This window comes from Ammospiza caudacuta, chromosome 6 (genome assembly GCF_027887145.1).
Source record: "Ammospiza caudacuta isolate bAmmCau1 chromosome 6, bAmmCau1.pri, whole genome shotgun sequence".
Lineage (NCBI taxonomy): Eukaryota > Metazoa > Chordata > Aves > Passeriformes > Passerellidae > Ammospiza > Ammospiza caudacuta.
In genome coordinates, this window is record NC_080598.1 from 29019253 (window position 1) to 29091341 (window position 72089).

The following is a 72089-nucleotide window of genomic DNA, read 5'->3' on the forward strand; positions in this document are numbered from 1 at the left end:
AGAAAGACACTAAAAAGTATATTTTATATCCCCTTTCCTCCCACTTCTCTTAATAGTGGACAGACAGGAGGAGAGCAATGGCAGCTCCTGCCCAAATAATTTCATCAATCCAAACATGATCAATCTTACAGCAGACAAGAGGAACAAAAATGAGCCACCATCTGTGGTGTCTTCTGGGTGGCAGCACAACTAGCATTTTCTGAGTGAGCTGACACTCATGTCAGAGACAAGAGATGCATGATGGTTTTAGGAAACTTTTGTATCATTCTAAATTTGTTTTTTATAATCTATATTGAAAGATACATTGATGCCAGGACTGGCAAGCTGCTTTTTTGTGAAAGATGCTAACAACATACCTTCCTAGTGATTGTCATTGTATCATCATGGTGTGTTGCATCCCTCTTAAACTACAATTCACTGCCAGCAATGTGATACCTGAATTTAATTCAGAGCTCTTTGCACTTCCTGCTCCTTGGAAGATATTAAAGACTCTCCCAGAACATGCATTGTGCTGAAGGCTGCTAAGAAAATGCACTGAGGAAACCTGCAATACTGTTTTGGATATAATCATTTTTTGAGGCAAAAGTTTACCATGGTTGAAGCAGGAACAGGAAACAGTCACCTGATACACAAGTGTCAGTCTCCCTTTCAGAAGACAGATCCAATACATTAATTGCTAAAGTGTCATCAAATATCTCACAGATCAGACCCAAATGGTGTGCTGTGCTTACACCAGACGGCAATTTGAGTCTTAAAAGTAAAGTTACAGACTTCTTTGCTGTAAGGTTTCCAAGTGGGCATGTTGTGCATGTTATTTATGGACAAATGCCCAGACCTTCAGATGAACAACTCAAGAGATGTGAGCTTCCACCTCAAACTCAGTAACAACATCTCAGTTCTCCAGTTTAACTGTTGAATTACTGATTGCTTCTGCAAAAGAGTGAGAAAATCCAACAGGGAACTAGGAGTTGCTATAACAGTGGAAAATTAAAAATAAAAAGGCAAACTGAGGGAAGGAGAGTCTAGTGAAGGACAAGAAAAATGGAACACAGTGGAGTACTGAAGGAAACTGAAGAGAGAAGAGGAATCGCAAAACTCCTCTCAACCTGAGAGACCCAGAAGCAAATGCCAAGTCACCCTACATGCCCACCAGCTCACTCAGTCCTTCTCTTTGGCCCTGCCCAAAGCTTCAGACTGGTCACCATGGTTAGGGAACAAGGCGGTGCTGTGGCAGGACCTCCAGCACCTGCACTCCTGTCCCCTCAGTTACCACTAGGGTTGGGCTTCTGCCTCCTTTTCCCATAGCAAACAATCCTGCCAGAGCCCCCAAACCACTCCCAAGTGAGCCCTTGCTGAGGGCAGATGGCCACCAGGCTCAGGACTAGGGCAGGCCTCCCTCCTTCCCCGGGGAAAACCTGAGGCGGCGCTGTCAGTACAGACCCAAAAAGACAACAACCAAACCAGTCCCAGCACAAGACACACATAGTTTAACTCTACCAACCTGATCCACGTTCTCCACAGCCCTTGGCCAGGCACCCACGCTCCAGACAAGCAGATAAAAGGCACGAATCACGGCATTTACTGCCGTGGATGCCACTGCTGCTGGCCCCTCCCGCGATCCCTGAGGGTCGGAGCTGGGCCCAGGTGTTCCCTGTTACCTGCCCGGCCTCACAGCTGCTGCCCCTCAGGACGGGCTCCCAGCACCAGGTTGTTCCACAAAACTTTCCTCCAGCCTTCATCATCAACTAATGCCTCAGGTCTCAGCACACACTGTCATGTATGGGGCTGTGCTTTGACATCAGTAGTACCTGTACATCACACAAGTCCCATTTTAGTTGTGGCCAGGACAAGCTGCTGCTTTGTAACAAGGAGTAACACCGCTGGTCTGGTTTGTCGTCCAGGTGGGATCAGGGCAGGGGGTGAGTGCATCAAGCCTTTCCCCTATGCCTTAGACTTGGTTCTAATGTTCATACACAGTACCCCCAGGGAATATTTATTGCCCTGACTGGGTTTATGAGCTGGTTGCTCAACAGTCAACAACATACTGCAGAAAGTTGCCCAGGCACAGATTAATGGGACAGTCATCTGCTTTCTGGAGCCATAGGCATCTGCTGGTATCTGCTGGTTACACCCCACCTACAAATAAAGAACTGGCCTGAAGATGGGCCAGGTGTAGTTTGGTGTAAAATGCGCTCTGTTCATTTAACCTGCACAGAGCTATTGCTGGGGCCAGGAGTGGCTGGAGACTCACAATACAGGCACGCAGTGCCTGCTCCTTCAGCACCGGCCTCAGCTGAGCTGGAGCTCTCGGTGCTGCAGCTGGCCAGAAACCTAAACACAGCATTGTTGAGCTGGCTCCCGACTCAAGATTATCTCAATAAAGACAGGGAGGGGAGCACACTGTGGCAAACTTATCTTTGCTTACAACCACCACTTAACCATGCGAAACACAGCAGTTCTGTGAGCAGGGCTTCCATGCACATTCTCCATTGAAAGGAAGAGGAGAAGCCAGTTTAAAAAAACTAGGAAAAAGGCGAGTAAATGACCATAAAATTATTTAAACAAGGAACACCAGAAAGCCAGCTTTGTGAATGTGAAGCTGATATGAGCTTCCATAGGCCAAGGGGAATAAACATGTTTTTGCCTCCCAAACATGACCATCAGCTGGAAGCAGCATCACTTCATCAGTGAGAAATTTCCAAAAATTTTGCAGAACTAGGAAGAAGTAAAAGCAATGATTAACATGACTTTCTGCTCTACTTTATGTCTAACACTAAAAGTGATGTGCTTGTCTGACCCACAGTGTATTTATACATCCACATCTTATGGCTTCCTCTGTCCATGACTTCATCAGCAGAAGGTGTTTAGGGTTTGCCTGGCATTAAGTGGCCAGACAGAGTGCATTAGTCTAGAAATGGATTATTAAATTCCACTGTCAAACTGACAAGATACAGTGGAATGAAAGTCCTTCAATTACATAATGTTTTATGTGTACTGTTAAAGAGTTCCCATACAGTTTGGCTTCAGTCCTGCTTTGATTTCTTTATTGCCTAACCCTTTACTTTCTTCTGTCAGGCCTTGTCCTACCTCAGTGTGTCAGCTACCAAGCTGCTTACATCTTTTTGGGAGCCATAACTACTCAGCAGTGTGAGCCAAGTCACCACATATGGATTCTAAACTCCAGGACTTCAAACCATTCACATAGTTGAAGAATCACAAATCAGCTCCATTTCTTCTAGGCACAAAAGGACATGCTCCCAAGCTGATTGGAGAACTCTTTCTTCCCCTTCAAAATAACAAAGGAAAATTCAGTGAAGCGTCATTAAAGTCATAGGATGCAAACCTCTGACAGCTCCACCCTCTTACCTGCCTACTCAACAGCAATGCTAAAAGGATTATCTTCAACTCATCTTCAGTCCAATCAGGCATTTTCTTTTAAAACCACATTGCTGCTGCCTTCCAGCACACGATAAATTTGTACCAACAGAGATTCCACTGTTTTCCACATGGGACATCATCAGTAGCTTGGATGAAACCAAGCATATTCTAGCCACAAAGGACCAGAAAATGGGGTGCCCTTTTTAGGAATTAAAGGACAGGCAGGAACCCCTACAGCCGTTGTTGCTGGTTTTGTTGACTTCTGATGAGAGATATCAGACAACATATGTTCTTCTGAGTTAGAACCACTTCAACACCAGGAACCTTTTTGTGGTCCTATTTCAGCAGAATTATTTTCTTCTCAAAGAAATCTTAAGCGTTCAGTAAGGAGTCAAGAAGTCACAGCCATTTTTTTGGACAGTTTTAATTTCCTTCATCTCTTCACTTATCATGACCAGGATTAAACTGGATGAACAGAATGGGCATGCTTTGACTGCATTCAGCTTATGTTAAAACTTTACATTCACTGTACCATGATTTTTCAAAAATGCTCCTGCTGTCAAAGCCCTGTATGGTTCTTAGCAACCCACCACATAAAATATTTAACTCTCCATACTTGCTCCAAAAGTATATGCAAAAATAAAAAATGCAGAAAATTCCAACAATGTATAAGGGTGGTTGTTTTTTCTTCAGGACCCAACAGCACTGAGGCTGAGAAATCTTGCATTTAAACTAGATAAAACAATGCCCTCTAGCGTTCTGTGGAGAAATCCCATACAAAATTGCTGAAAGCCTTAAAAAAATTAATGTACCATCTCAAGTGACAGTCAATGTTTTGAAAGCACACAGCACATGTGCAGCATCCTTGGAATTTTCTGTGTACCACTGTGCCTGCAGAAATATTTGGGATCCATTCTTTACCTTCTCTCCACTGCTGATACTTGCATCATAACTTCAAATACCATCTGTGGGCAGTCCTCCCACCTGGGGCACATGTCAAATCACACCATACCACGCTGCACCTTCCCCAAGTACACACAGGATTTGATACAATGTGTTACAGATCCACCAGATAAGGAGGATGGAATTTTTGGCTTGAGGAACTTTCTTACAGAGCTCCAAAGTTTAGGAGAACTCTTTAAGGCAGCAGCTGTCCCAAAATATTGATAAACTGCAAAGAGAACTATCCAAATTCAAGAAAGACTCAAAGTATTCTCAAAGTTTAAAAACACTCCTGTAGAGCTATCAAAATATTTATTTACATCCTGTACACATTACAAAATTTAATTTTGCATTCCACAAAGGACTGGAAGGGATTTTATAACTGATGGTCTGAAAAGCAAAAGGTAAAGTCCTTGAAGAAGGCTGCTCCTAAATGGGCAGCTAGGAGTCCTTCAATTTTACCATCCATTGCTCAGAAAGACAACTGCTGGGCTCTTACCATCTAGACAGATTAAAACTTGAATGACTTTGATTAAACTTTTAATCACATCAAATACTTTTAAAATAATTAACAACAATAAAAAATCCTGTTAGACCACTGTGGTTTTGTTATTTTACATGACACTGAACTGCTGCAGATAGAAAGCATGGATCAAAAGGGAGGACAAAAGAAAAGAAAAAAAAGAGATTGGAAAGAATCAGCAGTTCTGTCCATTTCCCATCTGTAATACAGGGAAAAAAAGATGAAATTGGCTATTTTCTGGCAACCTAAGGAAGGGGACTGGTACACTTAGAAAACTGCCAATACAAAGACAGTATCAGTCACAAATGCCCTAAGCCCTATATGATTATGCAGGCATTTGAGGAGCCAGCAACACTTGACTGTCAGGTGAAAGAAAGATACTGTATTATGGTTGGACACAAGGTCTTTTCTTTTCCAAACTCAATGATTCTTTGATTCTATTAAGTTGGAATTTGTTTCTTGTACGAACAATTTCAGTCACAGTGGCCCTATTAACAGTGATTCTCACTCCTGCTGGGACATTCTCTGGAGCAAGGTTAATACAGGCCTGGTTTCTTCAGAGGGAAGCCAGCTTGGCCTGTTTGATAGGTAAAGACAGAGGCTGAGCTCTTCAGACCAGGTATCACCCTGCACCTTCCAGAGGAACTTATTCATAAAAACAAAACATCAGAAATATCTTTAAAAAGTTTTGCTCATAAAAGTCAAGTTCTGCGAACAAAAGCCTGCCAGAGTGACCAAGCAAAAATATAAAGAAAACACCCAGTGAGAGCATACACCTAGAGGAAATTCTGGACTTGATGTGGCACTTGTAGTGAGCCTTTTAGGGCTCTGTATTTGCAGCCCTTGTGTCCGAGGCTGCAATTCAGAATTGTAGAAGTGGGATCAAATTAGACATTTTTAAAATTAGGTTTGAGCTAGGAATCTCCACTTCAAAATTTAAATTGCATTCTTCTCAGACGGCAACCAATACATATTCTAACTAAAGCAGATATTTTTATTTTTTTTTTCTCTAATGAGGGGTGGCTACTGCCAAGCATTCTGGCCTGCAAAAGAAAATTATTTTTGATCTTGTTATACATGTAACCAAATTAAGAGAGAAAAGAAAGCAGTTTAGAGACCATCTGAAAGCCAAGGGAGAATATTCAGTGTTTGTACCACTGCACTAGGAACTCCTGTTTCTTAGAGGTCTGACACAATACATCTGTGTTACTGAGCATATGCACAGAACACTACCTTGGAAAAACTGCTTGTATGTGCATGCTAAAAAAAACCTCTCAGGATCAGATTCCTCCCTGTCACACTGTCATTCTGTTTGCAGAGAGTAGTGTGAGAAAAGGACCATTCAAAATCCAAGGTACAAAAAAAGCAATGGAGGGATCTGGGGAAAACAGACATTATCTTGAGAACCCAGTTTCCAGCCTGAGTGGACAAAACAGCTTTTCCAGTTCCTTCAGTTTATTCAGCAGTCCAATGCCTTTCAGACACATTCTCACCTCCTCTGGGAAGGAGAACAACTTGAAGAAAAATGCTCCAACATCCATCACAGAGAGGTCACACACATGCTGGCATATCTTGACAGCATGTATGTTCTGCAGGGATGGGAGCATTTTACTAGTGCCTCACTAGGCAAAGATGCCAAGAGCATCCAGGTAAAACACTAAAACCATCTGAACTGAAAGTAGTTTCATCAGTGAAGTATAATTGAGCTTTTCCATTCTTCACCTTGGCCCTCTTCTTGCTGAAGTGCTTTGCTATGAGTCTAGCACTGGTGCATTCTCTGTAATTTCTTTCTGTGTCACTTTCTGCAGGTACCTCAGTCGCATGGGAGGGAGCTGCTCATAAAGGTCAAATCCCAAAGGACTCTCTGCATTCACCAGTCTGTAGTACAGCAGGTGCTTTTTCAAGGTCTGAAAAATGAAACAGAAAGGTATCTAATCTTTTCCACCATCTCCAACACAACACAGCAAATCTGCAAATAGCATAATTCCATCATGCCCAAGATATTTAATTACATCATCTTCAATAGAAGAGTTGTAAAAGGCAAGTTTCTCCCACTAAAATTCACTTTTTTTTGCATGAGATTTCCTCTTCTAAACACAACTTCATTTTCTTCTCAACAGCCCCCCACAATGACTTCTTGCCAGAAACCGAAGTGGATTTTTGAGTGTCATCTAATAATTTACCCTGGACACAAATCACAGAGGGCCAAATGACCCAGCTCTGTCCCACAAAGGATAGATTTTGGCAAGCTCCTTGAAAAAAGAGAAACTTTACATCTGTCCTATTCTTTTCAGGGGAAGCATCCAACTAAGAGTTAAGAAAGATCACTGCTGGCCACCTATTCATAACTGTGCTACAATCATCCCTCTAATATCTCCAGCTATCCAGATATAAAGCTGCTTGGACAAGAGGCAAGGAAATACAGTACAGGAGATTCATATAGGTTGCAGTAGTCTCAGTGTTTTGAGGTCAATTACTACAAGAACCAGTTAAGCGTATTTACAGATATTCCAGGCCAAAATCCTGCTGCTAATCTCCTCTCATTGTCAAATTAGCAACATAATTAAACACAAATTTCAAAGCCAAATATAAGTCTGTAAGAGTAACATATATGGAAAACTTAATTCCCAGCAGTACAAGCTGAATCTTACAAATCCTACCTCATCCACCAACAGCCACGTCTTCCGCAGCATGCTTTTCCGAGCAGCATCTGTCTCCTGGGAACAAAACACACACGTACTTTCCTTAATATGGTGCAGTAACACCTTTGCCCAGGGGCATACAGCACTCCAGGATGACTTGTTCATTATAATGATGAGCAGCTTGTTCCAGCAGAAAGTGCCTGAGATGTCTTATCACTTAAATCCTGCCTCTCTGCTCCTTTCCCTAATCTGAATCTCAGCTAACTTCTCAACCTTCAGGATGAATTGCAGATCAGAGGTGAAGTCTTGTGAATAGCACAGCTATTCACTGACAGAGGCCTCAAGGCCATAGGAGGGCTTCTGCTTGGTTACTTAGGCAAAGTCAAAGAAAAGACTTTGCACCTTAAGACTGCTAAGGTGGAGGCCAAATCTATTACAAGCTCTCTCTGTGTGATCACCTTTCTTATTCTTCCCCCCACACAACAGAACACATAATTGCTGACCTCAAAGATTTAAGTAGGACTAGCTACCATTAATGCAAATACATTAGGACATAATGAACAAATGCTGCTGCCTTGTATGTGGATCCTCAAATAGCTGATGAGTCCTCAACGTATTTGCTTACAATCTTTGTTTTCAAGTCCCAAAGGTCAGTGATTCATTGCAAGGCACACTGGACTTACAGGGAGAGGAGATGCAAAACCCAAAGACTGCAGCCCTGAAGCTCTGCTATCCATTACCCACCTGTGTTGTGCTTTCTTGGGAGAAAATGAAACTGTTCACATGAGCCACGGCCACCAGGTACAGAACAGGGCACCAGGTGTGGCGCAGTGCACCAGTGACCAGCGTTCGGAAGTAGAGTCGCAGGAGGTTCAGGTTATCCTCAGGAGGGGAAGTGTAGCGCTCAAGAGGCACAGGAAACTGCAACAAACCCATCCAGAGGCAACATTACAATTTTTGTCAGGGTCTAAGTGGTGAGAGGAAGTTAATGACTTCTAGAGTCATTAACTTCTTGAGCCCTTCCTCGTGCATCCCCCCCTGTAACGCGATGTTACCCCAGTGGCATGACCCCCATTTGCAGCAGAGCTGCTACGGCCCACCCTGACTGATGTGATGTGCCTTGACAAAGTCTTGTCAAGATCTCATCAACTTTATGGAGAGCTGTTTTACTGGTCCTATCACTGCAGCTGATTTTTGGCACAGATAAGATGAGCACTTATAAAGTAAGAAGACAGAGTATTTTTGACAGCACAGCTAAATTCTATCTCTTGCGCTCTGCTCATTCAAAAGAAACGTAGTCCTACACTTGACAGATCAAATTTTCTTGCTGTTACTCAGCAGAGCACAACTCCAGGATAACTGTATGTGGAAAGATGGTTGAGAGGGAAAATGACTATTTGTCTATGCATGGACAAGGAAAAAGTTCTCACCAAGGTGTGAAAATACTTATTTAAGGGAAAGGTAATTGCTAGCACAACACAGGGTGCGACCAGCCCTTCTATAAATTAGAAGGTTCTCAACAGTTAATCCAAGCAAGGTTTGGGACAGTTTCCAGTGAAGACTGAGAAATTTCACAGCTCCTGTCCTCCACATATCCACACAAATCAAGGTTGGAGAATCACAGGCAAGAGTGCAGTAACACAGAAATACACAGTGACAGGCAATTACCATAAGCCAGGATTACCTGCTGTAATGGCACTCCCAGCGCCCGCAGGATATTTGTGTGCTCCCCAAAAACAGAGAGACGCAGATGAACACTGAAACGCTTCTGTAGAGGTAGAAGAACAAAGACTCCAAAGAGTGGATCTCCAAAGGAGACGCCCTCAAATTGCTCCAGGAGACTAATATAGAGATCATGGAAGGATGCCAAACCAGGGAGAGGAGCATCCAGGTTCAGAGAGTCCAGGACCTTGGGTTGGCAATACACAGAGAGAAGGGCAGCTGTGTAGCGGTGGACTGGTGCTTCTAGAAAGAGGTCACTGCCAGTGAGGAAGACACACATAAGCCGTGCAAGTTTGGCAGCAGTTGGGATGCTCTGGAGGATTTTAGAACGCCAGGTTTCCAGCAACAAGACCCACTGCAGGTTCCAGGTCACAGTGTTGATGAGATCGAGTGGGAGAGAGTTCAGTATGGCCCCACGTGTCTCTGCATTAGTCACTTTGTTGTAGAGGCTGATAAGTGGAAAGAATGGCCAGTCTGAAGGCAGGATGGGCCCTTTGACCTCAGGAAGCAGCATTGACTGGATGAGGTAATTCTGCCCTTGGTAGGATGCCTGAGAACGCATAAGGGTGGGCTGCAAGTGGACAAAGTGGGAGAGGTAGCAGGAACGAATGGAAGGCAGATTCTGGTATGCTTCTCTCAGCAGGGCACCACGAGTAACCCTTGGAAGAAATGCTGCTGCAGAGCCAGGCTGTGCCAGTTTGGCACTGGTGCCCAGATGCAGAATATCAGAGAAGTCAGCTGCTTCTGGCCCACCAGCTTTCCCTTCACTGTAAGGTAAAGACAACAGTTTAAGAAACAAACAAACAAACAAAACCTGAAATGCCAAACAAACAACATATCATATTTATTCACCTCTACAGTCTTCCTGGAACAGGAAGAGTAGTACAGGCAGTACAGTACAGTACTTTCTACATCATTGAGCTATTCTAATACAGAGGGCCTGTAAAGCATCAGCTACCTTGGTATTTAGACAGAACTCACAGAACTACATTTGGAGTCAGCAACACTGAGGCTGTGCCATGAAAACCCTCCACACTGTTTCTCAACAGTGCTTCATCAGAGAAAAATATGCAACTACTGTGCTTGCCTGATTAGAAGGCTCCATGCCAGAAGAATAAGCCGGTAAATAAAATTTAACTACAGGCCCCATTTAAGGCCAAAAATTACAACAAAATTGCTATGCCAATGTATTTTTCCCATTTTCCCCATGTTTTCCCATGTGCCAGACTAGAAAAAGGAAAAAATGCAAAAGCTTACGGAAGAAACTCTGGATTAAAGGCAAGATCCAGTAGGACCTCATGAGCCAGATGCTCACTCCCTGGCAACAAACGGCTTAGCAATGCCATGGCAACACAGTGATGGAGTGAGGCATGCTGGGCGTAATCCGGACAAGTGCCTGCCTGTACAGGAAAGAAAACAACAGATAAAAGCATTTGTCAACAAGACAATCAACACGGACAGGAGGGTCAAACAAGACACAGATCTTGCAAAGTGAAAGATTGAGGCAGACTGCAAGAGCTGGCAGCATTCATACCAAGAGATATTTCTGCTTCCTCTGACTGCCTTAGATAGTCAGATTTTTTTAGCAACACAGTTGAAAACTTTGTTCTTATTTTATCTCAAAGAAAGGCAAAAATATAATTTTTCCATCCAAAGTATTTTGGAACTAAATTCCCACATCAGTAACTGGAAAGATGTTATTTGCCAATGGGTCATAGAAGTCAGCAGAAGAATTGCCAGACCTAAGTCAGGTACAAGAAAGAACAGGGACATGAAGACCAGCTGCCAGTGAAGTCAGTTCCTTGGGGGAAAGAAATGGAAGGACTGATAACGATACCATTCTCCGAGCCAACGCTAACACAAAGTACTGCAGGTGATATTCATGGCGCAGGACCCACGCAGATGAGGGAGTCACAGAGGGAGGTCCAGTCTGCCAGCTTTGATGCAGATAATCCTTCAAGCCTCTAAAGCCCAGCACAGAGCTGTACTATAAAGGAATCACAAGTGGTGACAAATAATATTAAGACTGTTTGTGTTTGGAGGAAAGCAAAACACAACCCTATCCAAGGCCCTCCCCTACCTCCTCTCACATGACAATTCCTGTTGGCTACTCCAAAAGCCATATTTAAAAACAGCCTAATAAACATCTGCTTTTCTTCCTCAGGTGATGGATGCTCACCTGCATCCATCGTGACCATCCCCATCACAGACAATCAACAGTCACTGCCAACATTTTCTGTAATGTTCTGTAAGGCAGAAATCTGGCCAGTGGCTTAAAATGTTTTTCCCTCATCTGGCCAGATATCTCCATCAGTAGTCGATCAGCTAATTCAACACAAGGTCACACAGGAAGGCTTTGAGAAAGCTTATGCTACACATTCCATCTTTCTAGAGCTCAGACATTTGTTCTTTAGAATCTGAAACCTTCCATGACTCACTCATTCTAAAACTTCAGAACAAACCAAAGTAGGAAGGACCTTCTTCAGTAGCACTCATTCTCTTTAATATTACCCCATTTTTCTTTGTCATATATGCTTCAACCATGCTTTTCCTCCACTGACACTCAAGTTTTATATTTTGCTTAGCCAAACAGCAGCTATTCAACTCTTCTCAACATTTGTTATAAATACATCCTTTAAGCATCACCTGCTCTGTAATTCCAGCTTCCTGGTGTCAACTGAAATTGGAATTCAAAGACATTTTTCTGATCCTCATCCCATTTGTTCTGAAAGTCAGGCTGTTTCTCTCTATAATACTTTAGTATTTTTAAAATAAAAATGCACAACAATTTGCTTTTAACAGTCCTTCTAACATCTCTTTTATGCCTGGGAAGGTACAAATACTAACCTCTCTCACAAGTTTATCATCATTCACCTAGAATTTGCAGTGAAAAGGTTTATTCTCACCTTGCTGGTCAGGCCCTTGTGAATGTGAGTGATGTTATTGATGAGAAATAAGAGGGCAGTGAGGAAAGGGAAAGGTGACTTGGAGCCAACAAGGCTCAAAGGAGGTTTGCCTCCAGTGCAGCTCAGAGATGCAATGCTGCCGACAGATTCCGGTGCCGGGGAACAGGACAGAGGGTTGCACAAAGCAGAACATGGCCTGTGTGAAGAAATAAAGAGAGAGGGGTTAGGTCAAAAGCATTCATAGTGCTGAGGAATTACCTTGTTGAAATGTTGTTATCTATCTGAACTGTACCACACATTGCAGTAAAATGGAAACCCTGAAGACAGTGAAAGCAAAAAGCCAGTGTCTCAGCTGGTACATCAAGCACTACTGCCATACAAGCTAATGCCAGGGATTTGTCAGGAACTCTCCAGCTAAATTGGTCATGATGAGCAGAAATACTGATGCAGTGACGCATCTCTGATGTCAAATACACTAAAGTGTTGGACCTTCAATTTAAAAAAATACACTGTTCCCCACATACATACGCACACCAGGCTAATAAGGCTGCCCACCCACTCGAGACATTTCAATAATAAACTTGTAGGCAACATCAAAAAGCCAGCTTATATCTAAAATTGACTTTGCAAAAATGCTGCCCTTTATGTACTAATGAAACGCATATTTTTAAACTGTATTCAGAAAGAACATAGCTTTAATGTACATGGACATGACTGTGCAGACCACTACTGGCGTGTGTGTTCCCTGCAGGTGAAACTACAAATTCCCACACCAGCAGTGCTTGCAGGCCCAGAGTAGATACATCATGTCTGTATAGGTAAGACCGCCACAAAGAAGAATGATCACAAGCAAGCTGCTGAATGGTAATGGGGTGATAGGGCAAACCCTGCCAAAGATCCATATCATTACTCTATGGCAGAAAACTAATTGCTTAAATGCATTGCTGTTTCTACCACTGGTATTACATGTAGGAGATGGATAAACACATGTGGGGCTCACAAAGTACCCTGAACTCCTGGACCTAAACTGCCCGGAAAGTTTAAGACAAAATTGTTAAAATATTTGGGCAGAGATCAGCTGACTCTGTTTTTTACCAGCCAGTATTAACAGCAAGAATTCTTGTGGATGAGATTTCATAGCCTGACCAAATCCACTGTCTTCAGACTGCCAGGATAGGCAGAAAAGGGTCTAATGAGTGCTCTTGTGTTGGAAACTCTGATGCAAAGAGCTTCAGAGCTCAGTTCCAGTCAAGAAAGAACATGGGTCAAACTGCTTGGTGGCCATTCAAATACCACTTGAAAACAAAAGGTTCAAGTGCCCTTTATATCAGATGTTGTCAGAGGCAGAGGGATGCCTCTCTGACTGCAAGTCAGGCCTTTCAGACTCCTCAGTCCAAAAGATTAGCTACAGCCTAGTAAGGAGGCTCCCTCTACAGCAAAGACAGAATATCTGCAGCGCTTAACTGTTCCCAGAGCCAGAGTTTATGTTATCCAAATGTCTGCAAGAACAGTTTGGTGTCTGTTCTTGCACTTCCCTGCCGGGGTTTTCAAAGCCCTAGTGAAGCTCTGCAGAAGCCTGAAGATTTCAATTTAGTAAATTCTTTCATATAAGCAGCACCACACAGAGCACATGAACAGTACATGAACACACTCACCTCGTCATGTAAGAGCAACTCAACTAATTCTACTTGTGCTATTTTTTTTAGATCAGTAAACCAAAGAAGAATCAAAACCAAGAGTGACTAAAATAATCTGAAATTGATATGAAAACCCCAGCTACATGGCAAAGCAGAGATGCAGCAGCATCAGTAGAAAAGGAGGAGCTGCAAACCTCTGCAGCCATCATGCCTTTTCTGTGAGGGGTGAGAGGACAAAGCAGGGTGTAGACACAGCCCTACTGTACTCCAATTCCCATACCTGGGGCATTTTGCACAGGGAAAAGAGAAGAGAGAGGAGAGAGCTGTCACACAGTACAGTACAGAAATGGGGCTCCTTTAGCTTCTGACAAGAGTATCTTAGCAGTGGAATGGTTTTACCTGAGCAAGTCCCACATGCTGTCTATCGCTGGCTGGCTGAGAAGGGGCTGCAGCACCTCTGATGTCAAACGTTCCAGTTCCTCTAAGCAGTCAACTGGATTGACTGATGGCTGTAAAATACATGGAGAATGACAGGAAAAGAGAATGAATGACCATAACATCCAGTGATAGCAAAAAGACAGACTGATTTATTTACTTCCTCTATTGTCTTTTTGCCAGACCCCATCACCTACAGAGTGGTACTGCTCTAGGTTAGAGCTGGCCTCACTGCTCATAGTGTGGAAGCTGAGAGCTGGCACCTCAAGGTGTTCTCACACTCAAGTATTAAAGTGCATCCCAGAAATTCTTAATTGGCTGGAAGTAAGATATGGGATCCTTGGAATCAAGAGTCACTAAATGAAAACTTAGGTAGACCCTCCTCTCCCTACCATCTACATGTTTCTATTAAAACTGAAGATGACACAAAGGTGATCAGAAGTACTTTGAGCAATCTGAGCGGCAACACGAGGGTCTCCAAAGAAAACAAAACAAAACAAAAAATCAGCAGCATAAAGTGTGATTGACCTACCCATCAAAGTATGACTGTGGATGAACACTGCACAGACGAGGAACTGTGGCTTTTAAAGAATCATCCAAATTCTTCTGACCCTAGTAAGCAATATTCCAGGTTGAAGGAACATGCTGGCAAATTTTAACACTTTTTATCTTCATTAGAATGCTGCTCTGGGATACAGAAATATTCATTTCCATTACATAAAATCTGATTTTACCCCAGGTGAAATTCGCCTTCAGAAATCAGTTAAACTTTTGTGAAGATGTTAACCTTAGTTTTTAACAGTCTAACAAAAATATTAAGAGAAGGTCCCAGCATACACTAATCTAATTACTATACAAGTTGATTTTTTTTGCACTAATCTATTCAAATACGCTATGTACAATTTCTTTTTTAATCAGCTAACTAGAGGTAGATGACTGAACTTCTCCTGAAGTGGAATTCAAAAACCCAGCACAATTCAATGACTGAAGAAATTGTTTCATCAGTCACTCTTCTGGGATATCTGTAGAGGTTAAAAAGGAACATTAAACTCTTGGCTGTCCTGGTTTGCAATGCTCAGGATGTTACCACAGCCTGTAAAATATACCAACCTTCAGGACCCTGAAGACATCTTTGAGAGACAATGGCAGTTTCCACCCCAGCCATAACTAATAAACTTAGTTGCTTTTGGCAAGTTTCAGAGGAGTTGCACCAGTGTGAATAACTACAGCCATTAAATTACCACACCTTCAACACAGTTCTCCCAAGCTGGAACTCAGGCATGTCAGTTGGGCAGTAAAGAGGAAAATTGCATTTATCTTTAGAACATGAATCTTTAAGATAGCTAAAGTGTAAGACATTATTCTTCAACAGCATCACACTGACATGTCACCTTCAGAACACTTACTTTAAAAGATGATCACATACTACAACTGTGTGTTACAGAATTTGACCTTCAATGTCAGTGGTGCAACAAATAAATTTAACTTTATTATTTCCTATCCAAAGTCCATACAGCACGACCCTTAAAGCTCAATCTTCCACCCAGATCATTGCAGTGTAGGTGTCCACATGTAAGCTCTCAGACCAAAGCAAATGCAAAAACACATGACTTGATTTATCCCACTAGCAAGAACGGCTGCCAAATAAAATTACATTGTATTTACTTCACACTTCGGAGCTCTGTAGTAAGTCAGAACAATCACAGCACCACCACCTTGAATGAGACCCTGATCCCAAAGGATGAAAGGACAAAAAAGGAAGACAGATATTTGGCACTGCTAATGTATAGGGTTAGCAGACTTAAGTGACCCTGAATGTCATGCAGCCTAGATATGAGCTGTGGTTACAAAATCAGTGCTCAGCTTGATTCCTTAATATCCATCTTTTTCAGTACTGTCTGTAAATTCCAGTTTTCAGAGGGAATGCACAAGCTGATGCTGGTGAGATGAGAAGACTGCCTGTATTTTCAGGCCTTACCTGTTGGCTGTAAGCACTGTAATAAACTCCCAAGAAGATCACACAAGCTGTGGTCAGAGGCTGGAGAGTTTGCCCAGTTTCTGTCTGGGATAGCTGCTGAAGGATTTTTTTCAGACTTGTCTCAAGGAAGGGCTGTAAGCCTGACACTTGACTCCATGCTACTGGAGGAGGTGGGATTGGTTCATTATCTTCTGAGTTATTGCTGAAACCCAGTGGAAGAATGACACAGGATACCAAAAAAATACCAAACAACTGTCTCTCTAAAGCATCAATTTTAATAGAAAGAAGTAGTCTAGAAAATTATATCCAATAGCACAACTAGGGGAAAAGTCCTTGCATAGTCCCACAAACCAGACCAAATAATTAAGGCAGAAAGGACAAATGTAGAATGTACTTTAAAAAGCTGAAGTTTCTTCTCCTGCACTACTCTGCCCCTGAGCTACGCTCTAGCTTTACCAGCATTGCTACCTCAGTACTCAGCTTTAGTTAAAGAGTTTCTTGCTTTCCACCAGAAAAAGTACCTATGTTTGCAACATATCCTACTGCTTTGATATTTACCAAAACCAACCACCTCTTAATCCTGACTCATCTTGGCTTCTGCAGAGAGGTTCTTTCCTCCAAATCTCAAGACATTTACTTCCTTTACTCCCAAGAGAAGTTCCAAGCAGCTTACTAGCTCCTTTCAGCAGGGCATTTGGCTTACAGTGCCCTTTATGCCCCCTAGCCTAATGTAGATTCTGACTCCTGCCTCTGGCCATGCTAGCAGGCATAGCTGTCAGACCAGACACTACTTCTGACCTTGTGTCAGAGGGAATACACCCCACCAGGGTGCATGCAGGGGCTCACATGTGGGACACTAAACAACTGAAAATGAGGGGAAAAAAAAAAAGGTGACAGCCAGGTCTCCAAACCAAAGAAAGGGAAGATGGGATGCCAACTATTGAGATGCACAAAATGGTGACTTAGAGAGCCTACCTGCTCAACTTGGCCTGCAGCTCTGCTGCGTATCCTGCTGTTTGTGTCACATGTGTCAACAGAGTAACCACTGCTGCAGCTCGCTGCACAGACAGCTCAACCGCAGGGCTCTTCCCACTGAGCAACTCCGGCAGTGACTGCAGGATCCTCACCAGCACAGGGTAGAGGTCACTGTAGTATGAATCAGAGAATGCATATGGTTGGAAAGGGTCTCTGGAGATCATATGTACTTCAATTCCCTGTTCAAGATAGGCCAGCAAGACCAAGATTGCATAGGGATATATCCAGTTGGATTTTGAAAATCTACAAGAATGAAGACTTCAGTACCTTGCTGTGCAACAATGCTCCAGTGTTTGATCACCTTTACAGTAAAGTTAGTAAAGATTACAGTAAGAACACTTCAGTGGAATTTCCTGTATTTTCATTTGTGCCCATTGGCTCTTCACTTTCCACTGGAAGAATCTGGCTTTATCTTCTTTACACTCTCAAATAATTTATTTATAAAGACTGTTAAAATTTGATTATGAGAACCATCGCCACTACCACAATAACAAAAATAACTGACAAAGAAAAAAGATGACAAAGGAAGACTACTGCTATTCCAATTTCATCTGAATGGGACCTACCTAATACTCTGCCTCCATGCACTCTGATTATCTCTTGAAAAAAATACTTTGATTTTACTCTTGCTGGGGAATAGTTCTGAGATTCTCAGCCACACTTATAATCTTGCAATGTTAAGGAATTATCTGCTGTTTCTTTCCTCAACATTATTTACACTGCTAAAATAGTATATACAGTTTTTACTCTTTTTAAATCATACATGGGATAGTGCCAAAGAACACAAAATGCTGCTGTGGATGGGAATTTTCTTCTGAAACTCAATACTGGCCTCCTTTTACTCCACTTTAGAGCAATTCCACAGCCATCTCTCTTCTTCCAATTACAGGAAGCAGATTTAATGCTTGAGGCAGGTCAGACCTACACCAGGTGCAGACCTTGGCAGTCAAGCACAAGAACTTCTCCTGACCTGGAAGTCGATGCATCATGAAGTTTGTCTGCACAGTCTGCCCCACTCAGTGTGGTGACTGCTGCCTACAGACTGCCCCTAGGTCAAGCACATTCAGTCCTGGGTGTGCTGCAAACCACGTGTTTTGATGTCATACAAGCACAGATAATTCATCCCTTCAAGCAGAAAAATATGCAGCCCTAAAAAGCTACAGTGGTCTCCCACTGTAAAGCAGAAACAACAAAATAGCAGAGCTTGAACACAGGAGATAGTGAACAACCAGAAGAAAGCAATACACAGCACGAATGCCCTTAGAAACTGAGTTTTACTGCAGGAGGCAGGAGAAAGTGAGGTGAGACACTTTGAAGGGAATGGAGACTGAGCCTGGAGAGCCCTCTCTGCCCCCTGAGCAGGGTGTCCATTGCTCTGTCGTGCCCCCAGCCCAGGTGTCCAGGTGGGAGCTGTACCTGTAGAGGTCGCAGGCCTGCCCGTAGGCGGCAGCCACCGCCCACAGGCGGAAGGCTTCGGTGCTCAGCCGCACGGCCTCCTCCCTCGGCAGGGGCACGTCCACAGGCTCCTCAGCTACAAAGCGACTCAACCGACTCTTCAGCTCAAATCTGTTAAGCTGTGAAACAAACCAAGCAAAAAGAAAAGGATGAAGAACAAAAAAGACAAAGGGATAAGGGGCATCAGCTGCATGCATCATTACTTCATTGCTCTGACACACACAAAGAGCTGCAGATTTCAATTCAGCTCGTTCTGAGCTCTTCTTGCACTGCTCAAATCTGCTTTTATTTTGTGCAATCTTAAGGAGCAGACTACAAAGGATCACTAAATGGTCAATGGCTATTATGAGAGAGAACAATTCCTGCAAGAGATGCCTAGGGGTACCTAATCCATTCCTAACACAAACCAACTATACTTAAATAATTTCTGATGGAACTTTGTCTGCCCCACACACACTCCTGTTTTGGATGCTCCCTGCAGCATTTAACTGATTTAAATATATATATAATTATCCTTCCTTAAATAGTCATAAATACAACTCTCTTAGTCAGGCTTAGTAAGGATATATTTTCTGAGAAAAGATGTCTACAAAAGTACTGAACTGATGCTGACATTCTTTTGGGAAGGTCACACTAGATGGGTTTCAGAGGTTCTACAACCTAAGTATTTCTATAATTCAGTGTTTATTTTATGCAAAGGGTACCTCCTGCCTATTACTTTCATTAGGTTATGGAATTTTGATGCCTTGGAAATGTTCTGAGGTTATTTTGGTATTTAATTAGGCATGACATGACTCATTTGCAGTTCTCTAGAAATAATTTTTATCCTCCCCTACATCTGGGTATTTTTACTTAACCATAAAAAAAGAGCTTCTCTTTCCTTCTCCCACACATACAAAAGCTTCTATGGTGCTGTGTCTAAACAAATGAGGCAACAATGTCTTTTTCATAGCACAAGGACATATTATAGGTAATTTAAATTTCAAATGCTTTAGAGATTCTTGTAGGGAAATCAATGCACACCAGCAGCAAGAAAGCAAAGGAGCTGATGAGTCAAAACTATAAATTCTGACACCTCTTCTACAGAAGAGAGGTCAAAGTCAAATTTACTTTCAGGAGGAAGATGGAAGACCTTTGTTGTTAGCTAAAATAAATTTCTACATTGATGGTTTTGATTTAGTTTTTTATTATCTTCCACTCCCACATTTAATTGCATGCAACAGAACATATGAGAGTGTAACAGTAGCAAAGCCTGAGTGTCAGGAACGTTCTAAGCAATTTTTCCACACCTTGAAATACCTGGAGCACATAAAACCTGAAGTAGAAAAATATCTGAATTTTACTCTGTTATGTTCCTAGTATGACTTAAAGTCTTTCAACATCCCACTATCCATCACAGTTCTCTATACTTTACAGCACAGACTGGTGTTCTGTTGACAGTAGCATTTTCCTGGGTAGCAATTTGTTAGGTGGTATTAACAACAGTGAACCAAAAAGCCTAAGAAGTGCTCTTTGCACTGTAATGGGTGCTGATCTTGGTAGGTTTCATGCATTTATAGCACCAGCATGACAACCTATATGAGGGAATTCAATTACCTCTGAAGTGGAAAACTTGTCCAGAAGTTAAGAGGAGTTGAAAACACTGATGAATTATCACAGTTACTAAGACAAATTAATGGCAGAAAAGTTCAACCAGGGTTGAATCACAAGGATAGTGATTAAGTCTCTGGTTTATACTGTATTATGCTGCCTATCACTGAAACATGGGAGCGTACAGAGCATCACACATCAATGCATGCTCTAAACATCTGTTCCTGGTCAGTATCACCCTGCTGGGCTCTGTGACTTTCACATGAGTCCATTACACAAACCATAAAAAAGCAGAGTAAAACTCAAGCCAGCTCATCTACCATTGTACAGGAGAAGCATCATTTTTATGACTCTGTCAACAATTCCATCAAAACATACTAATGCACCTTTCTCACCCTGATTTCTTCAGCTTCAGCTCAGTCACCTCTAGTTAGCTTTCTGTCTTTATTTAGGCAGTAAGGCATAGAGAACCAAGGCCTGTGCAATCAGAAAAGCTCTTCCAGGAACCACTCACCAGCCTGGCTGTTGCATTTCGGCCTCCAGATGCCAAGACCCTGATGAACTTCATAGCACTGGCACAAGCAATTCCGTGGAGACTCGTAAGTAAAAACCCTGGTTCAGCCACTTTGGGATCCCACTGAGTAGGGAGAAATTCCCTGACAATGGTCTCGATCAATCGAGGACAGTCAAGGAGCTGCAGAGAAATAGCAGGGAGCACAAGTAACTAAAGGTGCACAGTCATGCAGACATGCAGAACACATGCAAAACAGACAAGTTTGTCTGACCTCCCTGGCATAACTTTACCTGATCTTTCTTCCCTTTCCAAACCTTTCTCTATGATTCCCAAGCTCTTATACAATGGGAGATTTACCTGGCTGCATGCCTCAGAGGAGTGCCTTGCTATATGTGTGAGGATGTGCAGTATATCCAGAACTACTGATGGAACAGGTCGCACCACCTCTAGGATGTACCTCAGCCGGTGCTGGATCCTTGTCTTCAAAAGTCCCTGAAAGGTGTTAAAAAAAAGAAAAAAAAAAACATCTGTAAGGATCTAAACAAGTGCTCTCTGTTCTTCAATTGCTGGAACCCAAAAGGAGATTACATCCTCTCCAGAGACTGTTTTAAAATTAGCAGTCATGAAACAAGTTTCTGTGTATTTGCAAGTATGCTGGCAAATGAGCAAGAGTTATCTAACAGAGCAGAAACAGCTTTAGATCTGTTCTGAATCAGACCACTGGAGGGGTTTGGATACTTGTGTTTTCCAGAGTATAAAACTCTAAGTGACAGGGGAATAACCTTCCCTATAAAAGAAAAAGGTTCTTGTGGTCCTTGAAAAATTTTGGTTAGACGCCACCTCCAGCTAATGCAGCGCCCTGAGAGTACCTGTCACATCAGAGAAAGTTGACAGAAACAGAGAACAGACATAAATTCCTATTTTGCAGTAAGAAAAGAGATGCATAGGGATGATGTGATTGTTATGATCAGTGGCAGTGCCAAGAAACAAATCATCAATTTACATAACAGTGTGATGCAGGTCTTATGGATTTGCCTTTTCCCAGAATCAGGAATGCATTCATATTACTGACACTTTTAAAAATTTGCAGCCAAGCACGTTGTAGCTCTAGGCCTGACCAAGTTCAGCAGCTAGCTTAAATACTCTTTTTCCAACTGTGGGGAACAATTGGGTTGTAACAGCCAATAAGCAAGCATGAAATGGAACTGCACAGCAATGGGAACAGAGGGGAATTTGATCCCAAATACCTTCTAAGTACAGCCCACTTAGAACAAGCTGAATTACTCTGAACCATGACACAGTTTACAGAATCACAAACTGATCTCCTGTCTATCTACCACCCTTTTGTTACATTTTTTAAACAGTGCCACATACCTAGCACAACACATCTGAAATCATGAAGCCTCTAAACAAGACCAAATGCCCAAGTACAGTAATTCATGCACCCAATGATGCTTTTAGACCAAGTGCTGTTCAAACACAGGCTCAAGGATTAAGTCACGTGGTCACAGGTTTTAATGATTGCAGCGGGCAAGAGGGGTGCATTGGTTCCACCAAGGCTGAGTTTCGAGATAACAAAGTTTGCTGGTTTTACATCTCCTATGAAAAATACAGGATTAGGTTTAAAATGCAGGAGGAGTTCATTCTGAATACTGTAAAAATCTTAATCTGAGAAATGCAAACATGACATTTGGGGAAATGGTAAACAGCCACCTTATGTCAAATAAAAAAGAAGAGTATCACTGTACAAATCTACTAGTTCTGAACTATGTAACTGTAATATTCTAGTTTAAATTCTGAAAAGTGCATATAGATATTTTAATAATGGCTGGAACCTTTTCATTTTTAATTCAAGTAAGTGAGCCTGAAAGTCGTGTCTGCATGCAGTCTTTCAGGACATCTTATCAGGTCATCAGTGTGTTTGTTGCTGAATTCCCTAGAGGAAGTTAAGAGATATTAATAATACTGAAATCACACAAGTCAAGCCTCAGCATTTTTAGAGACCAATAGAATTATCCTCATGGTAATATATGACAGAAAAACAATAACCAACAGCCAGGAAAGAGTTCTAATTCTTGTTCAGAATGCTCTTGTCCAGCATGCACAGGAGGGTGGATGTTTCAACAGCACATACAGCACTGTGCTGAGCCTATTTTCATAAAAAAGATTCTGGATCTAACTCTGTACTTACCTTTACAACATCATATCGGGCCACATCTGGGTCTGGCTTGTTTTCATCCTTTAATTTTTTATTTTGAGATTTCTCTGTTCCATTTAAGTCTTCCTCTTCCTCCTCTTCTTCCTCCTCATTGTTAGGGACAAAGGGGAATGCAGCCATCCCTTGGTACCATGAGAAAGTCCAATCGAGATATTTCTAGAAAGAGTGTTAAAGCATACAGAATAAAATTCTTATAAAGAAAAACAAAAAGACAAAGACAAAAACTTTTCAGGGATGCTTTTGAATATGGAATGCTTTATTGATTCCTTTATAATCCCAAGAAAATGTGAAGACAATAAAAGCTATTCTGAACATATAAAAGGAGAATTCAATGCTTTTTCAGGGAATTTATTTTGGCCTTACACACACACAGACTTGGAAAAACCCTGTAAAAAGAATTACTGTGACGTGAATTAAATTCATTACACAGCTAACAGAAATCTAGTTTAACTGGGAAAAAATAGGATTATAAATAAGTAAATAAATAAATAAAACAACTACCAAGACTCTAGGCATTAAACAGAAATTTATTGGCTTCCTACTTTCGGACCTCTGAGGAACCTAGGTCACAAATAACACAGAAAGATCATGCAAAAACTGATATGATAAAGACTACTTGGTCTATTTGTTCATGTTTGCTACACTTCTGTTTGAACATCCCTCAGCTTAAGCAATTAGAAAAACCCCTTTTTTTCTGTTCACAGCTGATGACAGTGTCAGGGCCTCTCAAGTTCTAGGGTAACAGCCCAACTAGGGTAATAGTTCCAATTCTTCAGAGAGGGGATTGCTCCCATAACAGACCCACTTCCCCCCAAATGTTTTAGAATATGAAAGACAGCCAAATCAAATGCTTGCACTGCTTAATAACTGCTGTAATTTTCTATTTCCCGCACCCACAATCAGAAACAAACATCACATTAGAAGAAAAGTAGTGGCAGACTTCAATTGCCAAGCACCAAGGAAACACAAGCTATTATCAGACATCAAAACATCCCCCAATGCAATATGAACTAAACATGATGAGTGAATGGCATGGTCAGAAGAGGCCTGACTTGAGGGGATGAAGCCATGAGTCCATCTGGAATACAGAGTTTGGGACTATAGTCTTCCTTCCACCAAGAGAAGGGAAAGCATTAAAATGAAGTAGCTGGGTCATCAAATGAAACAAAAAGAAAGTTGCTTCCTTCCCATAGCCATTGAAGGATAAACAAAACCTTCAGACAGTATGATTTTCATGTGTGTTGATCTTCTGTGTTTATAGTGTGGATAAATCCTATTTGCCTTAAAAATCCTGGAGCAGAGGACCAGGCTTCCAACCCTGTCCCTTTCTCAGAGACCTTTTGAAATTCAGCAACACTGGACTCTAGGAAGGACTCTTTGGGTTAGAAAATATACTGTCACAGCATTCACAGTGCTCTTTCTGGCAGCAAGAGTCAGCAATCCCCATGTACAAAACATCTCACCATAAGCTTTGATCTGAAAAATCAGAGCACTGCAGACACTTATAAACCAGAGTAACATCAGAGAAGAGAAAAAATACATTAAGAAGCTGATTCATAATACTAACTACCTACGATGGGTGGGCAGGACTCATCTGGGCTTATAGATAGAAAAGTAGCAAAATGTGGAGAAAGCTACCTACTCCTTCATTTCTCTTGCCTCCCACTAGGACAACTCTACAGGCCTGGCAAAAGTTGCAGGGTACTTCTACTCCATCTCTTCTATCACCAGCCCCTTTGCAGTTAAACAGAAAAGCAGCTCTCAAGGAAGGTACTTGGAAGACAGTCTATATCAGACTGCTTCTGTCCAACCAGGAGTACATCTTAATCTGGCTGCTCTAGGCTGTCTACTAGCCCTGAAAATCTACAAGAAGTCAACCTTCTAACAGGTGAAAAAGCATCAGTGAGAAAATAAACACATGAGCAGGCAAAATTAGGTATGCATCAGTGTTACAAAAACACATGGGAACAGCAGAAAATGGACAATGAGAGAAAAAGAGAACAGCATTATTATGAGGCATAAAGGAAAGCACGGAGAATATTTAATCTGTTAAGAAGCAGAAAAACTATGAAATAAGAAAACAACCAAAGGGAACATATTAAAAAAAAATTCTACACATACATTAGTGGTGATCTGATCTAGGTTGCAAAGATATAAAAAGAAGAAACTCAGCAGCATGCACTGAATTTAATCATAGGGCAGAGGTAATTCAAACAGTGAGATAAAAAGATGCCTGAATTCTTCAAACTGGGATAACACACTCCATCATCTGTCTCAAAGGACAGCAATGACAAATTCTACTCACCATTAAGCTAACATGTCCAGTAAACCTTTGTTCAAGCTACTTACAATGTGTCCTCTCATTCTGATCCCGGTAAACAGCTCAGCCTAAATCAAACGTAGGCTCTGAGTGATGATCTTACCTCATCCTCAAGTGACACCAGCAGAGCCTGGAGAGCACCAACAGATGCTGCCATGACATTTTCCACCGCATCATCCAGCGAGAAGCGCAGCAAGAAGAGAAAGCCAGCATCAAGCAGCAGACGCAGAACGCTGCCCTTCAACGAGGAAGCAAACTCTCCAGCCCTGGCCTGGAAAGTGCCAGACAGAGCCAGGGTTAAGGCTGTGTCATCTCAGCTGGATACATCTCTGGGCTGTCACATCTCAACATTTTACATCTTTGCCTCTTTCCACTTGTACTATAAAGCTGCTGAACTGTGTGAAGGTTATTCTTCCTATAGTTTATCCTCCATTCATTCTACAGAAGAACACAATTGCAGTTCCTTAGTGCAAGAAACCCTTCTTTCTAAAGTCTGCACTCATCTTTTGACTCCATCACCCTTCTCAAAATCACCAAATTCCTTCTTCTCTATTCCAGTGCCATTAGAGGGAATGTTAGCACTTCCCCCAAAAGTTAGATAGAAATGTGCACATAAGTATTCATTTTGCTTTTTCCCCTTGGCACATTGCTCTATGAGTAGGCTTGGCTCTTTCTCACCTCCTACAGAAAATGCACATCATGAAGTTGGCTCAGACAACAGGAGTGAAAGGGTCAATGCCAAGAACAGGCTTGTCACAAAAATAACATTTAAAAAAATCAATGTGCATACAAATTAACAAGAGAACTGAAATTACACCACTGCTGCTGAACAGCACCTGAAACAACATGTTGGGAGAAGAATAGTCTGGAATTATCCAGAGAAACCTGCATCTCAGTTTGTTACATCCCAACACTTAGCTTATCTAACAGTAAGGATCCTCAGTGGAACAGAATGCCCTGTTGGTGACTTTGCTCATCTTCACTGAACAGCAGAACTGCAGAAAACAAACAACTAGTACCAGAGAATCTGGGCCCTGATCCACCAGAAACTTGAGTTATGGGGAGAAATTTCTTGAAGTGACTTACCCTTTGAACAATACGACCTAAGACCTGCAGAGCCAGCGTCCTCTGTTGTGTAACTTGGCTGCGAGACAGATGAAAGAGCTCTTGCAGAGAATAACCAGCTCTCTAAATGGCAGGGGGAAACAAAAAGAAACCAAAAAACACCCTCAGCTACAGCTAAACACAGGCCCCTTAAAATAAGATTACCTTATTTTACCTTATATTTATATAAGGTAAATTTTTTTATATTTTTATATATTTTACCTTATATTTATACCTTTACCTTATATTACCTTATTTTACACACTGCATAAGGGAAGATAAATTGCAAGCCAATGTTGTTACCACTTTGTGGCAATTGCAGAAGAGATTCTAATCTTAGATGTCAAAGGAGAAAATTGAACTTCTTAAGCAAAGGAAGTATGTACACCTTTTTCCAACACCACAGAACTTTAATAGCATTAAAAGAAAAAGCATCAACAGTCTTCTGGAAATAATGCAGTTCATGCATGCAGACACGACTTGTCTTCAGGAGTTTGTTTCTAAAGAAAAATTACTGCACTTTTGGAAGGGTCTTTTATCACTAAAAAACTTGATACAAAAGGAATCTACAAGATCTAACACAGAAAACAGAAATGAGTACCTTTTCTATGATATTACACCCACCTACCTCTGCCTCTTCTCCATGGTGGTGCAAGCCTAGATGTGTTGGCAAATCAGCATCTGCAGGAATCAATTCTCCCTTTAAACTGAATCGAGCTTGCATTCCCTATGGCAAAAGGATGGAGGGAGAAAACTATTTTTTCTATTGCTGTCCACTCAATTCATCTCTTAAAATAACACTTTTTACATCACCTGCCAGAAGATAACAGTTCAAAAACTCCTCAGGCCTCAAATTCTTTTTTAAAAATATACCCCTATCTTTCCTTTTTTCTCAGTTTTACATCTGTTTCATCCCAGATTACAATGGCTAGACTCTCACTTCCTAGCTCTCCTGGGTTGCTACAGACTGAACTGATCCTGTATCATTCCATTCGTGAAAGAAAATGGGGAATCTTTCAACCTGATGGAAGTCCACAGACTGAGCAGCCAGAGGACTCGTTTTTGAAGCCTTCACAACTGTTACTGCTGAGAAGCATGATCCAGACACAGACATGCAAAGTATCAGTTTCTGCTTCCAAACCTTTTTGGTTTTCTTCTGCCGAGGTGAGGGCAAATCTTTCATCCATTCCAGCTTCTCAAACTCTACATTGTCCATGTGAATCCACTCCTTCCTGGGCTTCACAGGCAGATCATCATCTTTGTGTGGGAAGAAAAAAATGTCAGTCTTACCTTCCAAGGCAGTGATGAAGGAAATACTATTCCTTCTTTGCCAAGCTACTCAGCTTAAAGACTGTATCAAATATAAGATTATGTAAAATAAAAAGAAAACCGTTTTCAAACTGACTGTTGTCTAATGCATAAACATCAAAGGTTTAAAGCTATTTTCATCTTTCATGAGAGCAAGAAGAGGAAGCAAACAGCACAGTAACGAAATTCAGACAATGCTAATTTAGGAGAAGTTGAACAGAAGTCAGGACACAAGTAAGGCAAAATTATCAGAACCAGTGCAGAAAAAATACTATCAGGCATACTTTTGACAAAGGAAACTAGTATCACTCAAGGAAGAGTGTTAGGGGGGACATGAAATTGAAAAGTATTAAAGCAGAGTCCCAGCAAATTATAGGAACCCAGCAAGATTGTAGCCTAGATACACTGAAGGCAGCTCAATATTTGTGCTTTGGTTGCATTTGTGATGCTGCTATTCAGTATCCCTCTCTAAAGGCTTGAAGAGATCAGCATTTGCACAGCTTTCCACAGACAGCTCAGTGGGGAAACTGGACAGTTGAACAAGAATTTCAAAGGTGCAAATACTAAAGGAAGAAATTACTAATTTAGCTTTATAAAGAGCTTTGACTACAAGAATTTGAGAAACAAGACATTCGTTGGTGCCTGACATCACAACAGCTGCCCTAGGAAAGAGACACATCACCATGTGGAAGAATCTCACAAGTGAAGAGACCAGAGACATTTAACCAGGAAAGGCTTTGCTACTAGGATACTACCGCAAACCAAAATAAGAAGAGATGAGCTAAGACGTTTTTGTTACCTCAAAAGAAAGCATGTGTAAGGACAGCAACAGGCAGCCCCTAAGGGCATGGAAAGCATTAGATCACTCCTGCTGGAGCAGCCCAGAACTCAACTGCATTGCAGCTATTAATCCTAGCACTCCGGTCTTCTCTTGCAAGGAACAATGAGTCCCACAGAGATGCTCTTCTTTCATCAGATCTTTTCCTGCTGATAACTGGCCTGAAACTTAACCTTTTACTTTCTTCCAATTAGCAGATAAACTTTCAAGAAAGGCACTCATCCTCTCCAGAATGAAGCTTCATCTTTATGATCAGTGTGGTATTGAATCAGGCAAGGAACCAAGCACAGAGTTATCTTGCTCAGCCAGAAAGCTGTTCTGCAGAATTTCAGCCAAAGGCTCAGCATGCATTTTAATTGAAGTGAAGGAAAAAGCATCTGAAATGTACCAAAGTGGAATGTTTGTGGGTGGTAGATGCAACATGAGAGGAAATAGAATCAGCAGAAAAAAACAAAATATATCGACATTTGTAATTTAACAAAATGTTTTCTCTATTAATCACTAAATTGACAGGGTTGAGCTAATCATTTTATGAATAAGATTATGCTTGTTACTAGAAGCCCTTAGTACAATGATCTTGTCAACAAGAAAAGATGGATATGTATTTCAAGGCATCAGCAGACTGTTACTGAGAAATCCCTTTACAGAAGCACAAGCTGGCAGTGTGACAGCAACATTTGCACTGAACTTTCTCAGACTTGGGTTACATTAAAGGCTACCACTCAACCACTCTTATTTTTGCTTTGCTTCCTGTTTTCTCTCAGTGACAGAATTTACTTTTCCATTTGATAAGGTTACAAGTTGCTGGATAAAGTTTCCCTATTTTGCCTCTAATAAACAGTAGTCTTTTATGTCACTAGAGGCACGTATGACTTTTCAGCAATCTTATTGCTTTGTGTCATCACCAGAAATTCAGTGTGGCCATTTCTGCTGGGCTATTCATATTCTGCATTTACTTCTGAGTATAAACAGATGCTGAAATTCCAACAATAAGTGCTAATGTCAAATTAATTTTTACATCTCCTAATGGACAAAATGGGCTGCAGGCATAAACTAAGGTACTGAAAAGGCTTCCCTTTTTTTAACTGTGTTTCAGCTCACCCTTTGCTGTTCCAAATATCCTGGAAAAACTCCTCTTTTTCTTCTGTGCTGTCTTCTGTAGGAGGCAAAAGATGTCAGCACACAATGTTTTAGACACTCAGCTATCCCCAAGAGCATTACTATTATTACCATTACAGGCTGAACAACATGCTTCTATTGCTCTCAGGAGATGAAAAGATGTCACTTGACCTGGTGCTATTTATGCACTCAGTTCTTCTGGGACTAAAAAGAACTAAAAATAATCTCTTAATTAAAGATGGATTTGTGGAAAAGTAAAACTTGGGGAGAAACTGCAAAAGGACTGTTCAGTGAAGTGTCTTCCTCAAAAAGAGGCTGAGCTTTACTTATTGTGCACATGTACACACACACATATACACTGACAGACTCATCCCTCTCAGCAGGAAAATGGTACTTGTTATCTCTTGCAAACATCAAGCTGAAATCCCAAAGTGATTCAGAGACTTCTTTAATCACTCTGCAGGTTACACTGGAACACAAAGGACTCATAGGAAGAGAGAATCAAGAGATGGAGAAAAGCAAAAATTGACATGAAATTGCGGGACAAGTATGTTAGGAACAAAAGTGGGGGGGAATGACAATGGAAGCTTAAAAATCACAACAGAGAAAACGAAATTGCTAAAGAAAAAATGCAGTGAGGAAAGCAACAGTAAGAGCAGAAGTCTAAATGGAAAGCTAGTCCTTTCTGTGCCATGAGAATATATGGGGTTGCTCTAGCTACTGGAGATAAAGCAGCTTTCTCCTCACACAGGCACATACTGAGCATTAAAAGGTTCTGTCATAAGAGGCAATAGTTCAGTAGCACTCCATGAAAAGCAGGACATTCTACATCCAAAGCACAAAGAAAATAACCCTGTTCTGTGAAAATCACTGGGTGGTTTCTGAGATACAAGACACAGAGTGGGGCCATCAGGAGCAATGTCACACTAAGAAATACATGCTCTATATGAGTAGTTTCCCTGAAGTGAGAGTGATTGTCATCTCTGTGCTATCCTGTGAACAAACTGTTAACCCTTACCTACCCAACACACTCTTGTCTCTAACCAGTACCAGTTAAAAGAAATTATTCAGGCACCAGATGAATCTCACTACTACACTCTTCTGTTTCCTTGTTCACATGACTGAACAGAAGAGCAATGATGCCTAGTTTAACACACATTTTCCCTTGAGAGGCCTTAGAACAAATTTCAAAAAACAAGATCTCCCAATGAACAGGCCACTTCCATTACATAATGTACCACCTTTCTAATTTCTGGAGCCCATCTAGAGACGTCTTTTTTGAACCCAAAATACGTATTTTTTAAATATAATGATAAAATTCAGATTTGGATCACTACAAAGTAGATTGATGTAAACACCACACAAATCTTGTATTTCTGCTCAGAAAATTCACAATATGTACTTTGTTTCTTACCCATGATTTCTACCTTCATATTTTCTTCCTTCCTTACATGTTCTTCCAGACCCGACTCCTGCATGGAAAGAGATGATCTTACACCATGCTGAGCCACATGCAGAGATTCCACAAACTCCTCCGGTCTGTTCAGTTCCATTTTTAATTCCTTTTTCTGGCCTTCATTGTTACCACGTTGTGATTTCAAGAAAGCAACTAAACTGGGATCTGCAAGTATTGACAAAGAGACAGACAGAGATGTGACAGAAAGTCTCAAAATACTTCACATGCCTATAGCTTCTGCTATTTATGTTTCAGTCTTTTCTACATGTCCTCTTTCTCTTACCAGCTGTCACTTCTCTTCAAACTAAGGCCCTCCACTGCTTCATGACCCCTTAGACACATAAGGTGGGTGTAACTGTCTGGTGAGGAGACACCAGAGAAAGAACTGATAAATGTCTTTCAGGGTAAAGCAACCACAGAAATTCTATTTTCCCAACTTACAAATAAAGATAACTGCTTCTTTTCCCCTCACTGCCACTCAAATGGGACATCTAAGCATGACTATAAACTGTGGAGAGAATTCTGGTCTGTGGTCCCTGCCAGTGGCATCAATCTGAACACAAGAAGAATACACATGACAGACCCCATAAAAAGAATTAGCTAATTTTTATTGAATTGCTGTAGAACTGCAAGTTCTAGCTCAGATATTGTGTTACAAAGTGATCTTTGACTGTCCTGAACTGACTCTCCATTCCAATTATGGTCTGACAACACCCAGAAAAATGACACAACCATTCTCTTCATGCTTTGAAGAGAAACATTTGGGAGGTAGATGTGTTTTGAAGGACAGATTATGTTCATATAGCTCTAAGATCATCATTTTACTTTCAGATCTGCTACAGATATCCCACATCATTTTGGATGGAGTGCACTGTCTCTGAACACTCCTCTCCAAAAGATGGTGTTGGGATGCTTATGCCAGAGGTGAACAGTAAGAGATTGTGCATTGTGCCTCAGTGAGGTACAGAAATACTCCAGTTAGCAGTGTCAGAGATATATAAAGTAGAACATAACACCTACAGTGGTTATTTATTCTTTGGAGGACAAAGGACAAGCAGTTGAGAAATGCTCTGTACTTGAGATAAGTCACCTGAAAAATGACTCCCGTGTCTCTGAAACATCTATCCCACACTCATGATTGCTGCACATTCTCCTCAATGATGCAGTTTAAACTGTCCTTGGTGAAGAACAGGCATTCAGCCCAGTCTCATTAAAGTATTCCTATTTTTTCTGAATGCAGGCAAGAGCTCTCACTTTCTTGCACTTCACAGTTGCACTCATTATTTCATCATTTCACTCAGTGACAAAAAAGTCACTGATGTCAATCTGTGCACAGTATATCAGAAACGAAGCCTACTTCTGTCCAGTCTCCACCAACAAAACCAGCACAGTACCAACAATAAGACACTGCCCAGCATAGAACTATGTACCCATTCTCATACTTCACACCACGGAGTATCCTCTGCTTCATAACCAAGAAGTTAATTCAGGGACTGGACAGCATTTAACATGCACAAATCATTCACATTCCCAAATTTGGAGAAAGTCTCCTTAATTCACAGCTCTGTGCCTGTCCAGCTCCTAAATCCACCTGTAAGTCAGCAATTTAGTTTAGGAGTGTTTCATCATGTATAATTCTCTACCCACAGATATTCTGGGAATTCCAAAATTACCCCCAGTTTCTTTAAGGCCTCAAAAGACTAAAGTATCTACCCTTGTAATCTACAAGGCATATAAAAATACATTGCTTCAGAAAATCTTGTTGAAAAATGCTTACAATACATCCCATCCTTTTTCAACTCTTTAAGTATTCACTTCACTAATATCCCAAAGGACAGAGTGGTGGGGATAAGGAGCAAAAAATCACAAATCACTCACAAGAAGCAAGTATGTAATCAGGGTATTTTTCATACACGTGCCATAGTTATAAGCAGTGAAGCCAAATAAAATACTTGGGTCTCTGAATGAAGGATGTACCCAAACAATCTGGCTGCAATTATTTGGTGTAGTTCCTCTGCCACGTTTCCAGTTATACCCATGTTGCTTGCAATGAAGTCAAGATAATTAATATGATCTTTAAGCTGAACCCACAAGAGACTTATGCATCTAAAATGCCACTCATATCTAAATTTGATGCTAGAGGACCTGAAATCATGAGAATTTAAAAAATCCTTGTCTGCCACCTACATCTGTACATCTGCTCTTCCTGAGCATATAAATTCATCAAACTAACACCAGCAAGTGTTGCAGTGGCCCAGATCATATGAAGTCTTATCAAACACACCACATTCAGTGTTCTCCTCTACCTTGTCATCAGCTGCTAGTGACAGGCATTCTCAGAGCACCACTGCGGACAGGGCTCCAAACCAGAGACCAGACCCCTGCTAGAATATGCCTGTACCCAACAGTGTGAAAATTAAAACATTTTTTCTAAAAGTCAAGGCTAATTTCAAGTTTTTCTGCTCTACAAGTATCGGTTTGAACTGAAATCTCCCACATGCCCATATGTTCTCCCTATCCGGGTACTGACAGTTCTGGCCCAAGTTTTAGGTATTTTGGAGGGGAAGACCAAGGATTCTTTCTCACCTCAACATTGCTATTGACACTGCTTCTTATCAGCTTCAAAAAATTACAGTTTAGGACCTTAAACATTTATGTGCAATCATGTATTTGGAGTGCAAGTCAATAAAGTTCACGGATCATCTTAACCCACAGCAGAGGGGTGACAAGAAAGACTTAAGCCAAACCAACCTTCACTGAAAAATAAACACTATTTAATTTCTTCACACTTAGTTCTTACTCATAAGCTATTGACATGACATGGAAGCAAGATTATCCACATATGGAATGAGCAGGAATTCCAAGTTCCCATCCTTGACCTGTGAATTTGCTAAGACTTTGGGACACCTACACATTCAATAAGTTGCCTCAACTCTAAAGCTGACCCTGGGAAGCACATACCCAGCTGAGCCAGAAGCCTCGCCTGCTCCTGCAGGATCTCTTCCTCAGACATGGACTGCAGCTTCTCCAAGTTCTCTTTGTGAATAGCTTGAGCTTCCTGCTCACTCCTTTGGCTTCCAAGACCCTCTCCCGTTATGAGACAAGGACGCTGAGAGGTCAAAAAGTCATCATCTTTATCTATAAGAAGAGCAGAGAAAGCAGTTAGTGATCTGTGTCTACAGCATCATGAATAAATCTCAACTCTGTCATTAACAGGCTTGCATAATTTTTTCCTTACCTTGGTAGTAAAGTTAGAACAGAAATAAAGAAGTTTAGCTTAACTTCAAACAAAAGTAAACCATTTGTGCTTTCATTCCATGTTACAACAAACATGTTGACATAATTTCCAGCTTGTTTCTTTGGGAGATTGAGGAAGATGGCAGGGAAAAGAAATTATGCTTCTTTAATGCAAAGCAACAGCATAAAAAGGTAAACTGCAGTATAATTCACAACTGATGCATCAGAGCATTCTTCCAACCTAGTGAATACTAGATTATTTCTCTGCCCAGGAATGCCTGAACCCACATTCGTATGCCAGCTGAACCATGACCTAGTAAATAGTTGCTGAGTAAGACAGAGAATTAGATGAGGTAAACCAGCTTCCAGATGATAAAGGATCAATTCTCAACACAGGCATGTTTGCTTCTAACAATGTCCTATAGTCACCTTCAAGGGTTAAACATATTAGAAGTTATAGCAAGGGACATTCCTCCTACTCTGAACAAAATTGAGTCTCCTTTATCATCTGATCTAAATCCATTTTAAATGTTCATTTCATTTAACCATTGCACCAGGTAACATGCTCCTTTGGTCAATGTGAGACCCTCCAGCTCTTCTGTAACCCACTATACAAGGATCTGACTTTGCAACTTTTTTGCGTATGTTTTGTTCATATGCTCCATATATTGACTTGGACCATCCCTATGCCCATAACCAGCCAGGCCTGAAAGCATCAAATCCCTGTTCAAACAGCAGCAATGACTCTCAACATAACACCGGGAAGATTTGATGTCATTGCACAGTTGTTGTGCATATAGAGCAGAAAGAGATAAGACAGGGTGACCTGGCAAAAGCTTCAGCATACCTCCCAACATCAGCAACTAAACTATTACAACAAACAAATACGTTGTTACTGCAAGAAATTAAGCTCCCCCTCTTCTCTTGCTTCTAGTGATCCTGCCACAACAGTCTGGCTGAAGAGGCAAAGGAATTTTGTAGTCTCTCTGTCATGTTATTACAGTTTAAAAGGGTTCATGTTCAAGAGGATGACAGCTATATGGCTGCTCTATTTCCCCTTCAGCTTTCTCAGACAGAATTATACATGTCCAATTATAACAGGACATACACTAAGCACAGTTTAGTGACCTGGATGGTGGGTTTGTGCACACACAGCACATCTGGCAGTTCTCTTATCAATTCTCTAACAGGGGGCAGGGCTGACACAAACCTTAGCCTAATGGTGATAATCTTCAAATGACATCTTGCCTCTATTTCAATGTGAAAAAGAGCATGTCAGGGTAAAACCCAGACACAGGGTGCTCCTAAGCAAACTGGACTGTCCCAGACAACACAAATAAAAAAAAGCCTGGAGATGCTGGTAACAGTTGAACTGACTTCATCTTTCCCTGTCACGTTGCTGTCAGACAAGTAACTGCTGGAGGTGGCAGTGACTCATCAGCACTGCTTCACAGCACCCCTTATGGAGCAAAGCCACAGTCTCATGGCAGCAGATCTGGTGACAGAAAACTGAGCTTTCAAACCTTTCAGTAGGAGTGAGAACCCACATCACAGTGGTCTCAAACACTTTCAACACAGAACCACTCTCTTCCCAAAATTGTGGAAATCAGTGATGAAACAAGAAAAACTTTACATATAACAAACAGAAAGGGAAAGGAGGACAAGAACCTTGAAAAATAAATCTAGCTTCCTGTGTGAAGTAAAAAGGAAACCAGGGAGAAAGCGAACCAAATTTTTATAACCATCTCAGAATTTTCTCCTTAGAATTTTTTGTTTGGATCTCAGACCATCTCAAATCATAGCCACAATACAGACATTCCAACTGACCTTGAGATTCCTAAACCGAGGACAGCAATGCTACCCTAATTTAAAAACGTGGTGCGCTGACGTTACGGTTACTAAGACTATGTAAATACGGTCAGTTGGATGAGCAGAACCTTCTCCACTTACCACCCCTGCTGCCGGGGAGAGGCGCCTCGCCCACGGATCCCACAGGATCCAAGGCATCCGGAGCAGCTGATCGTACTTCCACGCACTCGGCAGCAGAGGGAGCCGTCGGTGCCTTTTCAGCAGCTCTTTTTGCTGCCATCTTCTGTGCAAAGATGCTTTTTTTTCCAGATCCCAGCTGCACCTGCAAACGGGGAAGCCACGTACTCACTTTTCTATCCAGAGTCTCCCTACACACCTGCCATTAACAGGTGATGTGATCCTAAAGACACCCTCAGATCAGACTTTGGGACACGATATAGGGAGGTTGCTGGCAGTCACCTGTCCCTTTCTGTGCACATGTGAATATTTTTTAGCACACAGTTTACTGCTATGACAGAGAGACAAAGACATGGATCATTTGGCATCTAGAGAAGGAAGATGATTAATTATAAGTGAATTCAAGCAAGGAAAATACATCTAAAATGTCACCAAACACAATAGTTACAGCTTTCCTGCTGTTCAGAAGCTCTGCATAGCTGAATACCTTGGATTTCTGAGTATAAATGGGCTGTACAACACTGTGCTCACCACATGCTTGGAACAGGCTTCTTATAAGATGATTAGTGAGCAGCAGGGTGAAGAGATCTACACAGTAAGAAGTGGGCAAGTAGTGCTAAAATAATCCTGGTTAAATTACTGTGTTGATTGCCTAGGTAATGGAAGGGCATGCCTCTGAACAGCCTTGCACAGAGGATGCACAGGAAATCCAAAGGAGACTAAGCAAAAAATCTCTTGCATGTCTCCAGTCCAGAGAAGAAGCTTAAAAGGCAGTCTGAACATTTGGTAGCTGCTTTGAGCGCTTCTACATCAGATAAGCAAAACTGGTAGTTTAAAAAGTATTACTCTCACCCTTCAAAATAAGCTACCTCCTCAAAAGCAACCACAGCTGTCAATCACATACCAACTCCCAGCATCTGACTCCCACTCAGTTAGCAGTCCTTGCTACTACTGCAATGACTGATAATAGCAACCATGGCTTCCAGTTTTACAGTCTCAGAAAATAATTATGTCAAAATCAAAAAGCACTGCTAAAGATAACCTGACCAACCATACTCAAATGTTATGGAGGAGAAATCAGGTGCGATTTCAATAAGAACCTGGTGGACAAAGCAATAGAGATTGCTCCTCAGAGAAAAACAAGCAGAACAGGATCAATTCTATTACAGCACTGCAGATTTGACCCACGTTTATAAAGTTAGTCAAAGAAGGCTAAACTAAGAAGATTCCAATGTTACTTAACTGCAGGCTATGGAGTAGCTACTCGTTGGCAGCTTGGTAGAAGAACTCTCTCCTTCCCCCAGGTGGAAATGCCACAGATACATTGAGCTAGCTCATAATCTTCAGCATACTAAATTGGTTATTTTGAGCCCTACCAAGCCCCACTAAGCATTTAGGATTTAATGGGAGAAAGTTTAATTGTTAACGAAGGTAGCCTAAAACATCTGCTCCTAATCTTACCTCACTTTTTATCTCGGAGCGGTGAAACGTCCTTGGGAATGGGTCCCCCGTGGGCACTGGCATGGTCACTGCTACTGCACTGGTGTCTCGTTCCTGAAAAAATTCAAGCCCTGTAAAACCATTGCAACAGCCAGACATGTTTGTATATTTAACTGAGAGCAGGCTCAAAATCTCCCAGCTCTGCAGCTCACACTGTCATCAGGCTCAGAATACCTTGTGCTTATTCAGAGACAAAGTGAGACTATTTTCCAAAAGACTGGGCTGCCAAACTCCATGCATCACTCAAAGAATCAGATAAAGGAAAACCTAGGCCAGTGCAAAGCACAGAGAACATCCCCAGCAGAGTCCAGAAACTCACCCAAATCCACACTACAGCACATGCCTGCATGCAATCAGTGTGACCTGTAGGCAGTCAGGGCTGGAAGGTAGATCTGAAAGTATATTTAACTGACAAGAAAAAAATACACCCAAAGAGCTTTTTTCTTTCAAGGTGCTCCAGGACACTGGTCTACAGTGCTGCTTCATTACACTGTAGAAATAAAAAGCAGCCACAGAGCCCTTCATCCCTGCTTCGTTCAGAGCATTCAAATAAAGAAACAGTAGATCATCACACAAAAGACAGACATACAATAATTTTGCTGAAGACTGCTGTAATGTGTCGATCATGACTGTCCAATCTTTCCTCTGGATCTTCATCCTCAAAGTGGACACTAGCACTTTTGATCTTGGACTTTTTTGGAGGAGCTGGAGTTAGAGCTGGGAGAGTGTCAGGAAAACCTGAGGAGGGGAAGCAATAACAAGGAAAACAAAAAGCAGTCAAGTTATTGTGTACAACCACTGTGCAGTAGGTACCAGACCAAAGCCTCCTAATACACCTTTTATTCCTCTAGTGAGAAATAAGGATAAGGAAGCAATAAGATGCTTAAGAGTCCCCTGTCTCTAAGTTAAAGGGTGTAGTGAAGAGAAACATGCTTGAAGATTCTATTTATGTATTGGCACAAGGTCTTTCCAAAGAGCTCCATAAGCAGGAAAGGGTACTGAGATCTCACTGCAAGTATTAAGGGAAGTAGCAAGGCTGTATAGAAACAAGTATTGTCCTTGCACGTTGTGTTGAGGCATAAAAGAGCATATTTCTGCTGCAAACTGTTAAATGTGAGGGATTTGTATGATCATGAACAAACTTCTTTTCACCTGCTATAATCAGATCATATTTCCTCTACCTGGAACAAAGTACTGCAAGGTTTATATTGCTGCTTTTAAAAAAGCACCTTGTGCTTCTGAGATCAAGCACATGACAAAAGTGTTACAGCTACTATTGATAGAGAAAACAAAAACAAGCCAGATCTGCTGGCTGAAAACTGGAGCAGCTAGGAGAGGTAAATCTCAAAGACACTGGGTCTGGATAGCTGGCAAAATAAGCAGTGAGAGTTCAACAGCACGAATTACAGAAAACACCTCTTGCTGGCAAGGTACCACAGACAGCTGATAAATTGGACTAAGGCACCAAGGGTGGTTCTACTGGATGCTAGCAGCATTGGACAAGCCAATTTCCAAGGCTAAGGAATAAATAATACTGAAAGAAGGGCACAGAGACAAGGGAAAAGCAACACTAGGTTGAGAGACAGAGAATCTTAGTAATTCAAAGAAACAAATGAATTTACCATCCAACATGACTACATCTTTGCTGTCCTGGAGTGGGGGTCTCTCAGCATCTGTGCTCCCTTCCTTCCCTTTCCTCTTGTCTGCTTTCTTCACAATCTTCACTGCAGGTGAAGCTCTGGCTGCCAGGAACTGGTTCTGAAAGCGCAGCAGGTCTGCCTCGGACTCGCCAGGCTTTGGTCTCGACAGCATCCTGCCTTCCTGCTCTTGCAGCCCAGCCACACGTGCTTTTCACACAGGACTCCAAAACATGGAAAATGGGTAAAACAACTGGAATTCCTGGAGATAGAATGGAGACAGCACGGGAAAACTCATTTTTGTCGCACGCTTACATTTCTGTACATACCACAGAACCCCTACTTCAGGATCACCTGAACATAAACACTTAAACAGGAGTCCCACACAAACGGAATCCTGCTCTTCACTGCTGAACAAAAGGCTACTTCACAAGCCTGCACAAGGTCTGTCAGCCAGCTAGGAGCACAATGGCATCCAGCCAGTAAAAAGACAGACAAAAAGTGCATCACTGCCAGAATGCCAACAACACGGCCTGGGATTCGCAAAGTCAGAGTAACATCTTGTCCAAGATGATAATTGAGCAACTCAAATCCAACAGATTTGAGCTGCTCAATTATCAATGCCAACCAAGATTCTCAGAGGCACAGTATCACATAAACATCCCCCTCCAGCACACCATCTCCTCCAGATCCCTGGCAGGATGCAACAGACTCTCCACATAGAGCTGGACGATGAACTCCCTGACTCTTTGCTCTCCTTTTCACTCAGATCTCCCAAGTGAAAGAAGTCTTTCTTTCTCATGTAGAACTCCTGTTCTCATTCTCTTTCCTTACTGGCAGAAGCTGTGCTATTTCCAATCATCTTCATTCACTGCCCAGGTCAATTTGGGGTTGAAAAAAACCAGTGAGATTTATACAGACTTTTTCACACCATGCACATGACAACTCACCAGGAAGGCAATTACTCCACCTCCCATCTACTAGGCAGGAAAACATCGGTGACTCTTGCTCCCCACATCTGATTCCCAGAGCCTGGGACCAGCAATCCACTTCTCACAGGCAGCAAGTAAACTGTTTGCAAATACATTTCATTGTATTCCTAGCATAAGCACACACCTACTTGCTGTTTATTTATGGAGCTTGCTGCCACAACAGGGCTCCCACAGCCAGGCATCGCTTGCTTGGACCCTCTTTGATATCCATAAGGAGCAGAACATGCATCCAAAGCCAAGTGTTCCCTGCCCTGTCATCACAGCCTTCAAAGCCCAAAAGAGGAGCATGCCTGCTTTAACAGGCACAAAACACACTGTTGGAAGTAAACACTGCTCCTAAGCTTTCTGCAAGAAGCCTCCTCCACACACAGCTCTACATAAACTTCTCCAAGTCTCTCCCTATCAAAACTTGATCAAGAAATACAGCGCCCCTTCAAACTGCCTTTGTTTCTTGGGAAAACTGTCAGCACAAGAAGACAACCAAGCAGCCACTGTTAATGAGGTTGGATGGTCTTCCAGGAAGGCTTTGCTTCAACACACGTGGGACCTGCAGACAATGAATGCAGGGAAAACTCTTGGCTTTCTTCTCAGGGCACCTTTTCCCATGTCCCATGGGAGCCAATACAGCACATCAGCAACACTCCCTTGGCTGTCAGGAGTCCTCATTCCCACCCACCAGAGCTCAGAGAAAGCACACAGGACTAACAGACCTACAAACTCCTGAGGATCAGCGCTAACCCCAGCATCCTGCAACCTGGTTACCTCCAGCCTTGCAACTGGCTACTTAAAAGCTCACCATACACCATCTGTTTGCCAGGGATGGGACCTCCAGCCAGCCAGCACAAGCAACACAGTGAGATACTGTCCTAGGAACACAGGAAATGGATCAGAAATGCTGTCCAAGGACTATGAGCACCTCTGAACTCCACTACATAGTGACTGCTATGTACACTATCATCTTACTTGATAAACTCCAGCACTGGTAGGCTTTTTAATTTCTGGTGGTTCGTCTGCACTTACAGTGTATTTTTCTTCCTCAGCAGCAGAGCCCAACACGCAAAGGGAGACAGTTACATCTATGCACCAGACACAGTCAAAAGAGAAAATATGTATACGTTGAAGCAAAAAAAATCCTCTCTGACTGCTACTGTCATTTGTGAACCTTGGGGAAGGCCTTTTTACCCATTCTCAAGTGTACAGTTTTGCATCATTTTGATAAAGTTATGAGATTTGGGCAAAAGAGGAATACAAGATCCTGCTGTCACAATTAGTGTCTCAAATTAACCTCTTCAGATCTTGTTGGTTGTGGCAAGAATTTAAAAGGAGAAGCAGAGAGTCTCTGCTCTCAGTCTCTTCTGGGCAGCCCAGCAGGCAGCGGAAAAGCACAAATTCCCCACTTGAGATCAGCAGGCAATGAAAGCCTCACTCAGGATTATTGACTCTTTTGCAAAATGGTGACATGCATTCTCTGGTCTGTCACAAAAATGCTTTCTGCACACAATGCTGTAATGGCCAACAGTCTTCTTGACACTTTTAGTTGCTACAGAAAAGGCAGACAGTGGAAAGACACTCCTCACAGATGAAAAATTCCAGCCACAAGAGTCAGCTGCTGCAAGAAATTCTCCTCAAAGAGGCTCCACATCTCATGCTGGTCACAGTGACTGTGACCCTGCCTGTCGGGCACACACCGTGTGCATGCACACAGCACCCTGCCAACAGAAATGCTGCTGTCCCAGCTTGTCTCGAGAGTCTCTGCAATAAACAGGAACCAGAACAGCGCAAAATAAAATTAAAAACAACAGCTGTTATTAACACACTGAAGAGATAATGCGTGCCAGCGTTCCCACCGCGTTCACAGCCCTGATGGACTTACAGAAACTACTCTGAATCAAGTCTCAACCAGCCGACGGAGACTCGGCCTGGCAAGGCCTCCCTGATGGGGGCAGGGAGGGAAGGAGGGAGGCACACAGCGGCACAGATCCCGCAGCACCCCCCGGCACGGCGGGCATGGCCACTGCATCGGCGGCCGCGCGGAGCCCGTAGCCGCGCTCCTCTTTACACCAGGGTAAAGACCAAGTGCTGTGCCCCTGCCGGCTACACCGAGCGAGGCCGGGCCGGGCCTGCCCCGCCGCCGCCGCGGGGTTCCCGCGGGCAGGAGAGGCCCCGCGGCCGCCGCAGCCCCGCCGCCACAGCCCGGCCGCCACTCACCTGCGCGGCGCCGCCGCTCCCGCCCACGCTTCCGCCCGGCCGCCGTCACTTCCGCCCGGCCCGGCCCGGCCCCGTCCCCCGGCTCCTGGCGGGGCCCCGGAGGCGCTGTGGGTTCGCCCTGCGCTTGTGCGGCCCAGGGCAGCTCCGCCGGCGCTACCCTGGGTCCCAACACTGGCACACAGAAACGCATTCGTGTCCGCGCAGGAGCTGTGCCGGAGGGCGTGGCCGGGCCCGACACCGGGCGTGTTTTGGGAGAGCAGATGAAAAAAGCTCTGTGAACATGGCTGTAATTCATTATTCATGACTTAATGTTTGTAATATGTGCCAAGCTTTATTAGAAACTATGAGAGAGCTGTCGGAACTTGCAGGAGCTTTGATTTTAATGTTGGTTATTGATTTTAGTGCTTGGTCAACTTTCAGCTCTTCTTACAGAACAAGTCAATTTTGGAAGGCACCACAGCTGATCATCTGGTCCAACCTCCCGGCTCAAGCAGGGTCATCCTAGATCACAGGGCACAGGATTGCATCCAGGTTCTAGAATATCTCCAGTGAGGGAGATTCCACAATCTCTCTGGACAACCTGCTGGTTGTCAGTCACAGTACAATAAAGAAATTCTCCTTCATGCGCAGGTAGACCTTCCTGTGCATCCGTTTTTGCCCCTTCTTTATTTGTCCTATTTCTTGGTACCATCAAGAAGGGCTCTGCTCCATCCTCTGACACCCTCCCTTGAGATACCAATAGGCACTGGTGAGATTAATAAAGATGATATACCTGGGGAAAAAAATCTCTGAGCATGAGAACATGCACAGATTCTCACTCAGCTTGGACCTGGTGGGCTCACTGGGAAGGACTCACCACAAAGTGCTGTGATGCTGTAAAAAAATTAAGCACTTTTTCACTTTTGGGGGGGGGGGTATACCTTTAGAAAGCTGCAATACTACTTAAAAATTACAGCCAGAAACACATTTTATCCTTTATGACCACTGTAAGCACTTAAATCTCTAGATTTCTGTTCATCTTCAGGCCACGCATCAGAGCACCACTGGGTTACAGAGGGCTGGGGCAGGTGCAGTGGTGCCAGCAGAAGATTTCTCTCTGCCCCTTCCAGGCTTTCCTGGGGCTGAACTTGGGAATGGTTTCCCATGCACCCCATGGACACAGTTCAGTTCTCCCAGCTGCACAGTAAGGCAGGGAGGCCGTGGCACTGCTTGCCTTGGAATGTGCTTGGGTGAAGCATTGGGGCTGCTTAGACTGTCTGACAGCTGCTTCTGGTTCTGGCTCAAGACAGCCACGAGCATTTTCCCTCCCTGACTCCTCTCACACTGGCTGCACGGCTTCTGTGGCCACACACACAGTGTCTCTTAGCATGCAGGTGAAATGAGGAAACAATCTTTTCTGCCAGAAAGACATACAAATAGAATATATTTGATTTTAATTACTGCAAGGCAGGAATGCTTCCCATCAGATCTGCCAGAGTTGTATGTATCTTTCCTTCATTCCATCAATTATTTACCTTCAGTTTTAATAATACAGTTAAGGGCACTATATATAGTTTCTGCTCTATCAATAAATCATGCTTGTGTGTCTTCATATTTATCTTATAAAATTATAAGTACCAACATGCTTGCATGGATTTGCTAAGCAATTCTAGCAATGGAATTCCCAGAAGTGCATGTCTTGGAGTCTTTGGTGGTGAACTCAAATATTCCTCACTCAATGAGAGCTATTTTATGAGACTTTTAATGAGATTTTTTTTTATTATTTTATGAGCTCACCGGTCTTTTCACAAATCCCAACAATCTCCTTCATCCCCTTCTTATAGCTCCGTGCTGATTTAAAACCCAGTGGGAATATTAAACCTACTTGAGCTGCTCCCTTTCCCCTGCCCCTTTCCAGCAGTGGAGGAAACACCAGGAGAGATTATAAACTGGAATCACAGTTTACTGAAAAATTGCAATAAGCACAACAATATTAATAAAAGAGTGTACAAAAAAGAGATAATAAAAGAGTGTACAAAAGAGAGACAAAAGGATATTCACTACTGAACAAACAAAAATACTTCCCAAAGACCACATCCAGTGTGGTTTTCCAAGAAAAAGGCAAAATGATGGCTGTCCCTGTGCTGGGCAGCATGGAGTATATGCGAAAACAAAAGCAGAATGTTGGAAAGGCTTGCGATTTAACTTTTCCCACTCAGACTGAAAACAATGGAAGAACAGGGACAAGGCAAAACCTGGTGGGACCTGACAGGGCTCTGAAGCAGGTCAGAGGACCCTCCTTCTCGGCCTGACTTTGTGGGAGCAGGACTGGAGAGCTTGGCGCTTCCAGCAGCTGCTCCAGTGGCTGCAGTCACAGCAGCTGCAGCCTGGGCTCCACATGGCTCAGCTGTGCTCTGCCCTGCTGCTGCTTTCTCTCCTTTCTTTTTCTTGGAGCAGCTCCCCAGCTCTTGGGCTCACCAGCGCTGTCTTTGAGCACCAAACCAGAAAAGCCAAATCCCCAAGCATAGCAAAAGATGGCCACCCTTCCACTTCTATCCCCTGACTTCCTCCTGCTCCAACCACATTCTTGCCATGACATGAACGGTATGGAATTATACAGTGCTAGAAACTCTATCCCTTTCCTCTATAACCATAATGAACTCATCTCAGTTTGACATGACTTCTTGCCCTACCATCAAACCCAAGAATCCACACAGTATAATAAGGTCAGTGCACACAAGCCGCCTTCCCCATCCCATAAATACAAGGCACTTTAGTACATGTGATCCACAATCCAGGCTCAGTCCATCAAACTAGTCCTTGGGTTGCATTGCTTGAAACAGTTCTCCCATTTGCTCAGCAATCTCCTTCATCTTCTGACGTGCCTCTTCTATGGTGGTGCTGGCATTATGGACAGTGACACAGCATTCTCCATCCGTCAGGTTTAGCATCCCACACACTCCATTCTCTTTCAACAACCACGTATCTATGGCTAATCGCTTCTGCAGAGCCATTTCCGATGCCTGCGGGGCCTGCACCTTCGGTTCCCTGAGTGAGCGTCCGGTCCAGTTGCTTAACACATGGACTTGCCTAGTTAAGTTCTCCAAGACATACTTGTGCTGCTGGACAACTCCACTGGACACAAAAAATGATTCTAAGTCTAAAGCAACATTTTGTCCCCAGGTGTAATAGTCAGGGACTTGAATCCCCTGAATCCAGCCTTTTGCATCTGTTGGATTGTGGATTTCTCTCCGCACTTTGTTGTTACGATAAAGTGTATAATTGAACGTTTTAGATGGACACATGGTAGGAAACCCAACAGTACACTGCAGTCCAGCCATATCATACATGTTCAAGTGGGAATACATTTTCCCATCTGAACATGCCCATACCGTTCCCCGTGGAGCTGGATATTTGGCTTGTGAACACTGATACAGGTCACCTTGGGGAACTTCCTGTGCTTCACTACTTGAATTCCAGACTCTTCTCTGGTCAGGGCCGTGTGTAATGGGAATGCCACAGGATAGTGCTGTCTCTGAATTTTCATAAGACCCATTACATCGGGTGTCTTGGTTTAGATAGCCATAGTTGGGATAATCCCAACAGGTACACATGTCCCGGATAAAAGTTCTCAGCTCCGAGATGTACCAGGTTTCTATAGGCTCACCTGCTCCTGTGGTACAATCTAATATATGGGAACAATTCAGAAAGGAGGTCTCTGATTTACTTTGGGTAAGACTTCTACGGTTCCTCACTTTCCAGCAGATGCTCTCTCCATTAGGTAGTGTGGTCTGATAATCCTTACAGTCTGATTTCTCCACTTCCCATTCTACTATTTTCCCTGTGGGGACCCTGGAAGCCCATTGTAGTGTAGATATAGGATCAAAGATTTGTTTCAGAGACCAGGCCCACTCGTAATTTGTTCGGTTTACTTGCTGCGCAGTTCCTGGGTTATCAGGGATTTGTATACACCATCCTGCATCCCAATGTAAATTGTACTCATGTTCAAAAAACCCACCCTCAGCAGGAGAATCCCACCACGGTACCACCGTGCAAGGGATAGAAGTGACGTTTTGCAATGTCTCAGAAGGGTTGATGTCTAATGACCGATAGCATGTTTGATTCCATAAATCGCTCCAGGTAGAGTCCCGTGGGAGCTGGTAAAAGGCATTCTTGTATTCTACCCATGTCCCATTTGCATCCCACTGTTGTCCTTCTTTCTGGTCTAGGAACTGGGACTCCACCATTCCCCAGGTAACATTTCCTCCTGTTTTTTTAAGATTATCCAGTTCTCTTGTTAATATTTCTGAAAAATTTAACCAAATCATCATAAATCTAAACCCCTCTGATGCAGATTTGGGGAGGTTAATACATATTCCTTGATTTGTATGATTCCAAATATGCATAAATCCTTGTATCAACTCCCAAGCTAAATTTGGTTCAGTACTCTGATTTTCAGTCGCTTGAGACAAAATCATACATCCATAACATAAGAGTAAAAACTTTTCCCACACCATTTTTTTGCTAGTGAAAAGGCAAAATAGGCTTAGCAAAATCAAATTAAAAAATACACAAAATGATCCGTCCACTCAAGAGTTGAAAGCATAGGTCCAGCAGTGGATTTCAGATAATCTGTAAAACATATACATGCATAAAAACAAAACATGATTAAAAGGAGGGAACAATCCACCACCTGGCATGCAAGTTAAGTGGCTTTTTTAAGGTCAGGGGTACCAATCCCACTATTGGTAATTGTGCCAAAACCAGCTGTCCTAACCAATGGATTTGCAGGGTCTTTAGTTTCTTTTGTTCCAGGGAGCACGGCTGGGGATGAAGACAAAAGGTTGTGAGTTACAGGCACCCATTAACTCCCCAGAAGCTCTATGTACCCCATTTGATAGCCTCTTGCCCATTCAGGTTCATGAGGTTTCAGGTTCCTCTTCAAGAGCCCATGGGTGCATTCAACAACCTCATTTGCCTAGGGGTAGTATGGAGTGTGAAATGTCCATGGAATTCCTTCATCTTGTGCCCACTCTTGAACCATCCTGGTGTGGGAGGATGGATTGTAGGAGAATGGAGACAGCACTAAAGCAATCTCACCCCTGAGCAGTTGCAGCTGTAATTACCAAAGAGTAGGAACAGCTCTGCCCTTAACAGGCCACAGCTGTGTCCAATAAGGATGGGTGTTATAAAGGAGTGGGTTAGGTGAGGGAGAGGAGAGCTGGAGTTTGTTGGTTATGCTGTGAGGAGGAAGGGGCAGGTGGTTGTGAGAGGGCTAGGAAGGAGTCAGCTGGCTGTGCAGAAGAAAAAAAAAGGAGTCAGTGTTGTGAGGAGCTGCCCTGGGAACTCACAGAGAGAAGGTATGAAAGTTTTACAGAGTAAGACAATAAACTGATGCCAACAATTGGTGACCTCTATGGGGATGAGTCCTGACACCCTGGCAGTAAAGTCACTACTGTTGGACTGGAGGGACTGGGGCCATGGCAAATAATGAAACCATAGCTTCAATCCCTTTATGGTGCTGTGCCCTGCTGCTCTTGGTACTGCCTCAGCTTGAGTAAGCTCAGACAATACTTCCACCCTGACTTCAGGAAAGGCCCTATATAGTCCACCTGCCAGGTCTCCCAGAGGCCTTTTCCATGTCCTTAGTGAAGGGATGCCTCCTGCAGTGGGTGTTGTTTCTCTAGTCCTGTACAACACTGACCACAGACAGAGATGACAGTGTTGCACAGTTCCCAAGTGCCAGCTCCCTTAAAAAGATCCTTAAATCCTGGATGGTCTCCCTTGGCATGTAACCACTCTAGCAGATGTTTCCATTTCTCTTCTCTCTTTACTGCCATATCTGCTGCATAGGTCAATGAACCTACCTGATTATTCAACAGATGAGCCAGATTATCTCTCTTCTGGTGGGCAGGATTTCATCCCACCAAGAAACACTTTTGCTTAACAAATTTAGAATGTCTTCCCATTTCTCTCACTGCCATACTGGCAACTCAAAAGATCCCCCACTCCTTTGTTCACAAAATGGGAGCCAGTTGGTGCATGCCTTAAAAACAGCACTGGGGTTTGTGTAAATAAATGCTGATTCTTTAGTGTTAGCCTCTAACAATTGCCCTGCTACCGATCTACCTACCTACCCTGCTAATAATCACAAGCTACTGATTCTGCCATCTCAGCACTTTCTTCTCCCCTTGCCACAATTCTGTCTCCTGAATCAACATGCAGAACATTGCTCAGTATTTCTCTCTTTTGGAGGATGTCTCAGTGAACCACAAACTTCTCAGGCAGGGCTCAACTTGAGGGGTAGGTTTCATATAAGAAGGGAAGCTCCTGGTCCAGCAGACTGCTAGGCAATTCCTGCATTTGGATCACCCTGGGTGCTCCCTTGCTCCCTCCTCTATCTGAGGCATATGGCAGTGATGATGTAATTGTTCATACCACCTTCTTACTGCTTCTCCCTGCACAACGCCCACACCAGGTGGGATTCTGGCCAGTACAGGTTTCAAGACCTTGAAAGGTCCCACTAAAATAATTGGTTTCTGCCATATTACTTCTTCAGCTCCCTGTAGAGCTAGACTAGCCACAGAGGCACTTCTACCAAACTGAATAAAGTGTTTTTCATCTTTAGAGGTGTGCAAATAAAGCCTGACAGGGCAAGTTGGAACCTCAGGTCTCCATTGCCACACGTGCATATAATCCATGAATTGCAAAGCCCCGTTTGATATGAAGTGGACCTGTTGGATGCATTGATCCTAAAACCTGATATAACCCAGCCTCAAATATTAACAATTTTAAGACTTCTGTGTGGACAGGGATCTAGTCACTGGTGGTCCTCTGGGGTGTTAAATCATGTTAAGGATGGGCTATGATGGAGAAAGCCAGAATGTGTTTTCTCCAAATTACCAGCAGGGCAAGGGCATGTTGTAGCTCCTTCTTCTATCCAGGAATTTCAATTTGCTCAAGGGAAGTCAAGGTTTGGGGGTGAACACACACTGTTCCTCCCCTCCACCATACTCCCAGAAGCTTTACTTCAGAAGATGGAGTTTGCTCCTCTTCTGCTGAAATTTGAAAACCTAAATTTTCAGGGTGACTAATTATCTCCATTTCGGCTTGTCCTACTATTGTGGGATTGGGGCTGCCACCAATACATTGTGAATGTACTGATCTGTTTTAACTCCCTCCATGGGCATCACTACAGAGCAAGCTATCTTCACCAGATCCCAGCATTACCATCCCTGGCAGGATGCAGGAGACTGTCCACATGGAGCTGGACAACACACTTCTTGACTCTGTTTGCTCTCCTTCTCACTCAGATCGCCCAAGTGAAAAATATCTTTCTTCCTCATGCGGACCTCCTGCTCTCATTCTCTTTCACTGGCCCCTTACTGGCAGAAGCTGTGCTATTTCCAAGCATCTCCGTTCACTGCCCAGCCCAATTCGTGGTTGAAAAACAACGGTGAGATTTATACAGACTTTTTCACACCATGCATATGACAACTCAACAGGATGGCAACTCCTCCCATCTACCAGGCAGGAAAATATTGGTGACTCTTGCTCCCCACATCTGATTCTCAGAGCCTGGGACCAGCAATCCACTTCTCACAGGCAGCAAGTAAACTGTTTGTTAATACATTTCACGCTAATTTCAGCCACTGATCAGCACTAATGCTGCAGATTTGGCACCCTCCCACCCTCAGTATGTTAAACAGTGTGTGCATATTTGATTTCTTCCACTTTTAAAAACAAAGCAGGATTCAGGCATGATTTATTGAAAAGTTGGAAAGGAAAAGTGGACTTGAATTTTTAAAATTACCGTTCTCTGCCACAGGGATAGGCAGAACACATCAGAAAATGCAAAGCATGGAAACAAATCCCTGCCCCAATCTCAGACAAAAACAGGGTTCGACCATTGTGCAGGCACAGCCACTGCCCTGAAGCCATAGTTTCCCTTATACTATTATTATAATTGATGGTAAAATATGTAGGGAGAAACCTCGTGGGAAAGATGCTCAGAAACAAGAGTTACTGCCTGTAACTCTTAGGTAGAATTTATGACCTACCCTTGGAATATTTATACTGTTTTCAGGCATCTCATTCTTGACCAAGGCTGGTTAAGACAGATGCTCTTAATTCTGAGAGAAAAAAGGGGGCCAGGATGTTTTATTGGTTTTATGCAAGGTATTGGTGTGAAGCCATCCACCAAAGGCCACTTCAGGGCAGGAAGGAGCACCCTGCTATGGTACCTTGCTACTGTCAGGGAAGGGACTAACCCAAAAACACCTGGGATCTCACTGTGGCTCTCACTGATGCTGAGAATGCAGAACCGCTCCCTTTCAGCCCACTCCGCTCGCAACTGCACAGCAAAAACTGAAACCTCCACAGACAGCTCCTTCTTTTTTGTGTGTACTCCTAGCATAAGCACACACCTACTCGCTGTTTATTTATGGAGCTTGCTGCCACAACAGGGCTCCCACAGCCAGGCATCGTTTGCTTGGACCCTCTTTGATATCCATAAGGAGCAGAACATGCATCCAAAGCCAAGTGTTCCCTGCCCTGTCATCACAGCCTTCAAAGCCCAAAAGAGGAGCATGCCTGCTTTAACAGGCACAAAACACACTGTTGGAAGTAAACACTGCTCCTAAGCTTTCTGCAAGAAGCCTCCTCCACACACAGCTCTACATAAACTTCTCCAAGTCTCTCCCTATCAAAACTTGATCAAGAAATACAGCGCCCCTTCAAACTGCCTTTGTTTCTTGGGAAAACTGTCAGCACAAGAAGACAACCAAGCAGCCACTGTTAATGAGGTTGGATGGTCTTCCAGGAAGGCTTTGCTTCAACACACGTGAGACCTGCAGACAATGAATGCAGGGAAAACTCTTGGCTTTCTTCTCAGGGCACCTTTTCCCATGTCCCATGGGAGCCAATACAGCACATCAGCAACACTCCCTTGGCTGTCAGGAGTCCTCATTCCCACCCACCAGAGCTCAGAGAAAGCACACAGGACTAACAGACCAACAAACTCCTGAGGATCAGTGCTAACCCCAGCATCCTGCAACCTGGTTACCTCCAGCCTTGCAACTGGCTACTTAAAAGCTCACCATACACCATCTGTTTGCCAGGGATGGGACCTCCAGCCAGCCAGCACAAGCAACGCAGTGAGATACTGTCCTAGGAACACAGGAAATGGATCAGAAATGCTGTCCAAGGACTATGAGCACTTCTACACTGCACAACATATCAACTGTTATGTGGCCACACTATCATCTGCTGTTGTACACCCTGTCTATATTAAAAGTCTCACAAAAAATTTCTGTCATGGTCTGGCCCTGCCCTGGAGAGTCTGAAAAATCCACCAGCTCTTCAGGAAGTGTTACAGGCGTAGCTGGGAGGAGAGATCTCAGACTAAAGGAAAACACAAGAGCACAGAAGGCAGTAAAGCCACAGATTGCTTAGAGGGCCAAGATCCACTTCTGATCCACCAACTTTAGTCCAAGTGTGAGGCCAGTCAGGAAGGTCAGCTATGACAGTGAGGGACCCTAAGCACCAGTGCCGCACCAGTGTGTCACGGCGAATGGATTTACTTTACAGAGAAACGGAGTTCCACAATGCTCTCCCAAACGCTTTCCAGCAGCAGCGTTTAAGCTCTGATGCAAATGCTGCCACGCTGGGCCGCTGCTCCCGGCAGCTCGGGCCGCCACTCACCTGCGCCCGCACCGCGCCGCTCCCCGGCCCCGCCGCCCGCCGCGGGCGGCGCTTCCGCCCGGCCGCCGTCACTTCCGCCCGCGCGGCCGGGCCCTGGCTGCCCGCGGGGAGTTCAACTGCGCTAACCGAGCGCTCCTCTCGGCCTTTGACGCCTTCGTCACGGCCCCGCTTCCCGGCACGGTGCTCACGGCCGTCCGCTGCCTCCGGCCGGGCCCCGCTCCTGGAGGGACATCCCGCCGCCGAGCCGCGGCTGTGGGTTCGCCCTGCGCTTGTGCGGCCCGAGGCAGCTCCGCCGGTGCTACACCGGCACCTGCATCCCACAGCGCGTGTCTGCACACAGAAACGCATTCGTGTCCGCGCAGGAGCTGTGCCTTGTCATTACCGCAGGGCGTGGCCGGGCCCGAGACCGGAGGTGTTTTGGGAGAGCAGATGCGCAAAGCTCTGTGAACGTGGCTGTAATTCATTATTCGTGACCCCTAGTGCTTCATTTCTTATGGCAGTGAGTCCTTCCCAAACAGTGAGCCCACCTGCTCCAGCCCATGCCCCAGTGAGGATGTGTGCCTGTTCTCGTGCTTAGAGAACGCCCTTCCCAGGTGAAAAGGCTGAAAGTTGACCAAGCACTAAAATCAATAACCAGCATTAAAATCAAAACTCCTGCAAGTTCCAACAGCTCTCTCATAGTTTCTAATAAAGCTTGGCACATATTACAAATAATCAGTCATGGTTTTTATCCCTTCACAAATTGGCGATACTAAAGCAAAATTACAATCAGGAACAAGTTTTATCCAATACGGTCTCTGAAAGCACCTATATCTATGGAAACAAAGGTAATCCTTCATTCTGTCAGCAGAATGGGATTTGTGATTAACTCCTGTTAATCACAGACTGTGATTAACTCATAAAAAATTGGAATGAAAATAACAATTTTTTTAATGCTAGATAGCAAACATCTCCCTCAGCTTCATGTCTTCTGATGAGCAACCATGTTCCTGACATGATAAAGTTGACCACTGCACTATTTTAGGTCATTGAGCTCTCCTTGAAGTAGGAATCAACTTGAAGATGTCCCTTTAGGAGCCCTACATAACCAAGAGTGACTGTGATTCTAACCGTATGATCAGACATATGATTCTGGCAGAGATGTTTAAGCAGTTAGTGCCGTTACATCTGGTGTGCTTATAGATGCTTCTAGCAGGAGGAATAAATAGACCTGCTCTTAATTACATTTTGGAGATTTGCAGAAGGGAGCCTCGAGAGTGTTTGGAGCGCTCCTCTAGTGCTGTCCTGCCAGACCGCAGTTCATCAGCTGGGGGAGCTCTGCTTTGTGCTCCCTGAAGCAAAAGAAATCATATTAAAGTCAAACCTAGTTCAGGAATAGCAGTGCCTGCTGAGAAAGGGAGTGTCAAATGCTCTTTTTCACTGAAAATAACTGCTACCCTACCACCACCATCTGCCACTTAATATTGTTGTTCCCAATTTGTGCTGATTTGGGATGCAAGAAACACTTTGATATAATTGTGCAGGTTTCTTGCAGTTAAACTTCAAGAGCAGCAGCTTCTCATCCTTTTGCTGTGGAGCCACCCACCATCCTGATGGCTCCAGGACTCTGTTGCTACCACAGGTCTGGCTGATCAAAGCGAGGAGTTCAAGGTGTCCTTTGGCTCCTAGCTGCCATTTGTAATCATTGCTTCTGGGGCAGTGAAGGTCAGGTGAGGCTGCTCCAAAATATATTGAAATCAACAGATTGTGCCTCTGAAGCAAAATGAGAAACCATGGGTTAAGGTTTTGCACTACTCATCTTCAGGCCACGCATCAGAGCACCACTGGGTTACAGAGGGCTGGGGCAGGTGCAGTGGTGCCAGCAGAAGATTTCTCTCTGCCCCTTCCAGGCTTTCCTGGGGCTGAACTTGGGAATGGTTTCCCATGCACCCCATGGACACAGTTCAGTTCTCCCAGCTGCACAGTAAGGCAGGGAGGCCGTGGCACTGCTTGCCTTGGAATGTGCTTGGGTGAAGCATTGGGGCTGCTTAGACTGTCTGACAGCTGCTTCTGGTTCTGGCTCAAGACAGCCACGAGCATTTTCCCTCCCTGACTCCTCTCACACTGGCTGCACGGCTTCTGTGGCCACACACACAGTGTCTCTTAGCATGCAGGTGAAATGAGGAAACAATCTTTTCTGCCAGAAAGACATACAAATAGAATATATTTGATTTTAATTACTGCAAGGCAGGAATGCTTCCCATCAGATCTGCCAGAGTTGTATGTATCTTTCCTTCATTCCATCAATTATTTACCTTCAGTTTTAATAATACAGTTAAAGGCACTATATATAGTTTCTGCTCTATCAATAAATCATGCTTGTGTGTCTTCATATTTATCTTATAAAATTATAAGTACCAACATGCCTGCTTGGATTTGCTAAACAATTCTAGCAATGGAATTCCCAGCAGTGCATGTCTTGGAGTCTTTGGTGGTGAACTCAAATATTCCTCACTCAACGAGAGCTATTTTATAAGATTTTGAAAGACTGCCATCCTTCTCACAAGCCCTGAAAATCTCTCTCATCCCTTCTTATACCTTGCCGCAAGTCAGTTTCATGTGACTTTCTAAAACATGGTTTTGGTCTTCCCGAGCAGAGAGAGGCAGGAGTGCCTACAGCCGAGTGCTTTCTCGTTGGATGATAACAGGGAAGGGATCAGAACTACAAAAACAATATGGCACTGCCCTTGGTGGGATTAGAAAGGTAAATCTGCAAATGTAGCAGTATTATCTGTGTTGCAGAGATGACAAATATTAAGATGAGCTTTTTAAGAGAAGGTGACCATGGAAGCAGATGATTCTTCTGCTGAGAAGACAGAAACTGAAGTTGAGAACAGAGCAGCTGGAGAGCAGTGTGGTGGGCAGCACGCAGCTCTGCTGGTGAATGGAAAACTAGTTATCATAAGGGATCAGTCCAAGATATAAATATTACTTTTGTTAGCTTTTTTTAAAGCTGATGTACTTTTGGGGTGGAACCTGGTATTCCATGACAGCAACATCCCACTGAGTAAAGGGCATCCCTGGGACTAGGTGAAACAGGGATATTTTAAATCAAATCTCTGCTTTTTCACCATTAAAAACCACACATCCATACTCAATGTGAAGTGATTTAACCATGTGAGAGGAAAGGATTGTGTATTTTAAAAACCCAAAACTGCAGAGTATTTATTCATCCCTAGTAATGCATCTGCTTAGCATTATGTTGTCTTTTGACAGTTAGCATGGGATTTCCTCTTTATTGTTTTTTTCATCTGTTGTTTCTATAGAAATGCCATTTTTATCAGACTAGATGAAAATATCCTGAAATAATACACCTCTTCAGCAAATACAGATATTTCTTGCTCAGTCTATATATTGTATCCCTATCATACTGGGTTTTCCTCTCCTCACTACAACATCCAAATGAAAACCAGCTAAAAGTGAGTCACTGTACAGCTGAGACTCGAGAGAACAGAATCCTCTGGAAATTGGAATGGGCAGTCAAGCAAATGTATTTCTCAAGTCAGGTTCTGCTTCTGAAGTGTGTTGCAGGTGAAAATCCATATTTTCACAGATGGTGAATGTGTTGTCATTGCCAGTCACTGCTGCACAGAAGGCTTCTATGAAAATGGTCTTGGGCTGACCCTGCCTGACAATGCCCTCTGCCCCTGCTATCAATGAGGAAAACATTTCTGAAATCCAGCTTCTCTGGGCCGAGGACAGTGTCTCCCTTGGCTGCTGCTGTGGGATCTATCTGACAAAATCTGAGTGACGTACTCAATGCATTCAAATCCACTGTCAAAGACTTTAAAGGAAGCCTGTCAAAGTGCCTAAGCCTGAGATTTCAAGCAGTTTGAGACAGTTTAAAGCACTGGATATGCTCACATTATTTTCTCCATGGCAAATCTCCTGAAGAACTTCCTGTTTTATTGGCATTAGAATTTGTTTCTTTCTTCTTTTCCAGTCATTTACTGTTGTATCATGGGGAAAACTTATACCTTTGCACCTGAACAGGATGAGAGTGATGTGTACATGCTTTATCCAAAATCCATCTGTACTAGTCAGCATATGTACTGAAAGGAGTGCCAGGGGAAGCTCATCTCTCCCAGGCTTCAACTCTCAGACCTTAGGAGCAGAAAGCATGGCCTGTACAATGCTCTTGCTTTAGGGAGATACTTTTATGAGGGCAGATAACAATAGGACACGGTGAAATGGCTTTAAACTGACAGGACATTTGTTTAGATTAGATATTAGGAAAAAATTATTCATTATGAGAGTGGTGAGGCACTGGAACAGGTTGCTCAGAGAAGCTGTGGATGCCCCATCCCTGCAAGTGTTCAAGGCCAGGTTGGATGAGGCTTTGAGCAACCTGCTCTTGTGGGAGGTGTCCCTGCCCATGGCAGGCTGGGTGGAACTAGGTGATCTTTAAAGGCCCTTCCAGCCCAAAGCCTACAATGATTCTGTGAATATTCAATGTAGGTGCCTGCACAGCAGCGGTTCCTACTGCCAGTGGACCCAAGCCTGAAGTACTCAACTCTAAATAGCTGTGCTAGTGCAGCTAGAACTGCCAAGAGTTTTTAACAGTGATGATCATGATGTCCTGATGATTTAAGTGATCTGGCAGAACTAACTGCAGTCACACAGAGCTGGGTTTTCACCTTCATCTTTGGAAATGTAAAGGGCTGTGATGGGTAACTGTGCCTCATCTTCTTAAGTACTTTTCCATGAGTCTTTATTAGGCCAGAGCAGGTTTCCCATTTCCTTGGAAGTGATGTGAAAAGCTGTGGGTTCCCAGAGGAGCCCAGAGGAGGGGTACACTGTGGGCTCCCAGAGGAGCATGCCAGTGGCATGCATTTCTGCTTCTCATGTGGCAACACACTGCTTCACCCAGCTTTCTGGTAGGGAGAGACAAGCAGCCTAATGAGAAACAAAAGGACAGGTCAGCAAAGTGGAAGAGATACCTGTTAGAGAGGTATTCTAAGGAAGCTACCAGAACTGTATTGTTATCACATGAAATATCTAATGCCTAGAGTTGGCTCCAATACATAGCACTGCATCACTTTAAAATTCTCTTGCCACCATATAAATAGAAGAAAATACTTTGCCAGTCTTCTATAGAATAGGAGCTTGTACCCTGTATTTCCAGAGGCTCAGTGCTTGTGAGGTTTGGTATATGCTTGGCAGCAGGACAGGACCACTCTCTCACTGGTGGTATTTGGTGATAGAAGTGAAGTGAGCAGAAAGCTTCACCTGCACATGCTTTTCTATCAGGCTGATATGTAGGCATCTTTCTAGAGTACTCTCTTATTTTTTGTCTGACAACAAGTTCTCTTCAGTGTTGTGGGTTGTTTGTTCTTTTTAATATATTTTCAGAGGTATTTATAGCTATTGTGATCTCTCATGACAGTTGCCTAAATCAGGAGCAAAGAAGATGACAGTGACCAAAGTAAAGCTCATTGCAGAGAACACCCCTCCTGTTAGTGGCAAGTAGTACCATACCATTAGCAATACTGATATTTAAAAGCCCTTTTCTTCTGTAGTCCAGTTACAGGAGAAATGGCAGAGATCACTGCAGTGCTTGCTCAGTGTCACCGTGTGGGAGCACTGATTGCTCAGGTGCACGTGTTGCACCTTTCCATTACAGTTTGTCACTGAGAGCCATGCTTTTTAAAAGCCTGTTTGGCACTGGACAGCAGCCCTGAGTGCTGGCACACTGCCTTCTAGAGACATACAGCAGCAGCAACTGCCCAGCTTTCTTCCCATGGGAAAATGTTGGTAACTTTCCAAATTATTGACTTGGCTCTGGAATGACACTGAGCAGAAGTCATGAGCTGTGGAGTTTAATGGACGGATTTGGGCTTCTGAGTTCAACTTTGGAAAGAAGTTGACCAAGCCCCATGATGGTTAGGTATTTCCTGATAAGAATGAAACATATTTCCTCATCTTCCAGCCACACATGCAGTATTTTGGTGCTTGGAGCTGTTGGTGATTTGCCTAGTCTAGGATTACTCCTCTGGTCAGCCACTGTGCCTGAGAACCTCTCTTTCTTTAGAAAAGATAACAAAATACTGAAACAGATGGTATTCCCTTTGATTTACAAAGCCCTGCAGTGCCATGGAGGAAATATCTGGGGGTTCAAATTTCTCATGACTGTCCATAGCACGCCATTGATATTAAGATATTTTTACAGTATTTGTAGAAACAGTTTTGTCCTCATTTTCTCCAAAACATTTTGTGAACAGAACCTAGCTAGCATTAGACTGAGTTACCGAGTCCCACTGAAAAGCAGGATGCATCAATTTAGGCTTGGAATAACATGAGTAGCAAGCACCAACCTCAGAGGATGCTGCTGGACTATCATAGACATGACCTTTTGCTGCTGCCTGTCTGCACACCTGGAACAGAAAATCTCAATACCTGCAGGATAAAACACCCTTGTGCACACAGAAGGGCAGAGGCACATCTAGATCCCTCAGGTTGCCCATGGCCCTTCCTGTCCTATCCAGGCTTGGGAGTATCTGTTCCACCAGTGGAGGCTGATGAAGCAGAACAAAAAAGTTGTTGGATTCTGCTTCAATACAGAAGAGGAATAGCCTTTGCTTTCTCCTAAGTGCTGCTTGGGAACGATGCAGGACAATGCTGTGAGGGAAGATGATGCTCTTGGTGACAGTGATGGGGAAAGAACTAGGAAAGATTTCTCAGGACTTAAAGGTTGAAAAATCTGGGAAAAAGGTTGGGAGAGTAGTGATTGTTCAGGTATTGGAAATAGCACCTCAGAGGGAGTAAGATAAGGGAAAGAGCGAAATAGGAGACAGGTGCCAAATTTGAAAGACACAAACCAGAGAAATAGATGAGAGGAGAGAACATTTCATTCCGAAAAGAAAGAGCGAATGTCAGTGCAAATTCTGGCATATCTGTGCAATGTGGCAGTTCCATTACTAAATCTAAAGACTGAGCATAGGCATCACTGCCACCAGAAAAGAGATGGCAGGAGACAGGGCACAGACATCTGAGAGAACAGGAGGGAAGCAAAAAGCCTAAAGTGTAGAGATGGTTTGTTCAAACTCAGGCCCCTCGGAACACCAAGTCTGCTGCTTGCAGCAGTGGTGCCTCTGTGCCAGGGAGGTGCCAGTACCGCATGGCTTATTTCATGCTGCTAATTGGAAAGGCATCACATGACAACGGGCTGATGGCTCTTCCCACTGTGATCCTCGGGGCTGTGGTCATCACAGTCATTGTCAGAATGCCCCTCAATATACAGCATCCTTTGTCACAACCAAGAGATCAGAGCATGCAAAGACTTTACAGCCTAAGAGCCAGTATCGCCTTTGTCCTCTTTTCCTTCAAGAAGGCAGCAAGCTACAAGCACTGGAGGATGTAATCCAAGTGCTAATAAATTATTGATGTCTCCCTTCAGCTTTTTACTTACTAAAAGGATATCAAAGCTCATTTTGTGAATGGTCCAGACAGATTCTCTTTTGCTATATCCACAATTTGATTCACAAATATTTCACTAAGTGTTAACATTGAAACAACATAGTGTTCTCTCTTTACAGGTTTAGCAAAATATAACAGGCATGTTTTGGATTACACACTCATAAATAGATGCAGTGATATTACACTTGTAACTGCAATAGATATTTGATTTTGTAATCTTAAAAAGGCAGAGCCTATTATTAACTAGGAATACACCTTTTTTAATATTGAAAGCCTGTTAGGATCACAGTATTTAGTCCTTGCAGATAATCTGCATAGTTCTTTGGCAGGACTTGCAAGTCATAGGATGGTTACTTTATATTTAGCAATAGCTCCTCTCTTCCAATATGCCTATCTGCATAAATGAACTAACAAACCATCTGTATTTGAAATAGTTTTTACATTACTGTCAGCTTTGGGGCAGCATGTAGCACTTCCTTAACAGTATATATTAATTTATGCTGGTTTTGGAGCAGCAGAGAAGTAATTTGAAGCCTTCATACTGCAATTTTCTGGGTAGGAGTCTACCCAAAACAGAAGGCTTGCTTTTCTCTTTCAGTAAAGTATTCTGCAAGCTTTGATGGCCAGAAATGCTCAGGATCTTCATAGTAGTCTCATTTTAAAGAAAGACACCAGGCTTCCAGGTTTATCTTCAAAATGGTACCAGATCTTTGCAAATTTAGCCCAAATGCCATCTCTCACTAAACAGCAGAGCAAAAGTCTGCCTGCTGAGTCAGTGCAATGGCCCAGCTAAGCTCAGAGAAAGGATTATAAACATTTTTACAGTGGCATGCTCTGAATGACAGGGTGCTGGTCTTAAACTGACACAAATTGCAGTTCCTGACTGCACCAGTTTCTTCTTGCTCTGAATAGAGGCAGCAAAGCTACACATGCATGTTGTCTCTGTTCCTTGCTGGCTGTTTAGAAAGATTGAGTGACCAGGCACAAAGCCCAGAAGAGAGAGCTGATTTTTGCAATATTATATACCCATTTTGCAAGCCAGACCACAAACTGCTTATCACGTTCTTGATGCTATATATATAAATATTCATAATTAATCTGTGTTAAAATAGAGTATAAAGCTTCTAAAGAAGAAAAATAGCCCCTTCAGGCATCTCATAGTAGTGACACTGATCCCCTCCATTTCTGAAATTAAAAAATTAGCTTCTTTGCGCAGATTTTGCAGTATTCTCTTGAGTTCAAGCTTCCTTTTTTGCCCTGATCCTTCAGTTTATGAGAGTGACCTTGATAGCAGAGATTGATACTTTGAATCTGGAGCTACAGAGGTGGAAACAAAGACACCTGGTGAGACATGACATTTCCAAAGCTTAAATCTCAGGGATAGTAACCTTCATTTTCCCTTCTCCTGATCTCTTCCATCTCTAGGCTTTTTTCGTATGTTTTGGCTTCAAGTACCAGCGGAATTCTGATGGTATGGCAGGTGGAAAGATGTATATGCATGTGCCCTCCAGATTGAAAGCCTGAATTCAACTGGGGGCTGCATATCCTCAGACAACTTCACCTCTTAAAGGTGGAAGGGCCAATTAGCCAGTCCTTGGGACTGCTGGCAGCTGTTGCCAAACAGCAGTCAGGATTGGTTTAGATGATAAATCACAGTTTATTCAACATCAAAAACAGAGTGACTGTGGAATTGAAAATAAATTCATGAAGCTGTTCAGGCATCACTGAAGTCCAGTGGGTATTAGATGTATTTTATTAAATAAAAGCAACCATTTGGACTGGGATGGCAGACAAATCTGACAGGCTGAGCTCTGCCAGGTCTTTGTTTTCTTTCCTTGCCTGACTCAGCTTTTGAATATGATGCTCTTACTCCTGGGCTGTGTGGCTTGCCAAATTGATATCTTTCTGGTGCACAGCCTCACCCTACTGCCTGTACAAATGGGGGCCCCATCTTCTGAAAATTGTCAACCTTTTTCCTTACTGAATGGAGATGCTTCTTCATGCTGCCCTGTGATACGCGGAAGCCTATTTACTCTATCTCCTTCCATGTTGCCTTTTATTAGGGCTTTTTAACTTACAGATAGAAATTTGGCACAAATATGAAGTTCATTCCCAGTCTCTCAGTGTACAGTTTTCTGGCTTGGCACATTTCCCTTCTAACCACAACATCTCATCATGCCCCAGCACCCATTCCATAGCATATTTAAGGGTCACTAAAGCACCTAGACAAACAAGTATGAGCTGACAATAAAGAACACTTTTAATATCTCTCTTGCTCTATAATCTCGGTGTGTATGTCTGTCACAGGCACTCCTTATGCATTCTTTTTGGTTCCTTTCTGTGTCCTAGATGTGACCCACTCTGTGCCAATCTGCTGACTATCTTATCCTCCAGAGATGTCCCATTGTACCACTTACAGAAAGGAAATTGAGTATTTTAAATGTGCAATCTCATGTAGTTTATAAACCTGTAAATAAAGTCCCTTCCACTGTGCATCTCACAGCTCCTCTCCACGTCTGAGATAAGTAAAATCCAAACTACTTTGGACATATATATTGAGTGCAGCCAAACAAATGCCATTTCTGGTAGGAGGAGATGCCATCAGAGCAGGACAAGACATGAATCTGTAGCTACAGTTGCAGTCACTGCACTGCAGTGTAAGCCAGAGACAACTGAGGCCAAGGGAGTTTGCTAATTGTCCCTCATGGACATCTTGCACCCCCAAGGATGGGTAGGTTTCTCAACGTGGCATCAGCCAAGACTTCTGCAATGCAATGAATATCCTAAAATTCAGATTTAGCAGAGCCCAATACATTATGAAAGTCCAAGTTTTGGGGTTTTTTGCTTTATGCATTCACACACCAAGCACCATTCTCTGCTCTACAGTCGTTCTAAACGATCTCTTATGCAGCCTGAGTGCCTTGAACCTGGGGTGGCATTTTCCAGAGCAGCATGCCTGAAAAAGCAGCAAGCATGTTGTGACAGGAGTTGAAGTATGAGTATTAAAGTGAAGGTTGATGCTTCAAGAGTGTTCACTTGCCTGTTTGTAAGATTTTTATGAAGGATTTAAAATATATGCTGCTCTAAGGTGCACAGAGAGAAATGTATCAAATGGGATGAGCGTCACGAGTGTATAATGAAACATGAAGCAAACACGCCAAGGTAAGATGGTGCAGCACACCAGTCCTGATCAGCAGGAGAGCCAATCATGACTGGATGTGCTGAGCACAAGATGCAAGCAGGAGGAAGAAATATTGACAGGGCAGAGAGTTTGCAGGAGGCTTGCGGTTGTGGGGAAAGCCTGTGCCGGAGGAGGTGAAACCAGAGGAGAGGCTCAGGCCGCAAGGAGGATGGGAAGGGGCAGGAGCAGCTGGGTGCATCCATTTCTACTGCCAGCTACTCCTCCGAGAATAAGGAGATGAAGGAGGGCAGCAGGGCCGGCTGCGGGGTGCGAGGATAGCCCCAGAGCTCCGTCCCGACAGCGCTGCCCTCTGTTGCCGGTGCGCAGGTCCAGCGGCAAAGGAGGGGAATGGGGCATCGTCGGGCTGCTCCGTGAGGGAGCGCTTCCGCGGAGCTGCCTTCCTCCTCCTCCTCCTCCTCCTCCTCCTCCTCCTGCCCCTTCTGCTGCTGCTGCGGGCCGCGTCCCGCCGCCAGCCCGGGCGAACTCCGGGCTCTGGGGGAAAAGCGGGAGACGTGGCCGAGGCTGAGCTGCGGGCGGCGGAGGCTGAAGAGGCGCTGAGAGGGGGGTGGCCGCCGGCGGGGGCGCACCGGGGCGGGCGGGGCGCACCCGGGGATGGGGAGCGCAGCTCACCCTGAGAAGAAGACAAGAGAGAGCACCCCGGAAGGGTAGGGGTTGCGAAGTCGTATCCCGGGAAGGGGGCATACCCGGCAGCTCCCAGACGCCCGCAGAAGCGCGCCGGGAGCCGCCGGGCAGTCGCCTGCCCACCTGGGGGGGCCGGGAGCGGCGGGGGCACCCCCCCACTCCGCCTCGTCTTTCTCTCCTCCCCTCCGCCGCCTCCCTCCCTCCCTCCCTCCCTGCCCGCCTGCCTGGGATGGTGGAGGGAGTCGGGAGCACCCGGCAGGGCGGCCCTGGGCGCGGGGGGCGGCTCGCCCCAGCCCCGGCCACGGCGCGGGGCGCGGTCCGCGGGGGGCTCCGCCGTCTCGGGGTCCCGCAGCCCCCGCCGCCGCCGCAGCTGCCGGTGATGGCCAAGGATGTCCTCGGAGGGGGAAGCCGAGGCGGCTGCTGAGAGCGGGCCGGGCAGCACCCCCGCGCCGGGGGCCGCCGCCGCCGAGCGGGAGGAGGTGAGCGGCGGCGGGGGCGTCCGCCCCGGGCCGGGGGTTACTGGAGGGGCAAAGGCAGCCCCGGCGCGGGCACGGGGTGCAGGGCGGTGTGGGCTGTGGGGAGCCGCGGCGGAGGAGGGTGCCCCGGCTGGGGGTGTTTGCGACGCGGGGAGAAGCGAGGAGCGCAGCCACAGCCCGGCCGGGTACCTGCAGCAGGCGCGGTGCGCTGCGGGGCTGCCCCGCCGCGCCCTGCAGCGCCGGGGCCGCCGGCGGGACCCCCGCGGCCGCCGCTTGCGGGCTGCACCGACGGGCCCCCGGCACCCAGCCCTGCGCCGGCTGCTGGGCTCGCGGCGGCCGCTGGGCCGGCGGCTCTGCGCCGGAACGATGCAGCGGGGGCGAAAGGGGGCCTGCCCAGTGGAAGTTTGGCCGAATGAGCCCCTTGGGGCTTGGCCTAGGAGAGCCTGCCTCTTCCCTGGGACTGGTGAAATGGTCAAGGAGAATGCAGCTCTGCGAGGCACTGGTGGAGGTGGCCGGAGGGGCACAAGGAGCATGAGAACGGGCTTGCAGTCCGGAGCTCTGTGGGTTTCAGGTGTTTGGGAGCAAAGGAGGAGAAGGAGGAGGTCATGCCTCTCCTTTTCCCTTGGGGCCTAGGCACTCCTGGTGCCTAATCTGCAACAGAAATCAGTGGAGAAAATATAATGTAATGTTTCTTCAGATCATCTGTGAAACACTTACTGTGGCCTTGCACATCATAGAAAGGGAATAATGGATGTGTCTGAGTGTTGACACAGAATCCTGAGCCACGAGGTATTGACCAGACAGAACTGCAGGCTGTGTGACAGTAGGTGACAACGCGTGTGTGCTATCCTGTACACCTGGGACAGCAAGCTGTCCTGTTTTAGAAATACCTGGGATTTTCTTCTACGCTTAATGTAGCCTTTGCTTCCAACAGTTTTGACAGGTCTGCCATTTATGTCATATAATCCATGTGCGGTTCATGGAAATGAGTGAACTTCCTTCATAATATGTAGTTAAATATGAATGTACATGCTCCTAGGAATGCAGAGAGCAGCCTTGAAACAGACTTAGAGAAGAGAAAATTGAAAGCTGAAGTAAAAGCAGCCCTGAAACATTGCTATGTGCAGTTAGTCTGCTTAAAGCTTTTGTTAGCAGGTCCCATGGCTCATCAACAGTCACATAATCCTGTAGTCGAAATCCAGTAGCCTCAACAAAGCCTATGTGAAGCTGCAGGATACTTAGCTGAAAACCAAACAGCAGTTGAAACTACCTATAATTGAAAACTGACTTTGCAGCTCAGGTTGAAAAAACTGTCATTCATGGGTGAACATTAGGGTTTTCTCCTGTTTGATTGCTTTTTAAAGACCTGCGACACAGTTCACTGTGTAGAGCTGTGGCTGGATCCAGGATACAGCTAGTGTTCTAGCAGTAGAGCACACCAATGTAATTACAGCCCTGCAGATGATCAATAGATATTTAATGCTGGAAGGGATTTTTTAATTTATTTGGTCTAGGACCAGGAGCTACTGAAGGCTTTGCAATGTATTAAGTCCTCCATAAAAACATCTAAGTCATTTGTAGAAAGAAAGCACTTGATCTCTCTGCTAAGCACTATCTGTATCTTCCTTCTTTCATCCTGTTCTCAGTTCTTCTTCTGTTCCAACACAAACATTTGCACATTTGAGTCTATATCTCAAACGCCTGTGATATCTTAACACTGCAATCCTACAATGCTGGTGTTTCCTCATGCCTTCCCCTCCACCAGGTAAACAGTCCTTTTGCACCTGGGCCTGCAATTGCACATTAATACCAATACCCTGTATTGGTATTGGTATTAAATGGGCATTTCATGGGCTCCTCTTTTAAGCCATGTCATTTATGGATTTCACTTCAATCAAATGCATGGACCTAAATGGTAACAACGACTGAAAATTTCCTTTATTGGGTATTAAATCAATACAACCCTGAGCTAGTAACAGAGAATGTGTCTGAAGTCTAAGTTTTTATTTTTGAATGAAGGACATGCAAAGGTGCAGCTGCAGAGCAGGAAGAAGAGCAGCAGTTCTGTTACCTGCCTCTGCCCTTGTCCTCTTGTTCCAAGGACCACATGGGTTTCCTGCTGACTTTGCTGAATGTCAGAGCAAACCCTCAGATTACCTGACAGTGTTCTGATTTGGCTTTTTTTCTAATGAAACATTAATTGCTTGAGCTGAATGACCTGGAACAGATGTGCTTTTGTTGTTAGTGTAGGATTCTACTATTTTACAAACTCTTGTGAAGAGGAATCAAGATCTTTTGGGGGACAGTATGAAAAGAATCCCTTTTTCCAAATGTTTCAGCAGTTATTGCTGAAGCTTGATTCTCTGGAGATAGTTGCCTTTGCTTTCCTCTCTGAAATAGCAGAACCTGCTGCTCTGTACTGCCCTGGTTAAATAGTAGGCTGGCTGCTTTTCTTGTTACTGTGACAGCCTGTACCCACACCGAAGAGTTGATAGTGACTTTTCTTAATTTCTGCCAATTTATAACTCAGTTGGGAAATGGTCTTAAAAATTAAAATCTTTAAAACTTAGTTGGAAATCAAGAGGGCTTTTTTCAGGAAAACAAAGCTGGTGAGCAGAAACATCATTTTTTGTTTCCAAAGCTAAGTAATCACTGAAGAAAGCTGAAAGCAGCAGCCACTTGACATTTTGAAATATGTATTTGTCTTGTTTGTACTGGCAAAGTCAAACAGCAGTTGTTCTTGCCTGTTTTTATCTTCTCTTCTATATTTAAAAACTTAAATTGGGTATGACATAATGTGATCAGTTAAATTATTTAAATAAAAGGGAAAACCTCATGGGTCAGTGTTCCTGAAACCCACGGTCATTGGCTTTCTGATGGATATTTTACAGAAAAGAGGGGCCACTTAAAACTGCCTCATTTTCCTCATGTTGCCATTGCAAAACACAACAGGGGCTAATTTGTAAAGTGCTACTTGTGGTCACAACAATGCCAAAGGGGTGCTATGAGTTAAGAAACCATACATAGTGCTTGTGTGCAGGCTACGGTTTTACAGGCTTTCAGGTCAAAAGGGTAGCTGGGACCTTTCCTCTGCAGTATGCCCCTGGAGAGACACCTTCTGCTTGGGGCATTGACTCCATTTAGTTATCGAGCTTTTTTATCCTTTCCCCCCAACATTTCTTTTATTTTTCAAGGCTTATTTTATGGCATTGAAAACACCAGGCATACAGCCCTTACTAACAGACCGGTTAGCTTTAAATTGTCCCCATCTATGGGCTGAGTTGTACCCAGGTGGATGAGAAGTTAAGCAAAAGCTGCTGAGACATTGTTGGCATCAATCTCCAGAGAGGGGCTATTTCCTTGTGAACTTCCCCCTTCAAAAGCTGCCCAGGGCACTCACATGGCAGACCCTGTCCAGAGAAGGTAGGAAATGAGTGAGACAGGATTCCTAGGAAAACTCTCATTCTTCTCCTCAGATCTTCCAAAACTCATACAAAAACCTGCTCAGATAATCCCGTGAATGATAGGTGCTGGTTAGCCTGGTGGAAGGCTGTCACCATCCCAAGTGAGTATGACTGACCAAACAGTTATCTTTTTAAGGCTCAGAGCATGATATTCCCCCTCTTGAATGAAAATCAAATAGGACAGGCCCCTCTCTTCCCTTCCTGCCCTTGGTCTGTTCATCAGACATAAATCAAAGAGTGCTCCTCGTTCCTTTTTCCAAATTAGTTCCCTCATAGAGACTAAGGGAAAAGTCCATCAGGAGTGGCAGTATTTTTCATGACCCTGCAGTTTCAGGCAGTATTTGCATTGCAGATTCTGGCATAAGAAAATCCAAGCTGAGCCATTGCATCTTTTTTCTGCTTTTGTTCTTTTTGTTGTCCCACTTTATCTTCTGATCACATGCCTGTTCTTGGTGCTTTGGAGTTGGCTGTCTTCTCTGCACTTCACATGAAAAACTGTCAGGGGTTTTTAAAAAATTAATAGGAAATACCAAATGAATGTGTCTGGGCTCTGAAGGGCAGCCTGGTCTCCAATTGTATGGGTCACTAAAGGCATAGTATTCTGCTTCTTGCCACCGTGGCTGAGCATGAAGTGAATTGCTCTTTCAGGCTGACTTTTCCAACCCCTCCAGCAGGGGAATTTTCTCAGTGAAGCGCTGGACTGTAGCAACTGTGGAGCTCGTAGGGTTCTGCTGCTGGAGGGTTACAAGGACAATTTAGGCAAATGGCTGTTAAATGTGTAGATGTCACATCATGGGGAAGGAACAGACTTGATGACTTGGTGGTAGCTCCCCTTCAGACTTGGTTTCTAATGCTGTTCGTTTAGGTGGACAGACCGTCACTTGATACTGGTGGAAAAGCAATGCTTCTGCACACTTTTTGGAAGCCCCAAATACTCTTCTTATTCTCCCTTTCTTAATTCAGGGACCCAAGAGGATGATCTTTCCCAAGAAGGGAAGAGTGGATACCAAGGATACTTTGCAATCAATGCAAGCCATTGCAAAAGTAAGATAGGAGGTATCTCCTTCCTGGGAATGCAGCACTTTACTTCTTTTCATCTGATTCTACAACTTGGAATAAAATGGCTCAGATCATGGCCAGCGAGCAGGGACCTTGTGGAAACAGAGAGTAGGAGGAGTAAAGTATCCCCAGGTAAACCCCAGTGAGTAGAGCTTGTTTCTCCATGTGTCCTAACACATTGTCATGAATTGACACCAAAAGAAATGGCTGCTGAGCTGTCACCAGCACTGTAAGGCCCTTCAGTTGTTACAGTGACGATGTTGTGACACAGCAGATGAGGCTGTGTCTGAGTTTTCACAAGTTCCACTTTTTGGATAAAGTATGGTTAAGTAATTAATTAGTTTTTAAGTTCTAATAATGGAAAATGTAGTTCACTTTCAGACTCCAATCATTCATTGTGCTCCTCAGAGCTTAAGACATGTAAAATTAAAAATAGCACACAGTGAAATTTTTCGAGGTCACAGTTGCTGTAACAGTTCTGTTAACTCCCCAAAACTCTGATGGGGCAGCTTCATTTCAGCAGCACTCTGCAGGGGAGCCAGCCCTGTGTTACAGCAGTGGAGCTGGACAGGTCTCTGCCAGCAGCACCACACAGGGGGGACAGGGCTTGAAGCTGCCTTTGACAGGCGCCCATGCCAGCTCCTCCCTGAGCACTGGCTGCTCTGCCCACAGCACCTCTGCCCTGCAGTGAAAGCAAGGAAGAAAAGTGCCTGAAACAGGCATGACAGATGACGAGTGGGAAGCACGGACGAGCCCGGCTGCGCGTGGCACAGGAGGCTGGCAGCCTTCCCAGCGTGGACTTCAGGTTGTGGAGCAGTATCTGATGTAGCTGGCAGCCTCTCTCAAGGTGCCACGCACACCACCGGGAGAGGATGAGGGGGCTTACACCCCCTGAAATGCGTGAACTTTTGGCCTCTGTGGTTTTACATCAGGTGAATAATGCGCAGAGAATCCCAACTCACAGCACTGTTCCCATAGAGATGAGGTGTTGCACATCCCAGTTCAGCATTCAGCCACCAGAGGCCTTGTTCAGGAAAGATTGGTAGTACTGGCCCTCAGGGAAGATGGGCTGGAAACAGCCAGCAGCTGGTGAGAGCAGGGCCTGGAAAGGTAGGAGCTGACAGCAAAGGGCAAGGAGCAGTCATGGAAGGTCCCACTCCTGGCAGGGAAACCAAGGGTAGGTAATTGAGGTGACTGGCAATGAGGAGTCTGAATAACATGACCTTGCCAGGGAAGAGAGTGGGATCAGTCAGAGGCTTCTGCAGGTCATGGCTTTGGGAGAGAAGTGATTCTTCATACTGGTGTGATTGATTGCCCTTAGGAGCTGGCCCAAGAGTTGTGGAGCACAACACACCCACAGGAAAAAGCTGTGCCATCTCCTCCACCCTGCAACGGGCAGAGGGAGCTCAGAGCACCATGGAGGCTGGGGTGGTAGCATCTGCCAGTAGAGTCCTGCCAGCATTAGGGTCCCTCTAAACACCAAAAATAAAGAGAACAGCTCCCTCATGGCTTCCTAGAGGTGAGGTGGCCAGGCAGAAGGGCCAGAGGAGTGTAGTGAGGGCATGTGCTGAAAGGGTGGGGATGACTGTCTGTCTTCAGGCCTGAGGTGTTCCATGGTTCTCTGCAGGGGACTGCCTGTCAGCAGGCCAGAACAAGGAGCTAAAGCCTCTGCTTCCCACCAGCTGGAACTCAGTGTGAGAGGGTGCAAGAGCTCACATGCAGACGATGTACCTTCCTGGAGTGTGCTGCTGCAATGCTCATGTGAAATCACTTTATAAGTGCTATTTTTTCACTGTCTTCAGGAGGTGTAAGAAGGTGTGCTGACAGCATACCATAGGTCAAAGTCAAAGCAAGAAATAAAAGCCACGTGTCCTGGCTCTCAGGACCTCTTTTAACCATTAGGTTTTTAAATGAATTTTCAGTGAAGTTTTCTCCCGCTGTGCTGTCACATATTGCTGCAGAATGTGTCACAGAGAAGCAAGAAGGAGAGAGAAATTATACTTATAATGAAAACTTGTTTCTCCCAGGGAAGCATTAGCTGCTGGGGTACTCCCTTATCTCAACTGGAGCACCATTATAAAAACCTGACACGCTGAGGTCACAGCTGTGTTCAGCAAGGTGCAGAGATGGGGAAACACTCCCCAAACATGACAGAGCAGCTGAAGGCTGAAGGCTGGGTGTTATTGCAGGGATGCTCAGCTCAGCAGCATGAAGGACCTGGCATGGCTGCAGCCTGAGCTGCAGCAGCCCAGCACCGTGGGGCTGGCACTGCCTCTGCTGAGCTGTGGCTGAAGGGATCTGGCTGGGAAGTCACACATGGGAAGGCTGGAAGTTGACAGTTCAAATCACAGAGCCATGTTGTGCTGGTTTAGCTAGATAAAAGGATGGCCTTGCAAATAAGTGACGATAAAAATAAAACACCATGATTCTGGGCAAACCTTCATTCACAGATCCCTTTGAAAGACTAACCCAGACTTTACAGGAGCTCAGATCAGTCCTGGATCATATTTCTCCTGAGGACTTGAGAGCTGTTTCTATATCCTTCATTTATATCTCAAGGTGTTCCTTTAGACTGAGCAAAGATTAAAAGGGATTCATAGTAATCAACTATTTTCCTCATTTATGACAGAGGCATTCAATGAATAAGCTGCAAACTAGAGAACTGGTGTGGAACTAACACTTCTCTGGCTTCTTCCTCACAAGGATGTCTTTACTGGCTCTGCTTTTTCCCTCAGGGAAACTGGTCCATAGCTGTTGCCCAGCTTGGCTTCGGATCAGTCTCTTGCTTCCCCATGTTGAGGCTGAGGGAAGGTTGGGCAGGACAAAAGACCTGTGGCAGGGGTGAGAACACTAAGGCACAGGACATGCTCCTCAAGGATGAGGAGAGAACCATGACCCTAGGAACCTGGGAGCAAGAGGGAACAAGCTTCTGTACCCCACTGGACTGTGGCACTAGGATCCCCTGCTGCAGGCTGATGATCACAGCACACCTCTGCTGGGGCACAGCCAGCCTCCTCTGCCTGCTTGCTCCTGTCTCACCCCTGGGGAGCTGCAACTCCTGTGTAAAGGTGGGAGCAAAGCAAGCATTACAGGATTCCTGTTGAACCCAGATGAGACTTTGTCAAGCGCAGAGGCTGGCAGATAGCTACTCTCCCCTTCTCCCATCCCTGTTGTCCCCTTCCCTCAAGGGCTGAAGCAGTGGGAGCTAGTCCCACTGTCCCTTCTGTTTTCCCTTGGCTGGTGTCAATTTTCCCTTTATCTCAGCAAAGCCACTGAGTGGGCACCAGTGCACCAGTCAGCAAGCTGCACCTGGCTGATCCCTGGGGCTGTGGTACTTTTGTGCTGCTGGCAGCATGCCAGGGGTGCAGGGAGCTGGGTCTGGCTTTCTCAGGCTGGAGCACACTGCTGAGGATCTCTCCATTCTGCAGCCACAGGATGAACAGATGGGTGG

At 44.1% G+C, this 72089-nt stretch overlaps 2 protein-coding genes across 2 annotated transcripts; both read right to left on the reverse strand.

Annotated features, from left to right (window-relative positions):
- Positions 1–3902: 3902 nt before the first annotated feature.
- On the reverse strand, positions 3903–39655 carry RPAP1 (RNA polymerase II associated protein 1). Its single transcript, XM_058807024.1, has 24 exons — positions 39466–39655; positions 38433–38581; positions 37805–37897; positions 36308–36488; positions 34082–34258; positions 31079–31285; positions 27541–27656; positions 27028–27126; positions 26382–26483; positions 25399–25566; positions 22949–23131; positions 21115–21249; positions 20758–20937; positions 18615–18772; positions 17139–17309; positions 16164–16365; positions 14150–14259; positions 12114–12309; positions 11045–11194; positions 10465–10607; positions 9170–9974; positions 8230–8406; positions 7504–7560; positions 3903–6750 (listed from the first exon to the last, which is right to left on the reverse strand). Exons 1-24 carry the CDS (start codon positions 39653–39655, stop codon positions 6595–6597), a joined length of 4305 nt encoding a protein of 1434 aa, XP_058663007.1. The 3' UTR covers positions 3903–6594.
- A 4965-nt stretch (positions 39656–44620) lies between these two features.
- Positions 44621–52392, reverse strand: LOC131559124 (uncharacterized). The gene is made up of 2 exons (XM_058807373.1): positions 52362–52392; positions 44621–46965 (listed from the first exon to the last, which is right to left on the reverse strand). Exon 2 carries the CDS (start codon positions 46904–46906, stop codon positions 45473–45475), a length of 1434 nt encoding a protein of 477 aa, XP_058663356.1. The 5' UTR covers positions 46907–46965; positions 52362–52392; the 3' UTR covers positions 44621–45472.
- Between the last annotated feature and the right edge of the window lie 19697 nt (positions 52393–72089).

Bases quoted from the DNA above. Each gene is read 5' to 3' on its own strand.
- RPAP1 (XM_058807024.1), bottom strand. From the start codon at position 39,655: ATGCTGTCGAGACCAAAGCCTGGCGAGTCCGAGGCAGACCTGCTGCGC. The intron at 20,938-21,114 runs GTAAATCTCCCA...ATTTCTCTGCAG, and splicing joins CCTCTGAGGCATGCAGCCAG to CTCCTTGACTGTCCTCGATT. The intron at 16,366-17,138 runs GTAGGCTCTCTA...ACTGGGTTTCAG, and splicing joins CTGCAGGCCAAGTTGAGCAG to CAATAACTCAGAAGATAATG.
- LOC131559124 (XM_058807373.1), bottom strand. From the start codon at position 46,906: ATGGTGGAGTCCCAGTTCCTAGACCAGAAAGAAGGACAACAGTGGGAT.